General features: G+C 40.6%; 1 protein-coding gene across 1 annotated transcript; it reads right to left on the bottom strand.

Annotated features, from left to right (window-relative positions):
- Positions 1–4,225: 4,225 nt before the first annotated feature.
- On the bottom strand, positions 4,226–44,172 carry ATP6V1C1 (ATPase H+ transporting V1 subunit C1). The gene is made up of 13 exons (XM_052651630.1): positions 44,028–44,172; positions 30,367–30,533; positions 29,096–29,163; positions 21,828–21,913; positions 19,031–19,125; positions 17,416–17,507; positions 16,073–16,171; positions 14,162–14,230; positions 10,282–10,374; positions 10,098–10,191; positions 8,104–8,201; positions 6,551–6,677; positions 4,226–5,136 (listed from the first exon to the last, which is right to left on the bottom strand). Exons 2-13 carry the CDS (start codon positions 30,496–30,498, stop codon positions 5,041–5,043), a joined length of 1,149 nt encoding a protein of 382 aa, XP_052507590.1. The 5' UTR covers positions 30,499–30,533; positions 44,028–44,172; the 3' UTR covers positions 4,226–5,040.
- Between the last annotated feature and the right edge of the window lie 27,917 nt (positions 44,173–72,089).

The raw sequence follows: 72,089 nt of genomic DNA on the forward strand, positions 1-72,089 counted from the left end.
ATCAGAGAGAAAGCTGTCTCATGTAGCAGTCTGAGGCCCATCAACAATGACCCAGAAAGCAAGCCTTTGCTCTCCTGGGAAATCAAGTCTTGCAATCAAAGTGAAAAGAAGCTGGGCTGGCTCTGCCAGTTAAGAGACAAAGAGAGCAACCAGACATGCAGCGTGTTAGAACAAGGGCAGAACAGCTCCTTGCTCCAGTGTGTCCAACCTGACACAGTGTGCTAGCCACTAGTCACCTGTAGCTGTCCACGTTAACTAAATTCAAATAAGATCACAAGGGCAGTCCCTTAGTCACCCCAGCCACACTTTAAGTGACCTGTGGCCACCTGTGATAGAGGCCACCACACTGGGGAGCAGAAACACAGAATGTCCATCACGATAGGAAAATCTCTTGGACAGTGCTGAACCAGACTAACCATGTGGTCAGATCTGAAAAAAAAAGAAAAAAGAAAAAAATTAAACACAGATGTATAGAACAGTCTTTTGGATTCTGTGGGATAGGGCGAGGGTGGGATGGTTTGGGAGAATGGCATTGAAACATGTATATTATCATATGTGAGATGAATCGCCAGTCCAGGTTCGATGTATGATGCAGGATGCTTGGGGCTGGTGCACTGGGATGACCCAGGAGGATGTACGGGGAGGGAGGAGGGATGGGGGTTCAGGATGGGGAACATGTCTATACCTGTGGTGGATTCATGTCAATGTGTGGCAAAACCAATACAATATTGTAATTAGCCTCCAATTAAAATAAATAAATTTATATTTAAAAAAATAACCCCCCCCCAAAAGACTATTCTGTACCCACTGACAGAAATGACAGGTTGACTTTTTTGGACCGATATCCTTAACTGTTTTCAGACTTTGGATTTCACAGATCAGTAAAATACCTTTTTCTTATTTGGGGTTGCCAAGTTTATACTTTGTCAAGTAAAGCTGCCACCAAATGACTTTGTTTTAAGGCCCACCAAGGCAGGCACTCTGCCTTTTTACTGCCAGCATCATTTAGGCATATGGCCTGCACCTAAAACAATGCCTGGTGCCTAGTATGTGCTTAATAACTGTCTGCTAAGTAAGTGATTATACAGGCACACACAGACATCCTTATTTTTTTCATTTTATTGTTCGTGAAAACTCTGTCACTAGCGGGCACCTGAAAGGTGTCTGGGTTCTACACACACACACACACACACACACACACACACACACACACACACACACAGCTGGATTAAATCACAAAATGAATGAGTCATCTAACATTTTCTGAGAACTCTACATGAATAAATACTTGTAACAAAATATTAACAAATCAGAATGGGCTTCTCTAAACTGTATTTCACAACTACCCTGAGGGGCAGCGAAAGGGGGCGGGGAGAGACTGTTAGCTTTTCAGCGGCACCAGAGTGCCCTCTTGTGGGAAAATAAAGTACTTGTGTGGTCTCCACTTTTAAAAAACAAATGATGTTTCTAGCAACACATTAAAACCTGTACTGACAAGTAATTATTCTGAGAACCAGCCCATATATGTATACCGGTCACTATAAAATCTGGCCAGTTGTGTTGGTGAAAAAGATAATTAAGAATGGTTTGTCACAGAATTATTCAACGAGGTCATCTGCATACCTAGGAAATAGTGAGACCCATGAGAACTGCTTTTTAGGTCTGACATTCTGGCTTATCCTCCAGTTAAAAAAAGACCACTACTACTGTCAGGTTTAAGGCAGTGTTGCACATCCTGTTTACTCCACTTTTGGGCAAACATCAACAAAAACTTTTGCTGTATCCAACTTATTTTTCACTTTTGATATCTTTTTTTGTTGTTTATAGAAACCATTCTTTGAAACTCTGTTATGGCTGTACTTTTACACTTTATAAGTAGTGATAAATCATACCCACAGTGAATCTTCCATTAAAAGACTAAAGATGGGACTTTGATCATTTTAGATGGTTTTTGCAAATTTCAACCTGATACTCTGTGGCCTTGCAAGGGCAATGGACACCGACACTGGTCAGTTTTGGCCAAGGCAGAGCTTTCTGCTTCTCCTCATCCATGTAGATGTAGAATGCTGGTCTGGCTGACAGGTAGGAAAAGCTGACTTATCCATGATGATCCTATTAAGTGTGGTCTGTGTGAAATAGAGAAGAATCACTATCTGAATGAGACCTCAAGAAGCTCACAAATTTTTAAGTCAACAACCCCATGTGGGTGGAGGGGTTCAGAAGATCAATCTTTAAAAAGCAGTCTCAGATTGCAATTGGCTGACACTAGCATCTGAGCCTCGTGTGTGTTTGTAGGTAATTCCTCAGATGTACTCCTTAGACTGTTAACCACAACTCGAGAATTTAGCAATGATTTTGCATTTTTATTAAATTCTGCAGGTAAAGAACCACTGTAGACGTAAGCTCAATTCTGAACAACTGTTAGGAAATGTCGCTTGTGTGCGCTGCCTGCCTTTTGCTTCGTTGTAAACTTTTTTCTTCTTGCGTTATTTTGACCGTTCTTGCATGAAGGGTGTTGTCCTGTTTCCCCTCAGTTTCAGTTTTTTAATCTAGCTAAACAATCCCAAGGGTATTCTCTACTGCTAATCACTTCCACGGTTTTATTCTGTTTCCTTTTTCCTCTCTCAAGTCACTGGACTTGGATCTAAGAATATTCTATGGGTTAATCTTCCAGTAAATAAAATAGTTCTGATGTGTCTTGTTATCCTTTTTTAAAAAGACCAGAATTACATTCATATATTAAAATAAAGCTATCCATGCTAGCAAAATAAAGACCATAAGAAAACTTTACAATACTGAAATGGGTAAACTTCAATTTAGAGACAAGAACTAAATTAGGGAAGTTTTCAACACATTTCCTCTACAATACTGTTACAGACTTTCTAGAACAATAACCACATTTCTTCTAAAGGCCAGCAAGGTTTTCATTATAAGCTGTTCCATAATATTTGTGTATACCGTTTTTAACCTCGTGTGTGCGTGCTGAGTCATTTCAGTTGTGTCCAACCCTTTGCAATGCTATGGACTGTAGCCCGCCAGGCTCCTGTCCATGGGGTTCTCCACGCATGAATACTGGAGTGGGCTGCCATGCCCTCCTCCAGATCTTCCTGACCCAGGGAGAATCTGAGTCAGTTTCTCCTGCACTGGCAGAGGGGCTCCTTACCACTTGCGCCACCCGGGAAGCCATTTTAACCCTGTGTACATAATTTCCAACATTTGGGGCTATTTAAAGTGAGAGCAGAGAACAGTTCACATCTGCTGAGTATCTGTTCCATACACGATATTACTTTAAACATACTGCTTGATATATGCTCACTCAGAAAGCTCCACCCAGAACAAACGGCGTCTGCTTAAGGGCGACTCCATCAAGTAGGAAAATCTTCCAGGCTGAATAACGTAAGCTATAAAACCCAGCACGGAACACCTGGCCACATCGTCCAAATGTTCTGGGCCAAAGAGTGACATGGTTCATTATCTGATGACCCACACTCCATGCCTTTTCCACATCACTGTCTATCTTGAAAAGAGATTATGGAATGTGCTTGCCTCAGTCATTCAGCGCCCACTAGAGACTGGGGGCATGGGAGGAAGACAAAGAGCCAGGCGGTCAGAAATCTTAGGCTCTGAAGAGTCGGACATGGCTGAGTGACCAGACAACGACGAACACTAGGTAAGCAAAAAAGTGAGGGACAGAGTGTGTGAGGGATGATCCTATTTTTATTTAAAAATAAGCTGTGTGTGGATATGTATGTTACAGAGATATAGGAGAAAACTGAAAAACTATGTAAAAACTTCCTTGTAAAGAAGGAATTGAGGGGGCTGGAGGGGTGGCCTCAGGTTTTACTTTATAGAAGTCTGGATTTGCTTGAAGTTAAGCATTACTTCTGACTTAACAATATACAACTTTGAAACCAAACAGATTTAGGAGGCTAATTTTCTAGGTGGAATATGATAGTTTAGAAATGCCCTTAAAAAGTAAAAACCTCTTTCATTTACAAGCCTGTGAGGGCATAATAAAGGGAGCACTGCCACAAAACCTGATTCCAAAAGCTCACTCAGGACATTAACCTAAGTCTTATTCCAGAGATCTATAAGGCTAGCCATGCCTCTTTTCAAACTGTATCAAAAATAACATAGATGTCAAGATGAGGGCAAAATTAACAATCTTAAAAAACAAACATAAAATAAGGACTTAAGACAAAACAAACGACTAAAGCAGCAGAGTTCTACTAAACTTTATTCAAAACTGGCCCTACTTCCTAATTGAGATACCCCAAAGTCTAGTGTGCAAATATAAATACCCATCACATGTTCAAAAATAATCTTCCAATTGGTGCTCTGACCCAGATTTGGCACACCTGAATCATCACGCAAGTCAGCCACGGTGGTCACCTCTTGGTATATACAGCACAATCCTGAAAGCAACACAGGGCATCAGCCACGACACCATTCATTAAGCTCTCAAACTGAACTGTACTCTTGGAAGTTACGCACACCACAACCCACCTTTGCACAGGTAATTTTATTCTCTCCTGTGGGTGTCAACAGTGCTCAGAGATTGTAATTTAAAACATTCAGAAAGCACATACCTGAATATTGTCACATTTTCTTTACATCACGATTCAGTAACTATTAAACAATTATGTCTACTAAATACAGTGAACAAGATGGCATAACTGTTTACACCATTCCCTTGTAAACAAGGCTTTTGTCACAATAGTAACAAATGGAATTAATGCATACCACAATATGGATAAGGAAAGACCTTCTTTTTAAATAAACTATTCAATTCATAAATAAACTCTGATTTTTTTTTCAGTACACATTTACAGACCTGATCAATAAAAAGAAACAAGACATATAGTTTCCTTTTAAAAAGAAAATGTTGCGAAATGGACCTGCACCAGAGAAGGCGCCTAGGAGAGAAGGTGAGAAGCAAGCAAGGGGTAAAAGAGAGTTAAAAGTGCAGCCCTACTGCAGCCTATGTCTGTTAGCAAACACCGACACGACACGAGGACAGGGCTGTCTGGAGGGCTCATTTTACTTGAATTCCAGCAAGTTGCAATCGATCTTATAGTACACATAGGGGTAGTATTCCTGTTGACTCAGGTTTAAGCCTGGAATATCCATAGGAGCCTACGGAAAAGTCAGATGATTATTCAACTAAGTACTTAGAGAAATGAAAAAAGGAAAAGAAAAAAAATACTACCATTCACAGGCATACCTTGGAGATAGCAGATTCTGATCCAGACCACCGCAATTAAGCAAGTGTTACCATAAGCCAAGTCACATGAACTTTTTGGTTTCCCACTGCATATTAATGACATGCACTTATTATACACTTACTATAGTCTACTAAGTGTACAATGGCCTTTGTCTTAATAAACAATGTACCTATGTTAATTTAAAAATACTTGATTGCTAAAAAATGAGAACCATCATCTGACAATGCACAGTTGCCACAAACCTTCAATTTGTAAAAAAATGCAGTATCTGCAAAGTTCAATAAAATGAAGCACAATGAAATGAGGTATGCTTGTACCTTCTTAATGAACTGGGCTAAGTTTACACATTTTTCCTAATTTAATCTGAGTTTGACATTGTTAACTCCAGTTTGCAAATAAGGAAACAATCTCAGGCTGACCTGCCCTGGGAAACAGAGTAAGTGAGTAGTAATGCCAGATTCAAGTACTCTGCCCTCAAAGCCTGTGTGGGTTTAACCATGACTCCACCATCCTTTTCTATGCATACTGTATAAAATTACTTTAGTCTCAGGCTTGTGGTATTGAGTTTATGAGACACAAGGCTTATAAAATGATGATAAAAATAAACCAACTGTGATTTTTACTGATACTGCTTAGTATGCATGCATGTTATAAGAATTTACTGGTATGAAATTATGCATGGGAGTTAGACTTTACATATTATCAACAATTCCATGAAAATTTAGAGTCATTTCCTGCATTTTGTTCCATTAAGAAATCTTGATTTTTCTCCCATGGGTTCTAACTAATGCACATGTGAAATACTGCTATTCTAAACTAGAGAGAAAATATCAGCAAGCTATTTGAAACAAAAAATATAAAAGCCTGCTACAATTTTAAACAACAGCAGCAACAAAAAGCACACATTTTTGTATGCTTTTGTATGCATAAATGATCATACATTTCTGTTTTAAAAAAGATATAAACATACACCATTTTAGAGAAATGATAATTCTCCTTAAAAATGCTCATCTATTGACTGCTACTTCTACCAAATAAAGTTACAGTAATGACTTATTTTCTTCCTCTCTGCAATTTGTAATTCTTGTAAACAACTAGTATCACTGCTTGTGTGGGTATTTCTGCAGCTATAAACATCAGATCTACAGCAAGATAATGACTGGCTTTTAGAAATACCAAGAAGCAACTACTATAAAATGGAGTAAGCAAGGTAAATTATTTACTAACAAATTGAGAATCTTAAAGCAATTAAATAACATCTTCTTCCAATAATTTTTTTCTGAAATTCATCCAGTTCCTATTCTACCAGGCTAATAAATACTTACATCAATAATAGCTGCTGCGCTGCTGTCTAGATGTTTATACAATTCATGTAACACTTCTCTTAGTTTCTTCATTGTTTTCTTATTGGGTTGAAGGAGCATTGCTTGGAAGTTCACTGGCAAGCCATACCTTATAACGAAGCAGAAATACAGGATGTAACACAAGCAAACATATGCAGAGATTTTCTGCTTAAAAGCAAGTATTCTCATACTCTTCTTTAATCACAGTTAATGGGGAGAGGGTGCCTCATTTTAATAACCACCTTTACAAGTTCAGAAACTCAACACCTTCTCTGGTCCTCACCATCCATTAGAAATCTTTAAAATGAGAGCCAACTGTCTACTAGGAATTACTTTTAATTAGTCTTCAATTTTTAAGGTAATTTAGTATTTGCCTGGAAAATCCCATGGACGGAGGAGCCTGGTAGGCTGCAGTCCATGGGGTCGCGAAGAGTCAGACACGACTGAGCGACTTCACTTTCACTTTTCACCTTCATGCATTGGAGAAGGAAATGGCAACCCACTCCAGTGTTCTTGCCTGGAGAATCCCAGGGACGGGGGAGCCTGGTGGGTTGCTGTTTATGGGGTCTCACAGAGTCGGACACGACTGAAGTGACTTAGCAGCAGCAGCATGCCCACCCTCAGCAGACAGTGATAATATGTAAACAGTACAGTGTCTCTAGGTATACGCAGGGAATTGGCTCCAGGACCTCTGTGAACACCAACTCCAAGGATGTTCACCAATCCAAGGATGGTGTTAAGATTTGCGTATAATCTACATATATCCTCCCATATACTTTAAATCATTTCTAGGTTACTTATAATACAATGTAAATACTATATAATTAGTTGTAAGTAAAATGCAAATGCTATGTAAATCATAGCTAGTGCCCAGTAAATTGAAGTTTTGTTTTTTGGAACTTTCTGGAATTTTTTGTTCAAATATTTTCAATCCACAGTTGGTTGAGTCCATGGATTTGGAACCCAAGAATATGGAGAGTCAACTATTGATTCCTTTATGATAATAAAGAATATAGGGGGAAAAAAAGCATGAGATTACCCATCTACTATGGAAATTCAAAGAAATTTACAAATAGCATGATGGCAGATAAGTATTTTGAACTATTTCTAATATGAGCAACATGTACAAAGCATCACAAGATGGTTGAGATTTTAAGTATCTCAAAGTAATAAAATATTTTAGGCTACTATGAAACGAGGACTTCAAATAAGGCATACTGTGGATCAAACTACATGTAAAATGTGTGATAGGTCTTTTAAACTAACACTGACTTATATAACCTACGTTTAACTTAAGCACAGAATATGGAAAGAACCAGAGCACAGCAGCATGATCTTTTTCTAAACTCGGTATTAAGGGCAAGACCAACAAGCACGTCATAAGCAGTATGATACTGACAATCTCTCCCTCACAAGTAGCCCTTCGGTTTCCCCAAATCAATTTCCTATTAGCAGACTGTGTTTCAATGAAGAGGTGCAATGCCAAGGGATCTATACATTCTTTAGTTCCAAGTTTCTCAATGAGCTTTCTTTACCTCAAAACAGACTCAACAAAAACCCTCAGAGCTTTCACATGTATCCACGCAATAAACGCCTCACTGAAATTCACTTTCAGCCACCGTACTAGTGGTCCCTATAGAAAGAAAGAAAGAAAAGAATCACCACAAAACAGAAAAGAATCACCACAAATTTGGTCTTGAAAATGGCAGTTAGAAATCAGATAAACCAAGTATTTTTAAAGGAGTGACTATCCAGTGAGAATCTTAAGGAGAATTCAATCACTTTATGTGTCTGTGTGCTTAGTCACTCAGTCATGTCCAGCTCTTTGGGACCCCATAGACTTTAGCCCGCCAGGGTCCTTTGTCCATGGGGATTCTCTAGGCAAGAATACTGAAGTGGGTAACTATTCCCTTCTCCAGGGAATCTTCCCAACCCTGGGATCAAACCCAGGTCTCCTGCAGTCCAGGCAGATTCTCTACCATCTGTGCTACCAGGGAAGCCCCAATCACATTGTAATTCACTTTAAAAATGTTTCATTATTCTCATATCTTGCATACTTTACCTTACATTAGATGAAAAGTTTAGCTACTACTGTGTAACCTCAGTAGATACAAATATCCATTGACTCTATTCACTACACAGAAAAGGGCATGTATGTGTGTGTATTTTTCTTTTTGGGGGCCATGTTGTGCAGCTTGCAAATCTTAGTTCCCTGATCAGGGATCAAACTTATGGTCCCTGTAGTAAAAGTACTAACCACCAGGACTGCCAGGGAATTCTCAAAAAGGCATATACTATAGTGAAAGTCACTTAAAATGATACAGAATATAGAAGTGTCCTATAGATTTGAAAACCAAAGTATAAAAATCTAAATTTACTATTCAATACTGTTAAGCATTTAATACATTCAAAATAGAATTTAATTACAAACAACTTCTCAGAACAGGAAAAACAGTTATGTAGTAAGTCATTTAATATTTCTAAGTATTACTTTTCTCATCTATAAAATCAGGGGGTTGACTCAGATCCCTAAAACCTGCTTATTATGTTCTAATTTCTTAATGATTCTATTATGTATTGACAGCATAAATTCTTTATGAACCTATTAAACTATTCAGTATGATTCCTAGTACTAAATAAAAACACTTCTTTAAAGAAACAAACTTCAAACAACTTGTTACCATTTCTCCATACTCAAAAGACACACACGATCAGTTCAGCTAACAGTTATTTGGGTAATATTACTAGGCTCATTTGGATATAGCAATCCATTTACGCAAAAAGGATAACAACACAACAAAGTGAAAGTCTCTGGTTAAAATATCTGTTCTTTTAGGGTATTGGATCTCCCCCACAACCAGCTGGTTTTATTTGACATTACTTCATTAGGGTTAGTTTTTCCCAACTGAGATGTTACGGTTTATAAAGTTACTTGGAAATAGCTGTAAATGGAATGTGCTTTTGTTTCCTCTTGCATTATAAGAGAAACACATTTTCACTCATCACGTTCCCCCTTCCATACACTCTTTAATCTCACAAAAATCCTTTACTTAAGGATGGCAAAAAAGTCAACACTATCTTTCACTCACAATTCCATCCCTGTTCTCCACTGTGCCTAGAACATACTAACTCACCAATGGTTTAAACACAAATTCCTTCAGTAAAGACTATAGCATTAAAAAAAAAAAAATCTGCCTCAAGAAAATGAAATTTCCTACTGAAAAGAGAGAACAATTACCCTACTGAAAAGAGAGAACAATTACTTAACTAAAATGACCCCTCACTATAGGGGCATTAATCAAAACACTGTATTTAAAATTAACTTTTGATACAGACTTGCATTAATTTTAAAATATACATTTTAAGATAACAATTCACAGATCTCAGCTTGCTTAGAGAAAACTCATTTTGACTATTTAATAGAAAAAAATAACAAATCAAAATCAGAAAAGTTTTTTCTTTTAAAGAAAAGCAGTACCAGTTTTTCTTCTGCTTAACACTGATAATATTAAATACTAAAAACACATACAAATTGCTTTTTCTTGTCAGTAGAAAGCCTGTTCATTTCTTCTTTGTCTGCTTTCATCTCCTCTTCATTATACTGGAAGTCACGGACGATGAATCTAAATTAGGAAAAAAAAGAAAGCCAAAATTGTCCACAGGAAGTATAGGTAATCTAACAAATTAAACATTTTTCTTAATAATCCTCTTACTTGTTTTCCCTGGCTTTGTGTCTGAAGTCATCAACTGCCTTCCTAAACAAGGTGACATTACATAGGTAACTGTCTTGGTCCTCTGAGAGAACACTGGAGAGAGAAAGACAAAGTCCATTTAAAGCTTTATATTTATTGCTCACATTCATATTGAGGGCAGAATTCAGAAACAGGGGGAGAACAAACGGAAAGGAATGGCAGCCCTTCCTGAACCCCTCAGTGCCTTTCAGCTGTACTGCCTCAAACACTGAGGACACGCAGTCTTTATGTTTTTACTTACAGTGTCTTAATAGGCCCCTTGTACATTTCTTCCTAACCAACAAAATTAAGCATTAACTCGAGAAGAGCTTCCAAACTCTAAGAACCATGATTTTCAATCTGTATCAGCAGCAGGCCAGCCAAGGACAAACTGTCCAGCAGCTGGTTGGTTTCCAGACTCTTCCCTGCTTCCTGGCTAAACACCCTCTTCTCTTTTGGAATCTCAATTCTCTCCTCTTCGCTCCCGCCCTGCCCCGAGACCTGGCCCACCCCTTTTACTTTGTGCCCTCTCGAGACTATTACACTTAGTTCTTGCACCCAGTGCCCATCAAATCCAAAGCAAGGCAGCTACCAAGTGGGCAGAACTTCATTTAAAAACCAAGGCAGAAATCAAGCGGGGATAACAGTCTGTGAGCTGCAGGTCTGAGTCTCCAAACTCGCTGCATTCAATTCTGCTGTCGTGTACAAGCAGTAACAGTATATTCTCACCTGTGTAACCAAGCCAAGACGAAACTGAGTCAGTGCTTTCAGCTGTCTCATGGCATTTTCCGTCACCCACGTGTGTGGCAGTGCTTCTGGAGCTTACAAGCTCTTCCTGTTCCCTTCTTACCTCTCTCCCAAGGCTCAGTTCTGCCATCTGCTCTGCTCCAATCAACTGACCCATTTCACTGCCAAAGCATCTTTCCTGCTTTTCTTCATAAATTATCTGTGCAAACCCGGCTCCAAAGCACAGGTGAAACTTTTCTCTGCACAACGGCTAGTGTCATCTTTTTCTAGGTCCTCCCTGCTAGCATCCTCTGCTTCATCTAGAACTCTAGCTCCCTGAACAAAAAAGCTTCTGTGAAGCACCACCAAGTCTGTGGTGCTGTTTCCCACAACAGAGAAAAGGCCAGAGTCAACCAATGATCTGACCCAACTAATTTATCTGAACAGGCAAAAGTAAGAGACAAACAGCTAAGCGGTAATTGTGAAAGTATAAGTGAAAAGCACCTCTTTTTGAACAGTTTTTCCAACAAAAAGCAGAACAATAGTCTAGCTCCCACTTCTTTGGCTGTGTGAACTCTGATGCGGCACTTAGCCACCCAATGACGGCAGTATTTCACATGGTCCAGTCTTTCAAGATTTATGGAGAACATTTTGCAAATAGCTAGATTTTCTGTGTTTAATTTAAATTATGTCTTTAGGTTTGAAGATGGTCTTTTTCAATCTATTCTTCTTCCCCAAAGTCCACTTTCATCTTCACTGCTTCCAAGAGTAATCACTCAAGTATTGTGCCAAAAGGCAACAAGTGACAATGTTGCTACTTACAATTCCCTTTAAAATAAGGCACTTAGAACAATAACTAGCACATAGTAATTACTCAAAAATGTTAGTTATTAGAAGCAAAAAATCCAGCATTAGCTCATAGAGCTCTTTCCTAAACAGTGTATAGAATTTCAGATTGACTCACTAAAAGTTGTTTGCCTCACATAAACTAACCATCCTCTCTTCAGGGCTGGCTGAGCTACTGCCCTGTTCTTAATGACTCAAATACATTTTCAAGGAGGTGATCTGAAATCAGTCTTTAGAACTGCTAAACAGATGAACAGATGTTTTCACTGAGTGAGGAAGAGTTGGAGGTGCTCAGGCGGTCAGTGGACACTTGGGGGTCATTCAGAAGATAGGTATCGCCTATACTCAACTGGCAGCATCTGAAATTTTTTCCTTTAAACTACTAAAGTGATTTTCAAAAGATGTAAATGTCTGAGTATTTCTAAAGTCCTTCCTGAGTAAACCTGGGCTCACATGCCACTCCCCTGGGCTCGGGCTCAGCTCACCACAGCGCCAGAGGGCATGCCATGCGCACTGTGTCCTCACTCTCCTCCTCCCCCACCCCCAAATGTCAAGCCAATCTCTGTGGCTTTAATGCACTCCAAAGAACAAGGTTTAAGAATGTGTCATCCGTCCGGATAAACAGCTTCAGAGGAAAACCAGTATCAAGACACAATCTCAATCTTCAGTTTACTATGTGAAGGGCCACTGCGAATGGAAAGCACTCCCCGAAAATGGGAAAAAAATTCACAATGAGCACAAGTTTGTGGTTTTGTTCTCAAAAAAAAAAGTCAGCATTTATGAAACTGCAAGATTCATATTACCTTCTACTTTACATATCTTTTCAAAATTATTTATCTGGTTTTTTTGGCTGTGCTAGGTCTTCGCTGCTGTGAGGCTTTTCTCTAGTTGCGGCAAGCAGGGGCTACTCCTCACTGCGGTGCACGGGCTTCTCACTAAGATGGCTTCTCTTGTTGCAGAGCACCAGCTCTAGGAATGTAGGCTTCACTAGTTGCAAAGTGTGAGCTTGTAGTTGTGGCGACAGGCTCAGCTGCTCCAAGGCATGTGGGATCTTCCCAGACCAGGGACTTGAACCCATGTCTCCCACACTGGCAGGCGGATTCTTTACCACTGCGCCAACAGGGAACTCCTACTTCATATATCACATCGAGTCTTAAAAGGACCTCATAATGTGTACAGCGAAGGCGTGATGCTCATTTTACAAAGAAAATGAGGCCCAGAGAAGTTAAAAGACTTACCCTAGGTCACACAGCAAGTTGGTAGCAGAACCAGCAAAAGAACTCAAGATTCCTGGGTCCAGGACTCTTTCCATTATACTAAGCTACCTCCCATATGACACAATGAAACTGGAAAAGAAAATATTTCATGGGCCTGGCCTTACTAACACCACTTCTCTACTGCCTCCCAGACTTTCATCATGCTGACACCTCTTGAGGGATACACACACACAAGAATTCTTTGGGGGAGCATACACACTGTACTTACATTTTCTTAGCAAGCATCTCATGTGGAAAGGCAGAATACAGGAAAAGATGATATGCTACAGTGTCATGAGTGCACAACTTGCAGTGGAAAGACCTGAATTTTTAGTCCTGACTTTGCCGTTTGACACTTTTATGGCCATACGCTTTAGGCCACAATTTAACTCTTCTGCATTTTTTACTTCATCTATGAGAAAAAGTATAACAACTGCCCAAACTACTTCACAGAACTGTTGTAAATATCAAATTAGACAATGAATATTAATCCGTAAGTTCAAAAATGCTTAGCAATTTTTTTTTCCAAAGGAAAGTATAGATTAGGTAGAATCTATGCTCACTGGAAAGTGATAGTAAATATCTGCAGACCAACACAGTACCCTAGTAGCCATTTTAGTATACTTCCTTAACAAGATGAATGGGGAATTATAGACACACAGTAGGTATGAGATGAGTACTGAAAGAAGGATCTTGAGAAGGTGGTACAGCAGAAAAAGTACCACACAGGAGACCTGGGTTCTGGTTACATCTATGCCACGTATGAGATATGCGACTCTCGGCAAACCACTTCAGCTCTGTGGCCTCAAACTTCCACATCTATCAACATGAGTGGGTTGGTGAAACTGTGCAAAGGCCCTTCCAAGTCTAAAATTATAATAACTAGAGCTAATATAATTCATTTATTAGGTGAAAAAGATGGTTCCAAAACTATAAAATTTACCACAAAGAAAAGATAAAGATATTTTCTAATCCAACACCCAAACTATCAAAGGAATTCTAGGCAAGAGCAGGCTTTTAAGTCTACTACTTACTTGCTAGACCTTGGAACTACCATTTCAGCTAGTGTTTCATACTGCTTAATCCAGTCATTGTGGTTTAACCTGCAGAAAAGGTACAATTAAGTTACTAGAAGAGAAAAACAAGTCCTACTTCCTGCCAAACCCAGAAAGAGGAAAAAATTATGAGACAAATAGGAAATTCAACTATAGTAAGTATATCTCAAATCTATCTAACAAAAGAAAAATCAAGTTTCCTACAGAGAATGAATTCAAATACACTGAGTGGTGAAGGAGGAAACATAACTCACCATCTCTTACATCCAATAACTACTACAAAAGAGGCACACCCTACAACTCAGTTTGGGAGAGAAGCAAAGCAAACTGGAGATTTGAAATCATTTTTAAACTTCAGGGTTAATTTATATTACCTCACTAAAAAAAAAAAAAACGAAGAAAGCAAAGCAGGAAGAGAGGGAGAGAGAGAGAGAGAGAGAGAGAGAAAGAGAGAAGCCATGCTGAAATCACTAACATTTTTATTCAGTGGCCATTCAGAAGCGCCGGGTGAAAGCACATGTACTGAAAGCACAGGGCACCAGGAAACACTGAGTCAACAGAGCAACAGTGAGCCAAGCGGCCACGGGTCACTGTGCAGCAGCCTTCTCTAGAGACCGCTGGCTTTCGTGGGTGTGGCAACACAAAATAAAGAACTGGACTGATAGCACTGTAGCCAGGATAATAAATAAGCCATTATACAAGGTACCCTAGGTCTGACCCTAGGTTTCAAGTACAGTGTACAGAAAACTATGAAAATTTCCTGTCTTAAACACAAATTTTAAACAAAGGTTGCATAAGACAAATCTTTTATCTGGGCAAAGGTTATTTCCATGCATAGTATAAAAACACAAATACACAGAAATTTTTCAGAAATAATCAGTGTTTTCTTATTCTGCAGTAAGCGGGGAAAGGCAAAAATCAGATGATACTGTTGCCACTGTAAATTAAACAGAGGTGCTTTCCCACCCCTTTCCAGGAGGCATCTTTTCCTATATTCCCAGTTTCCTAGCCAGATAAAAATGGAGAGCACATCAAAAGACGACTTTATGAATAATGCTGAGAAGAGTCCCCAAATCTCCCACGCCAGTTTGGATCCCCCAATGATTTCCTGATGCTAAGATTTCAGTGCAGGTCAGAAATGAAACCATTAACAGTGTTTTCCGCCACCCACCCACACATACAGAATTCTAACCTTCAAAAGATTTCATTTTATCAAGATTAACTAGGCCCAAATGTTAATTAATACAGAAGGCCTAATCTAGAGGAGAGTTCAAAGAATTATCCAACCCAAGCTATGCCCATAACCTGTACCTGTTTTTGTAAATAAAGTTTTACTGACACCAGCCACATCACTTCACGCACACAACGGGGATGGCTGCTTTCAGGTACAACCACAAAACTGACGTGGCAGAGTTGACTAGCTGTATCACAAACCACATGGCTTGCAAAGGGTAAAATATTATTTGGCCTTTTACATAAAAGATATGCTAACCTTTGATCTAATCCAATCCTTTACTTCTTAGAGGGTTTAATTCATCCTAATCAATCATAAAGATTTTTCAGAAAAAGAACTTCTTATTTTGAAATATCTAAAAACAGTATTTTTTTAAAAATCCAACAGTTTAGCATTAGTTAATTTTTTAATGGGTCAACTCTACTAAGTTGAACTTGATTTAGAATCTCAATTTATAACTGACATCTCTATTACCAGGTTACGAACTAAATTCCACTGTATGTGCCATATGAGTATATGTTGGTTGACAGAACAAATGACAAGGTGATATTCCATTTACACTCGGGTTTTGTGGAAAACTTCAAATTACAGTGTCAGACACTAACATTTTTCTTGTATTTTAATAAGTAAAAACCTTCTGTAATGAAAAGACATACTTGGGAACTACGACCAGTAACGTGACAAGATACTCTGAGTCAAGAACAAAGTCATCCTTCTTCACAATTTCTGCTAGACTTCGAGTTAGCAAACTCCCTCTGAGGAATAAGAAAAAGATCATTAGACTGATAATTATGTGGGTCCATAACACAAGTAAAGATACAGCAGGCTAAGTATAGTTACATATACTACACATACATCTCGAGAGGGATTAGCCCGAGTTAACATTTTTATTTGATATAGCAAGAAGCCAAAATTTAGCTGAATATTTCCCATATCTAAACCCAAAGAAATGTCAAAATTTTATGAGAATTTGCCTCTAGTGTTTCTCTTTGCGTTTGTTTTAATTATTATAACTCAGCTCTTCTCTTGATTATATATATATAATGTCTTGACTGGGAAAGTGTTACTCATTCAGCATCAATTAAAGTCTACCTCACCATAATTATGAAATCATATCATCTAAGCACAACCTTTGATTTTCCTCCCTCTCCTTGGGTATCAATTTTGGTTAGTTAACCCAACAATCAACTCTTTGAATACAAGTCTTCATTTGGTCTCCCAGTAGATTTCACACTGAAAATGACTTGCCCTGTATGTACCCCTGACAGGACAAGTCAATTCTGCCTCTGGGATACAAATGTATACCTTGAAGAGTTAAGTGCTTAAAGCTACACTTGTAGTAGTCATACTATAGTGAGATCAACCAAAAGAAGAGTGTTCTATTTTAAGAAAACCTAGCATAAAAAATTGAAACATAAAAACAGATAAATTAAAGAATGAGAATTACATAAAAAAGGATTTTTCTATAGAATCCTCTTAAGCAGCAGATAATTGCTATGTAATTAAATTATGATTTAATTTAAAACAATTAACTTTAGATAATTTTTACAGTGAAAAATCAGATGGATAAAGGATAAACCAGGACCCAGCTCAGAAGTATTATGTATGAAACGAGCATAATAAATCAGCCTCACATCTGTTTTGACTAGCCTGAATTAATGAGCAAGTGAAAAAACACCATCTGACTATAGAAACGGCAAACTGGAACTTACTAAAACTCCAAACAACCGTTTATCTGCAACGTACAATACACAGTGGTCCCTGACATTTTCAGCACTGGGGACCAGTTTCATGGAAGACAATTTTCCCATGACCAGGGAGGCGGGGCCAGGTGGTTCAGGATGATTCAAGCCCATTACATTTATTGTGCACTTTATTTCTAGTATTATTACATCAGCTCCAGCTCATATTATCAGGCACTAGATTTCAGAGGTTGGGGACCCCTGTGCCACAGTGCTTCTCCAATTCTAAATTATTCACATTTAGCTGACATGCTTACGCGTTCTTTCGTTCCAAATTCTGAAGATTCCCTTTCAGGTTGTTGTACGCGGATGCTCGAGATTTCAGGTCATTGTCAATCTGAGTGACACCCTTTATAGAAGAAAGAAGAGAAATAGGGAGAATCTTCCTAAATCTGCCTCTACTAATACAATTAAAGTAGTTGTGCTTAAACTTTAAAAAACAAACCCACCACTAGATCCTGATGTAAGAATATTCTATTATTTTAAAGGCATTATTTTTAAAGGTCATTAAAAAAATAACCTACTTCATTTTAATAACTATGGGAATGTTCATATAATCTTTTCTACTAAAGATAATATTTTAGTCTACATGTATTTTCATTATTGTTACTATATTCTTAAACCATGTAAATGAAATCTAGGACACTATTTAAAGACATGACTAATGAAAGGTTTTAATACACAAGTCTGAAGAGTTAATTTCCAAAGGAATGAAATCATACAGAGTTTTGTTGTTTATAACACCACCATTCTTACACAAAACATTTTTGTGATGAAATTAAAATTTTGCTTCAACTTATTTATAAATGTTACACAAGCTGATTTTTCAAAAATATGATTAAAACTACTAACAATTTAAGGAGAAAACACAAAGCAGTAGATTTAACATTTGAAGAACTAATTTCAACTGAGCTCTACCATTATCAGCCATGTGGCACTCTGGGGTAAATCACTTCACCTCTCTGAGCCTGTTTCCTCATCTATAATAGTATCAGGAAGAAGATGACTAAATCCTTGATAAGGATTAAAAGAAAATAATGCTTAGTCATAGGAAGAACACCATTTTAATTATCTGACTACTCATTTTCATTAAATTATTTGACCCTGAGTTAAATCCTCGATAGACCATTTATTTACATTTAACCATAGAGCACAATGTACAAATAAAGTCCGTGGACACTAAGGAAGTCTGTCCAAATGATTTAAACTGTACTGTTCATCCAGCCAGGTCATAGATATGTTGTCAAACAGTGAATAGGTCTTTGTCTATTGCCTCATTACAGTTTCAGTTTTACATTTTTCTCTCAAGCTCAAGGACTTTGCAACAGAAAAGGAACTCTTAGTTTAGTGAGTGCATGGATGGACTTTCAACACCTGTGGACTCCCTGAAACTGTTCATAGAATCACGCAGTATGAGAATACGGGCAATTTTTCTGGGTAGGGAATCAATACTGAACCTCAGAAGGCGTCAGAAAACCCAAAAAGTTTAATCTGAATCAGTACTGTACATACACACACTCAAGTGACCATTATCATATATCTGAATGATTTGTAAATCTCTAATCAATTCCAATTTCTCATTTTATGTTATCTCAGTTATGCTTAAAATTTATAACTTTAAAGTGACTTTTCTTAGTCAAACATTGTTGATGCAACCTTTAACCACTTAAAAAAACAAACTACACACATGGATAATGTGCATGTGAGTGTTATCCTTTTCTGACAACTTTCTTTTTTAAGTTGCAAAATGTCACATATAATTAAGTTGCCTTGTCAAAACCTAAATTAGAGAACTTAATAGCTAAATACTTATAAAATAAATAGAATCACTATAAATCAATGTATCCTACCTGTGTCATTTTTTTATCTTACCTTGGCAATTATTTCAGAAATATTTTTCAGGGACTGCTTGATTGGATATTTAGCCATGTCCCACTGAAACCTTGTTATATAAGTAACCAAGTCAACTGAAATAAGGGAAGAAATTAATTACTGAGGAGAAGCAATAGAATTTTTTATAGTTTGCTATACAGTAATGCCAAAATGGGCATTAAGAAAATCAGTAAAGATATCATCATTTGTGAAGGTTAAATAAATGTGGGATTGTATTAGGTAACATGGATTAATCAAAATTTTTACCTGTAATCTGACTGAATTCTCTTCTCCTTAGTCAAAATTTAATATATATATTAAAATGCTCCTTCTAACTTGATGACTTAATAAATGGAATATGCACATACCCATGATACATGGGAAGGTGAGAGACACACAGAGATTGAGAAACTACTGCAAAGTGTCTCCTCAATAAGAAGAATTTGACAAAAGTATGTTATTTCTTTGCAACTTACCCAAACAAATTGAAAATGAACTTGTCTGTTAAAACCATGTGATGACTGTTTCTAGGAGTCTGTATTTCGTTTCAGTAATATTCAAAACACGGACCTTTTCACTTTCAAATGAAAAGAATAAAAAATGCAAAGCCAAAGAGAAACTCAACTAATTCCCTGGAAGTCTGGTAGTCAAGATGACTTTTTATCCCTCAAGCCTGATGGGATCAAGGTCAGGGAAATCAAATGTCAACTATAGTTAATTGGCGAAAGTAATTCATATCAAAATATCTTCTCAACTTCTCCTGACAGAATACCAGCAAGTCAGCAACATATCTGGTATTTTCAAAAGCAGTTTTGGATGCAATGTCCCCTAGATTGACTGTCACCTCCCCATTCTGCCAAGTAGACTGACTGCCCTACTTCATCAAGTACCTAGAGATCAGCGAAGGCACCTAAGTTAATACATCTAACTCCTGTCCTTTTGCCCCAACCACACATTAACAGAAACAGTAAGCAAGTCAGGGTTGCTATTTTAACAGAGAGCAAAAATAAATTACTAATTTTTTTTAACTGATTAAGTACTTACTGAACATCTATGATTTGCAAAGGAAACAAATGAAATTAGAGAAACACTGAATTTAAAATACAGTGACCACTGAGAGTTTAGCCAAACCTCCATACTGCTGCTTCCACATCCATTTTACATGGCCAAGTAGCCAGCAGGTGCCTAGAAATCACACTAGGTAACGGCCTTCCTGGCTAACAGCCCTAGATAACAAGTCTGCGATCACAAGTAAATGTAAGCTCAGTTCCTGGTTCGATTTCCGATACCAACCTGTGATAAGCACTCTCCCCTGCTGCCCAGGGCTTCCCCTGTTAGTGGACCCTTTAGATAAGACCCCCTGGGGCAGGAAATGGCAGCTCACTCCAGTATTCTTGCCTGGAGAATCTCATGGACAGAGGAGCCTAGCAGGCTGTAGTCCATGGGGTTGCAAAGAGTCGGACACAACTGAGCATGCATACGTCTCTTCAAGTTAATCAAAATTCCCCTTTTCAGTTTGAATTAACCAATCAGGACTTGGCTTGGGAATCCCGAATCACTCCACCCATGGACTCTTAATAAAGATATGTGCCCCAGGTCCTACTGTTCTTCCTGTCTGCACCCCGCCCTAACTTCCCTGCATTGCTCCCCTCCCTCCAGGACCTGTGAGTAATAAACAACTCTACTTCTCTTTCCCCTGTGGTCATTCGTTGCTGTGGCTCAACATCCTATGATAACCCAGGGCTCTACCTAACAAATGTTAATTTATCATAGTGACCTACCACAGTAGGCTATACAGGACAGAGAGGAAACGATTTTTTCTTATTTTAATGACATATCACTAAAGATCCAACCAGTCAATCCTAAAGGAAATCAATACTGAATATTCACTGAAAGGACTGATGCTGAAGCTGAAATGCCAATACTTTGGCCATCTGATGCAAAGAACTGACTCACTGAAAAAGACCCTGATGCTGGGAAAGATTGAAGGCAGGAGGAGAAAGAGATGACAGAGGATGAGATGGTTGGATGGTATCACTGCCTTAATGGACATGAGTTTGAGTAAACTCTGGAAGTTGGTGATGGACAGGGAGTCCTGGCATGCTCCAAGTCCACGGGGTCACAAAGAGTTGGATACAACTGAGCGACTGAACTGAACTGAACTGAAAATGAAACACATCCTAAACTGATATTTCAGGAGGAAACAACAAATGCAAGGACAAACGACAATGATGCAGTTGAAACCATCTTTATGCAGCTATTACTACACAGAAAAAACTTTATGTAAATATTAGCTTCTAGCTACAGACAGGTCAGTAGTAGACTATTCTATGGGTACTAAAGAAATGCCATATGAAATTTGAGGGGAAGAGGCATTACTTTGCAATAAGATTAATAATTTTTATTCCAAAGCTTCTGTAGTTGGACGCAATTACATACAAAAAGCTAGAGAAAACTGCAAGTATTCACCTGGAACAATGCTGAAACACGTAACTCAGAAACACACTTTTAAGTGGAACTGACAGGTAGATCCTGGAAAGAACTAAGGTAAATCTTTATGATACTGCTTTTGGAAGGATCCATATTAAAAAAAAAAAAACTATACTATATATTATGTTGGACTGTCTTATCAGAGGTTGTGTTTCAGAGGACAGAATGTAACTGGCAATATAACCAAACTGTTAATAATCATCCTATTTTAATGGCTTTCTACTGGATTTGATACCCTTATCTATAGATCTTTTTTATGTTGTCCACTTTATTGAAGTCAATATCAAATCATGAAACATTAGCTTACCTCCATTGGCCAACAGGTTCTCCTGAACTTTATCTTTACTGTCCTCCAATACGTCAGCCATATACTGAGCCACTTTCTTAACCACCCTTAGGAGTAAAAAAAATCAGTGGTCACTTTCAGGAAAACAACCTAAATTCCATGCTACACAATGAACACGTAACATGAACACATGAATTTGACTCTGTTTCCATTACACTACCTGTATAATAATATTAAACAATGGGTCCTAACTTCTAAAATAATGTTAAGGACAAATGAACCAAGATTTTATTATATGTAAAACTCAACTCAATAACTGTAGTTTTAAGGAGACCACCTGCAATACGTTTATCAAGTCTGGAAAGAAAGTAGTGGAAAGTTGGCAAGGGTAAGCTGAGTGTGCAACAGACCTCGCCGCCCTGCAAGAACAAAGTGGGAAGCAGGAGCCTGCATTCATCAGAAGCATACTTCCCCTCAGGACAAAAGGGATCCCGCAGGCAACAGAATACAACCAACAGTGCAGTCCTACATTCTTCATTCATTACCTATTTACTGAGGATCCACTATTTGAGATTTGTTTTGCTGTTGTTTAGTTGCTAAACCATGTCCAACTCTTCTGTGACCCCCAAGGACTATAGGCTGCTAGGCTCCTCTGTCCACAGGATCTCCTGCTCAGCTAAAGAGGAAACTAATGGTGCCAAACTACTGAAGCAACTGGGCATCACCTTGCCAACCCCTTTACTTCACGAACACACCCAAGTATAAGGACACTGCATGATTTAGTTCCAAAAGTCACGAAACCAGTTCCTGGCAGACAGGTGGGAGAAACCTGTCATCCTGATTCTTGCGTTCTGTGTTCTTCCCCCCTCACCCCATTCCTTGTCCACCTATGGGCCATGAGTGGGATATATAAGTTCAGTTCAGTCGCTCAGTCGTGTCCGACTCTTTGCAACCCCATGAACCGCCGCACGCCAGGCCTCCCTGTCCATCACCAACTCCCAGAGTCCACCCAAACCCACGTCCATCAAGTCAGTGATGCCATCCAGCCATCTCATCCTCTGTCATCCTCCTGCCCCTAGTCCCTTCCAGCATCAGGGTCTTTTCCAATGAGTCAACTCTTCGCATGAGGTGGTCCAAGTACTGGAGTTTCAGCTTCAACATCAGTCCTTCCAATGAACACCCAGGACTGATCTCCTTTAGGATGGACTGGTTGGATCTCCTTGCAGTCCAAAGGACTCTCCAACATCACAGTTCAAAAGCATCAATTCTTCGGTGCTCAGCTTTCTTTACAGTCCAACTCTCACATCAATACATGACCACTGGAAAAACCACAGCCTTGACTAGATGGACGTTTGTTGACAAAGTAATGTCTCTGCTTTTGAATATGCTGTCTAGGTTGGTCGTAACTTTCCTTCCAAGGAGTAAGCGTCTTTTAATTTTATGGCTGCAATCACCAGCCATGAAATTAAGAGACGCCTAAATATATGACAAAACCGTCTAGCTTCCCAATGCTTAAAACGGAAATGAAGAAACATTAATACGAAAAAAGACAAGATGACTAAATTCAAAGCAAATCTGTGGTGAGTGTCAACTGAGATGATCAGGTTACAGACAGAGATGCATAAAGGAAAAAGATTTCACTTCCAGCGACTGCAATCAAAAAAGCATAATAGATCAAGAGCAGGGCAGTGAAGGACAGGAATGGTTTTGAAAGGCTGATTCGGCATGAAGAATGTATATTCTTGCCACAGGGCATCGTATGAAAGGCTGATTCGGCATGAAGAATGTATATTCTTGCCACAGGGCATCGTATGAGTCAAGATCTGGAGAGAGAGAAAAGCAATGAATGAGGAGGGGTCCAGACAGTCTGGAGTGTCATGCTGGTGAGAAAGGGAGGTTGGGCTAGGAAGGCAGGCTGGGGTCAGACTGCATGTGGATTGCCTCTGATGGCAGTCAGCAGGAAGAGGGGTAACGTGGTCAGGACTTGGGACAATTTCTCTTAGGACTTTTGTGTTTAATGGCAGGGAGTGTAAACTGGAAGACAAATTAAGAAACTCCTGCAACAGGAACCAAGAAGGGCCAGGAAAAGGCGACAGAAGGACAAAATGTGAATGACAAACCTAGGATCAGTTCAGTTCAGTTCAGTTGCTCAGTCGTGTCCGACTCTTTGCGACTCCATGAACTGCAGCACGCCAGGCCTCCCTGTCCATCACCATCTCCCGGAGTTCACTCAGACTCACGTCCATCCAGTCTGTGATGCCATCCAGCCATCTCATCCTCGGTCGTCCCCTTCTCCTCCTGCCCCCAATTCCTCCCAGCATCAGAGTCTTTTCCAATGAGTCAACTCTTCGCATGAGGTGGCCAAAGTACTGGAACTTCAGCTTTAGCATCATTCCTTCCAAAGAAATCCCAGGGTTGATCTCCTTCAGAATCGACTGATTGGATCTCCTTGCAGTCCAAGGGACTCTCAAGAGTCGTCTCCAACACCACAGTTCAAAAGCATCAATTCTTCGGCGCTCAGCCTTCCTCACAGTCCAACTCTCACATCCATACATGACCACAGGAAAAACCATAACCTTGACTAGACGGACCTTAGTCGGCAAAGTAATGTCTCTGCTTTTGAATATACTATCTAGGTTGGTCATAACTGACCTCAATTCTAAGAAAGTGCAACAAATTCAGAAAAAAATGACATAGACTGTAAGTCTTCAACATGCTTAAACCTGGGATCTGTACATACACTTGGCTGTATCTCCAAAATTCACCCATTCCTTCAAAGATGAACCATTATTCCCATATAACTTGAGGAGCATCTTGTAAACAGAACCATGTGCTATGAACATTCAAAAATGGGCACGATCACAACACTGCAAATCAACTATACTTCAATTTTTAAAAAAAAGTGCAGGTTTACCACAGAAAATTGTTCAGAGTGTAAAACTGCCTGATATCAAATTTATCAACTTAATATTACATAACTCAGAAATTCAAAATCTCCCTCTGCATCTCTACAGGAGTATCTGTGACATATAGTCACCTTAAAAAAAAAAAAAACAGTTCTAACGGTTAGGCCACTGAAAAAGTACAAACTATAATTTACTCCACCACAATGTTCAAACTTAAAAAACTGTAACACTGTAAGCTGCTGCTGCTAAATCGATTCAGTGTTCAACTCTTTGCGACCCCACAGACGGCAGCCCAACAGGCTCCCCGTCCCTGGGATTCTCCAGGCAAAAACACTGGAATGGGTTGCCATTTCATTCTCCAATGCATGAAAGTGAAAAGTGAAAGTGAAGTCACTCAGCCGTATCTGACTCTTAGCGACCCCATGGACTGCAGCCTACCAGGCTCCTCCGTCCATGGGATTTTCCAGGCAAGAGTACTGGAGTGGGGTGCCACTGCCTTCTCCAAACACTATAAGCTAGTATCTATCAATTCTACCAAGGTCTAAGAACCATATGGTTTTTTAAATTCCTCACATCTTTCAGGGAGACTGATAAGGACATGACTGCATAACAGTGCGTAAGAACTGCATCTGTGTGACACTTACTTTCCTAAAAAATGTGCACCAACCTTATACTATATTCAGGACATCCTGCTGATTTAAAGAAAAATCTAGAAAGCTATCGAGGTGATGAATAAGGCTCCAAATAAGTGTTGATAATTATATTTTCAGGAGCCTCCCTCCCCAATGTCTCTTTCCTTGTCATGACTTAACATTGTAATGAGGTAGGTGGGACAACAGGAAAGACAATCACCTCAAGGTGGCAGCCACAGAAAGTTTCCTCAAACTCTTTTCTTAATTAAAAACTTACATTAAGAAACCAAGAGACAGTTCTTACCATCAGTCAGTTTTTTCAGAGTATCATCAATAATTACTTTCACATTTGCTCTATACAGATGCAAAGAATTATTAACCCTTTAAAAGCGAATCTGTTACTCTTGCTTTCATCCTCTTTTTTCCATTTTTATTGCCTAATGCCTCCTCTTACTTGAGGTTTCCATTATTTCTTGCCTAATTTGACTGTAAAACTGGTTCTTAACCGGCCTTTCACTCAGGAATATGACTTTGTGTGTATACGTGCTGTTACTGCAGTCGTGTCCAACTCTGTGCGCCTCTATTGACCACAGACTGCCAGGTTCCTCTGTCCATGGAGATTCTCTAGGTAAGAATACTGGAGTGGGTTGCCACACCCTCCTCCAGGGGATCTTTCCCACCCAGGGATCAAATTCACATCTCTTACATCTCCTGCACTCACAGGTGTGTTCTTTACCACTAGCCCTACTTGGGAAGCCTAGTACATCGTTAGGTCTATTTATTTCCTTAGCACACGCTGTTATGTGGAAAGATTTCTCTGAAACACCTCAGCCTCTATTACCAGAGCCAGTGCATTTGAGGTTCTATCAATTCAGAAAAGTCTAACAACACAGAAGGGAAGACCCTTCTGCATAGATTTGGAGAAGAAGTTCCCCTCTATTCAACCCTGTTCCTTAAGAGTGTCAATCAGATATACACTTCTTAAGATTCGCCAAAATTCTTTTTTTTTTAACTAATTATACCTATTTACCTAAGCCCTAAGTATTAAAAGCTCTGTATCTCAAGACTCAAATGATTTGATTGTAGACTGATTCTGTCAATTAATCAAGATACAGAAAGTTATTAAGGATCCCATACCCACCTTCAGCCAAAATACACAGAAACTGAATTTCCTAAGTAACTAAACCTGTAATCTAGAAAAATCTTTTAATGTAACTGAATTTTGGACACAAAAGCATCACTAAATAGATCTTCCAATAAATGGCAGAACATCCCCTGTTCACCAACCAAAGACTTAATATGCTAGGGTGGCAACACTCCAGAAATTATCTACAGATTCTACACAATCCCCACTGAAATTCCAGCTGACTTTTTGCAGAAATTTGACAGTGTTCCTATAATTCAAATGGAAATGAAAGTAACCAGAATAACCAAAACAATCTTGAAAAGACTAAATAAACTTGGAGAACTCCCAGTTTCTGATTTTAAAACTAACTACAAAGCTACAGTAAAGAGGGCAATGTGGTACTGGCATAAGGACAGGAATATGGAACACAAAAGAGAGTTCAGAAATGTTAATAACTCTTACATTTATGTTCAACTGATTTTTGCAAGGGTGTCAGGACAATTCACTGCAGAGAGAGAATAGTCTTTTTAACAAATGGCATTAGGACAATTGGATATTCACAGTCAAAAGAATGAAGATGGACTTCTACCTCACATCATATACAATAAGTAACAAAATGAATTCAGTTCAGTTCAGTTCAGTTGCTCAGTCGTGTCCGACTCTTTGCGACCCCATGAACTGCAGCACACCAGGACTCCCTGTCCATCACCAACTCCCGGAGTTCACTCAAACTCATGTCCATTGAGTCGGTGATGCTATCCAGCCATCTCATCCTCTGTCGTCCTCTTCTCCTCCTGGCCCCAATCCCTCCCAGCATCAGAGTCTTTTCCAATGAGTCAACTATTCGCATAAGGTGGCCACAGTACTGGAGTTTCAGCTTCAGCATCAGTCCTTCCAAAGAAATCCCAGGGCTGATCTCCTTCAGAATGGACTGGTTGGATCTCCTTGCAGTCCAAGGGACTCTCAAGAGTCTTCTCCAACACCACAGTTCAAAAGCATCAATTCTTTGGCGCTCAGCCTTCTTCACAGTCCAACTCTTACATCCATACATGACCACTGGAAAAACCATAACCTTGACTAGACGGACCTTTGTTGACAAAATAATGTCTCTGCTTTTGAATATGCTATCTAGGTTGGTCATAACTTTTCTTCCAAGGAGTAAGCGTCTTTTAATTTCATGGCTGCAATCACCATCCGCGGTGATTTTGGAGCCCAAAAAATAAAAGTCTGACACTGTTTTCACTGTTTCTCCATCTATTTCCCATTAAAAAGACCTAAATATAACAGCTAAAATTAGAAAACTCTTAGAAGAAAATACAGACACAAAACTGTGACCTTGGATTAGGCAATGGTTTCTTAGATACAAGGACAAGAACATAAGCCACAAAAAACGATAAACTGGACAGCAAAACCATCTAGGAAGTGAAGAAAAAACAGAGAATGGGAGAAAATATCTGCAAGTCCTATCTGATAAGAGAGTTGTATCCAGACTATATAAAAAACTCTTACAAGTCAATAATCAAAAGAATAATAAGTCAATCAAAAAACAGGCAAAGGATCCAAACAGACATTTCTCCAAAGAAGAAACACAACTGGCCAACAAACAAATGGAAAAATGCTTAACACATTATTAGCCATTAGGGAAATGCAAATCAAAAACACAGTGAAATACTCTTTAATATCCATTAGGACTGCTATAATCAAAAAGATGGATCGTAATGAGTCTCATCAAGAATGTGGGGAAATCACAACCTTCATACACCGCTGGTGAGACTGTAAAATAGTGCAGCCAACTCTGAAAAACAATTAGACAGCTCCTCAAAATGTTGAAAATACAGTTACCGTATGCCCCAGCAATTCCACTCCTAGGTACATACCCAAAAGAAATGAAAACATATGAACATATAAATACACACAAATATTCATAGCAGCATTTATTCATATTAGCCAAAATGTGGAAACAACCTTAATGTCCATCAACTGATGAATGGATTAATAAAATACAGTCTATCTGCACAATGTAATATTATTTGGTAATAAAAAGAAATTAAATGTTGATACATGCTACAACATGGATGAACTTTTGAAAACATTACGCTAAGGCAAAGAAGGGCTTCCCTGGAAGCTCAGATGCTAAAGAATACACCTGCAATGCAGGAGACCAGGGTTTGATCCCTGGGTTCGGAAGATCCCCTGGAGAAGGGAATGGCAACCTGCTCCAGTATTCCTGTCTGGGAAATCCCATGGACAGTGAAGCCTGGCAGGCTATAGTCCATGGGGTTGCAGAAAATCAGACACAACTGAGCGACTAACACTATAAGGCAAAGAAGCCAGTCACAAGAGACCACGTGTTTTCCGATTCCATTTATATGAAATGTCCACAAAAAGCAAATCTATAGTGTCAGAACACAGATTAGTGGGTAGTGGGGGGAGGGGATAACTGCTAATGGGAATAGGATGTTATGATAACAGAAGGGGGATGAAAAGGCACTAAAGTTGACTGATCTCGAAATTCATTCCAATAAGCAGAGTATGTATATATATAATAATAAACCCAATCCCAGGGAGCCTGATAATAGCCAGTCTCATTCTGGTCTAGCCTGTGCATATAGATAAATACATTACCCTTCTACAAATGCATCCAGTTTAGCCAGTTCATCTGACAAACCAACCAAGACATCAAGTGTGCCAACCTAGAAGGGAAATACAACATTTTATTTCTTAGATTTCATCCTTTTTTAAAAAAACAAGGTAATACAGCATCTTGATTGGAAAGGCCTGCAGATCTTAAGTTCTCCATATTTTATTTCACAATATGCAAATATGGTTAAAAAATGCATGACATTTCAAAGCTATTGTACAAGATAATCCTCTAATTTATGAGGACCACCATTTAGATGTGAAGATTCCACAAGAGCAGGCAAGTGCCTCTACTTGTCCTGCCCAATGGGAGGGTTCACTTGAAGTTGTGGTTTACATTAGCAGCCTTTAAAAGTGGATCCAGGGCTGTGCATCAGAGGGTCTTTAGTTCCATTTAGGTTTTTTGGTCTTTTTTTTAAAGGAATCTTTATTATTACTAGCCATGCCACAGGGCATGTGGGAATTTATTCAGATCGATCTGCGTCCCCTGCAGTGGTAGGGCGGAGTTCTAACCACTGGACCACCAGAGAATTCCCTGTAATTTAATTTGTACACAAAACCAAGTATGTATAAATGAGCACGTTTTAGAAGAAATGCCCACAGTCTACAGGAGTGTATCAAAGGGCTTTAAGTATTTCTTAAATGAGTGCTGTGTATAACTGTCTCATTTGGTTAACCAGCAAAATATGAATCTCATGATCTTTTCCATCCATTACAAAAGTTCAGTCAGCTGATTACTGGCAGTCTGCTTCACTTAGAGGTTGCTAGGTTACTGATGTTTAATAAACATTAAATAGATAAACTACATTAAATAACTAGATTTGCCAAGAATAATTTAAAGAGATGCAATGGTAGAACAGTTACAATATCAGTATTACATGAATAACAGAAAAACGTATTCACTGTGATATTTAAGAATACATATTCCTAAGATTTCTCACTTCTAAAATTCTTCCTTGTGAAAGTAACACATCAAGTATTTTCATAAGATTTCTCGTTAAAATTTAAATTATAATTTAGAAAAGCACAAAAGTTTAGGGGAAAATGTTACTTTGTTTTAGTAGTTTTCATCAAAGAAACCTCAATTTCCTGTTCTCTAAAATCTGAAAATTATAAAGAACAAGGTAAGTTGTAAATTATGCCAATCCATAGAATTTTCTCTCGGAAGAACCTGGGTAACTCATTTCGACCAAAAGGTAAGCAGAGACAGCTGTCCTTTCCTACACAAGGAACTACTCTGCACAGCACAGGTTTACCTTTAAGTCAGGAATGTTGAACTTTGAAGAAACTGCAAGGTTGTTGTTCTTTGTAGTTGCTGCATGCAATTTCTCCCATGTTTGCTGACATGTTTTCTCCCCAGGAGCTGATATAAGCCAGAACTCAGTCATGTTGTTTACCAGATGTATCTTCCAAAATTAAGACTCTGAAATGTAAAACAAAACAAACTAAAAATACATTTACTACCACTTGTTTCTAAATTATTTCAGAGTGATAAGCACAGCCTGTTGCAAAACTGATTCAACATTGGCATACAATCCTAAATAAAGCCAAATTTACTTACCTGGATATAAGTCCATATAAACGGGAAACAGTGATTTATTTACAATACTAGTGCATTGGAGAAGGAAATGGCAACCCACTCCAGTATTCTTGCCTGGAGAATCCCAGGGACAGAGGAGCCTGGTGGGCTGCCGTCTATGGGGTCACACAGAGTCAGACACGACTAAAGTGACTTAGCAGCAGCAGGAAAAAGTGATGATAAAGACCTAATACATGAAGTAAACAATTTTTAAAAATTACCCAACATCCTAAAATGGGAGCTAGTCAAGCAGGGAGACTACCAAAAATGTCAGTCCCCAACAGTTTCAATCCCCCAAAGAAGTTGGAGAGTCATCAATTAATGGGTTTATCTCAAATTTTTAAAATAAAAAACCTAAACAGGAAGTGAAAAACCATATATAACTCTGACCTTTGAAAAAGAACTGAATCAATGCACTTCAACAGTAGCCACCAAATAAATTTGCCACATCTGGTTGAGCAAATCCTACAAGGTCAGCCAAATTCTAATCCCTAGTCAAACTAATCTCAATCCCTAGCATATACTTAATGGCCATCAACTGCTTACAAAGTTGCACACACGAAAAAATACTGCCAATCAGCCTTGTAAATCAGTCTTTTATTTAAAACATGCCTGGGAGGGGTGCATAACATACAACACTATTGGATCTCAGTAAGAGGCTGTGGCTCTCACTTTCCAGAGTTCCATTAAGCACACAACCCTCTTCCCCAACCTCTCTCCTTCTCCTTTCCCCTCCCTCCCCTCTCTCTCTCTCACACACAAAAACAAAGCCCAAAGCCAAACCTCTTGGGAATGTAAGCAGGTAAGCACGAAAACACAAATATAAAAGAACTCAATATAACAGTATCATTGTTTCTACTTTAATATGCTTTCACAATAACCAACATAAACTTTCTACTACCACAGCTTGTTTTTAAACCTTTCCTGAAATTTGGAGTCTTAGATAGAAGATTAACTGTCTTACAAAGTTGTTCTGATAACAAATCAAATAATGAATGTCAAAGAACTCTGCAAATTTACATTTCCTTTAAAATGTAAAGCATGACAGTTAATTACAATGGACTTCCCTGCTGGCTCAGACGGTAAAGCGTCTGTCTACAATGCAGGAGACCTGGGATCGGTCGGGAAGATCTGCTTGTAGAAGGAAATGGCAATCCACTCCAGTGCTATTGCCTGGAAAATCCCATGGACAGAAGAGCCTGATAGGTTACAGTCCATGGTGTCACAAAGAGTCGGACACAACTGAGCGACTTCACTTCACTTCCTAATTTTAGAAGCCCATTACACGGAGAAGGCAGTGGCACCCCACTCCAGTACTCTTGCCTGGAGAATCCCATGGACAGCGGAGCCTGGTAGGCTGCAGTTCATGGGGTCACTACAAGTCGGACACGACTGAGCGACTTCACTTTCATGCATTGGAGAAGGAAATGGCAACCCACTCCAGTGTTCTTGCCTCGAGAATCCCAGGGATGGAGGAGCCTGGTAGGCTGCGATCTATGGGGTCGTACAGAGTCGGACATGACTGAAGTGAATTAGCAGCAGTCATTACACAATTGAAGGTGATCATAGATGTCATTCTATATACTTGTTTTTTTTTCTAACTTCCATTTCAAGAGCATCTACCATAAACTAGGTACTGCTCTAAATGTCTTATACACTGTCATCTCAATTAATCTTCCTAACACCTCTATAAGACACATATGATCCTTTCCATTTACAGATTAAAAAACATACTCAGAGAGATGAGACTGATAAAAATACAGATGCCGGTACTAAATCAATCTCTCAAGAATCCTACTCTAAGATGATTTTTCCAACATTACTGGGAAAAAAAAAAAGCTGCACTAAGAACTATACTCTCTTAAATGGCCAACAAACTAAACAGAGCTTTTATAGTGATGGCAGGCCCAGACAAAGCACTCAGCCTGGCCAGAAAACCAGTCTTTGATGACACATTTTTACACCTCCTCTCCTCGAAAAATGGCAGGTGATGGAATCAATTTTTAACGTCCTCCTTATGACACTGTTAAATTATCTAAACTGCAGTTTCTTCAAAGACTGTAACAATATGAGCTATTACAGTAGATGTCACTATCATACCACTTAGAGTTCTAGAAAATCTTTTTCAGCCAACAGGTTTTCAAAAGATTTCAAGAAATAAGAAAGAGGACCACATTTTCTCGTTTATAAATAAATATTTGCCCGACTTACTGAGTTTTCATTAGGGTTGAATGAAATAATGTCATGTTATTTCTAAACAGAACTAGAGTCCCCTCTGGCCTTCAAAGGTTGTTCCCAGTATCCCAAGTAGGAATTATCTTGTTTACTTACTATCTTATCAATGCCACTATAATGCAGTTATCACACTATTCTGCTTCATTTTTTCATAACATTTTTTCCTCTCCACCTGACTGGGAAATCCTGAAGGACCAAAATCATACCTTCTTATCTAATGCCCTGAAAGCCCAACACATGCAATTCCTGTCAATATCAGGGAGTTTATAAATGCTTGTTTTATGATAAAGTGAAATATACCAATGACTCCGATCAAAAAATCTGATTGGAGGAAAAAAAATAAGAGCCAAGAAAAATATTTAAAATTTAAACTTTTTTTTAACTTAAGAGTCTTTCAGAAAACCTTAAGAGTAACATAGACATTAAAAATTGATAAAGCTGCAAGTAACTAAGCCTTTGTCTTCCGTTATTTTAAGTGTGAATACAGAAATATAAAAAAGAGGGATTGAGAAAGAACCTCCAAGTACTTTAGGCAAAGCAATGGCCTCATTTCTTCTGTCCTCTGGTCAAAGGAAACTAACTATACAAGAGGAACCTGATGGGAAAGACAAGCTACTGAAGTATCTAAGGATAAATGTAAGAACTGCTCATGAGAAAGGCATCTGTAAGTCTTCTGCAAAATCTGTTTTTAAACAAATTCTTTATTTTTTAAACAATGCCCACTGTTATCTGGTCACTTAGACAAGTCACATAAAAATTTTTCTCTTTGAAATTTAAGTACAATTTAAGCTCAGTTCCAACAAACTAATCTCTGCAGATGAACATATGTGTGTGTGTGTGAGGGGGAAAGGGATGGTAAAAAAATGAAATCCATGTTACAAAACATTTCTCTTTCTCTCTGAGCTGCACAGAAACACAGTCAAACCTGTCCAAAAAGTCTGGACACTTCTACCTCTGCTGACTGCTTCAACTCACTGGTTTTTATGCCTAATTATTTCCCTTTGTTCCATCTTCTATACTGGAAGTCAGGCATTAACATAGGCAAATCACATGTTAAAAAAAAGAGAAAATGATTTAAAAGGCATTCCTCAAAACTCCGATCAAGGTTTAGGTCCCTCTGTTATATGTGTATTCGGTTGCCCTCTGGGTGGTCTTTTTTATACTCAAGGTGATTCCAGTTTAGATGCTGAACACTCCCAAACTGTTAGCTCCAGCCTAGGCTCCTCTGTGCATCCAGAGCTGTACCCAACATGTCTCGACTACAAGACATTTTCACCTGAATATCTCAAAAAACAAAAACAAAAAAATATTTCTAGTCAAACTCCTAATCTCTTCCCCCAAACCCGGTCCTACCTGAGTGTTCCCTTAGCACACCTAGTACCCTGCAACACTGGACAACCATAATTGTCAAATGTCATCAAGATAGCAGCCAATACTTCTTGCGCACTTCCTATCTACCAGCACCAGTTAAAACACTTTATATGGATTAACTCATTTAGCATACTGGATGAACAGTAGTTATAAAAGAAGAAATCAAGGCACAGAAAATGCTTCATAAATTATGCATATATAGTAAAGTGCATTATCATGTCATATATCACGAGTGCCACATATCACATGTTTATATGCTAAGCATGAATGGGTTATATGCCCTCATAGCACCTTTTCAATACTTCCTTGACACTTTTTATTGATATCTTTCTGCCAAATAAACTGTACATTAGAGGTGGAAAGCATGATAGTTTTTGCTCACAAGTGTATTCTCAGCACCTGGCACAGAAGCTGGTATGCAAAACCTCAAAAACTATGTGTTGAATATTTCTGAATGAATACGTAACAGTGAAGATGAAACAAGGTAATAAAGTACCTTGCTTATAAATTGGTTAGGTCCCCTTTACTTCCTTTACATTAAAAGAAAAATCAATTTCACTGAAATATCATTTATATACAGTAAAATGTACCCATAAGAGCACAGTTAGATGAGTTTTTGACAAACACATACACCTGTGTAACCACCACCAAAACCAAGCTTAAGAACATTTCTTTCTGTCTTCCCAAACCCTTCCCTCACATGTAGGGTCAGTCAGTCCCAACCCCACTGCGGACCTTGGGCAGACGCTAACCTGTTTTGTCACACTCTAGGCTCATTGGGCCTGATCTAGAATTCCTTGGAGAAGGAAATGGCAACCCACTCCAGTATTCTTGCCTGGAGAATCCCATGGACGGAGGAGCTTGGTGGGCTACAGTCCACGGGTCGCAAAGAGTTGGACCCGACTGAGCGACTTCACTTTCACTTTCAGGCTCACTGGGCCTGATCTAGAATTCCTGTGTAAATGGAAGTCCACACTGCATTCCCTTTTGTATCTGGCTTCCTTTGCTCAGCATGGCTTTGACTGTCCATGTCCTGTGTAGCGATTCATTCTGTTTTACCTCCTAGTGTTCCGTTACATGAATGTACTATGGTTTGCAGTTCCATTCACCTGTTGATAAGACATTTGGATTGTAACCGGTTTGGGGCCACTAACAACAAAGAACATTCCTTTTTCAAGCTTTTGTGAAAATACATGTTCATTTATCTTGGATAAACATCTAGAAGTAGAATTTCTGAGTCAAATGATTAACCTATATTTAACTTTCATCAAACTTTTCCAAAGTAGATGAAGCATTTTGCATTTCACTAGCAAGATACACGGTTCCAGTTGTCTCACATGTCCACTAACACTTAGCGCTATCAGCCTTCTTAGTTTGAGCTATTCCAGTGGGTTGCAGCTCTCATTTCCATGATGGCTACAGTTCAGGATCTTTTCACCTTATCAGCCAGTTGTATATCTTCTTTGTGAAGTTTCTATTCAAATATTGTGTCCTTTTTTTTTAATTGTATTGACCTTTCTGAGTTAGTTTTTTGTATGATCTTGGTGCAATTTCTTTGACATGTTGTGTGTGTATAAAACATGTATTCTGTGCCTTTCCTTTCCTTAATGGTGCTCTTGAGTAGAAGTTTTCAATTCTGATGCCCAGTTTATCAACTTTTTCTATGCTTCACTTACCCCGGGGTCACAAGGATTTATCCTGCTTGTAGTTCAGAGAGATTCCTGAAACTGTGTTTAGAGTTTTCAACAATTCAGGACAAAATTCATTTTCTTCAAAATTTTTTCCTGCTTCTCTTTCCCTTTTCTGAGACAGATACGGCATCTATATTAAACCACCTGACACTGTCCCATAGGTCACTGAGCTTCCATTTTTTTTTTTCAACTGTTTTTCTCTCTACACTTCAGTTTAGAAACTTTCTTGCTACATCTTCTGGTTGGTTGACCTTTTCTTTACAGTTATCTGCTATTTGTCTCAAGGAGTGAATTTTTCACTCTAGATGTATTTTTCAGCCTAGTAAGTTCCGTCTTTTAAAACTTTCTTCATTATTTTCATGTTTTCTATCAAATCCCTGAGCATATCTGTAATTCACAACATTAAATTGTTGATCACTGGATTTTGTGTTCTTTAAGCATGCTGTGTTTTAATATATGTAAACATATAGCAGATTCACTTTGCTATACAAAAGCTAACACAACTGTAAAGCAACTCTACTCCAATAAAACCTAATTTTAAAAAATTTTAAAGAATGTTACGTTTTAAAAAAGTTTTTTTTTTTTTTTAAAAAGGGGGGATTCCCAGGTGGTCCAATGGTTGGGACTCCACTTTCACTCCTGAGGGCCCAGGTTCAATCCCTAATCAGGGAACTAAGATCTGCAAGACACTTGGTGCAACCAAAAAAATAAATATTAATAAAAGTATGTTGTGCTTTGTTCTGACAGTCCTAAGTTACTTAAGCTTTTAGCATGTTTCATTCAAGGCTGGTTGTTACAATGGGTTGGCCAAAAAATTATTTTGGGTTTTCTTGTAAAATCTTAAGGAAAAACCCCAAAAGAAAATTTTGGCCAGCCCAATACTTTGTTAGGTTAGGTCTAAATCTTTACTCTGGGGCTAACATAGCCCTACCAATTAAGATCTGATCTTCCTGGGATTCCTCGGGATGCCCCAGGGATTCATAAGGTATTCATAAACCCTTCAGCACCAAGAGCTCTGCCAACTGCCTAGTTTAAAGCTCTCTAGTCATTCTTTTGCTGGAATGTACCTGTGCCTAAAGCATGAGAGCAAGGTCTTTTTATCTCACTGGGAACTGCAGCCATAAAGAATCCAAAGGCCAGTTTCCAAAGGAAACGCAATGTAACCACCAGGGCACTGCACTGAGAATATGAAGACTTGGAATCTAATCCCAGTTCTGCATGTCATCGTCTGTATAAATGTCATTTGCAAAATGAGAGGACTGGATTCCCATATCCAGGATGCTTTTTTGCTCCTATATTCCATGAATCTATACTGGGTAAGACCCAGTATAAAATTTTTAAAATTTTCTTGTTAAGTCCTTCAAGTAAATCAAGATGATCAGTCAGGTTTTAGAACCAGTGTTGTAAAATAAGCATTTCCATGATTATTTAGTGAATTATACAATAATGTTACATGAAATGGCAACTGTTCCTTAATAAGATGGCTACATGTCATATCATCACTATCAAGAATCACACAGTATTGTCAGTTCTATAATGCAGGAATGATTTTTGTTCTATGGAATGTAAAAGTTTATATGTATTAACCCACTTTTCGCATGCTTTCTATGGCGGCGTATGAACTTACAAAATAAGTGAAAAGCAAAATGATATATGAAATCAGGTACAAAACACAGCAAAATCTGGGTAAACTATTGCTTTGCTCAAGAAACACACAATTTTATTTCATTTGTGAAGGACAGAATATAGAGGATTTTAAATGCCATATATATAAATAGGTGGTTTTGTGACCACACTGTAGAGTCCTGATTCATTCCCAAAACGTCTTGAAAATTTTTTCCAGGGCTAAAAAAACTGCTCTAGGGACTTCCCCTGGAGGTCCAGTGGTTAAGACTCCACCTTCCAATGCAGGGACAGGGGTTCGAGCCCTGATTGGGGAGCTAGGGTGCCACAAGTTTTCTTTTGTTTTTAATTAAAAAAAATTGCTCTAGGTAATGGGAGGCTGTGCATGTTAAGTTGATTCAGTTGTGTCCAACTCTTTGTGACGCTGTGGACTGTGGCCTGCCAGGCTCCTCTGTCCATGGATTCTCCAGGCATGAATACTAGAGTGGGTTGCCATGCCCTCCTCCAAGGAGTAGAAAGAAAACAAGGCACATGACGAGATAAAAAAAGTCAAGCAGACTACACTGGAGGCACAAGAGAAACACTAGTCAAATTTCTTAAACACTTCTATCTTGTCTGACTGCAATCAGTATGCTTTTTAAATTATTTTTTTAAACAGTAACAGGTCTTTTTCAAAATGGAGGGAAGGAAAGAAGAAAGGAAATCCTGGGTTCAAAGCTCAGAGCCTGTTTATTTCATTACTGTATCACCCACTTCTAAGAATTTAAAGGCAGTGTATTATTTTCCAACCACAAGTGATTAGGACGTGAAATAAAAAGAGTAAAGCAGGGACTTGCCTGACAGTCCAGTGGTTAAGCCTGTGCTTCCACTGCAGGGGTCATGGATTCAGGAGCACTAAAATCCCACAGAATCCCCAAAATCCCCTACCCTAAAAGAAGAGTAAATAACAACTATCATGGTAACACAAGAGGTGAGGATAATAAACTCAAAACAGCTACTAGCACTTCTTTTGTGGATGAAAGTAAGAGCCTGACCCAAGACAGGGGCAACCACAGAAAATAGAGCATCCCAATAAGTGCTCCAATATTTAACTGCTTTCAAGAAATCAACACTCAGTCTCTGAAATGCAATCACCTTTCACAGTAAATTTAAATTTCACAATGAAGACTGATGGGGGTCTACATGCAAAAAAACATCGTTTTACAGTCCTTGAAAATACCAAGCTGTTCACTAAAGTGGCTTATTTCAACCTGCACAAGGAGGAATACCTCCTTGTGAAATATCACACAGCCTTCCAACTGTGACACATCAACTTCAAACAGAGCTGATCACGGTGCAAAACAGCCACAATCCACCAATCCTAAAAGGTTGCTAATCCTTCCCCTGAAATTTTAATACCACACAAATAAAAGGTAAGAATAATTACCTGAATGATAACTTCTGAATGAATGAATAATTCTGAATGCTAAATTCTATCCTTCAACAAGGAAACATCTTAACTGGGATTGTTGGAGAGGCTTGCTCACAATAAAACTTGTTTAAATAAAAGCTTCCAATAACAACAAGGAATTTTACCTCCCAAGGGAGACTTTAGTGATTTATATGTAAGTTTAAAATTGTTAGGATACACAACTTCTTTCTTAACTTTTGTGTTCTTTGGTCTTCAACTGAAACAGCACTTATAGATGGCCTATAACCACATCAAGGAGTACCTGAACTTCATGCCATAAACATACTGAAATGTGAAAGACCTTCAGTGGATGTATTTTATTAATGGCCATCTTTTTTTTACATCTTTGTATCTGGCTAGAAATACATTTGCAAAAGCCAAGCCTTACTTAGGCATAGATGCCATCATAAAAACAGAAACAAGCCAGAAAGATAACAACACATAACACAATGTTTAAAAAAAAATCTCTTGCAACTTCTGCTAAAGCAAGTTGAATCCACAGACAGGCAAGAAAGGCACTGTACCATTACTGAAAGGAATCACCAGAACCTTCGGCGCACCCAGACACTTCCTCTCTGCCACAGGCAACTCAACACTGACCCAGGGACCAAACAATTCCTTCCATGCCAGGGAACTCCCTGACTCTACACTAATTGTCTCCTAAAATGTTACTTCCCTTCTCTTTCAGGTTGGTATCTGGTAATAGTGACTGAATCACACCACCACATTTTTCACCAGAAGGTGTTAATATCTCTAAGAGGATGTATTCTAGCCTGAAATCCAACAAGCCAAAGACTTGAAACAAGTTCAGTTCAGTTCAGTCGCTCAGTCGTGTCCGACTCTCTGCGACCCCATGAATCGCAGCACGCCAGACCTCCCTGTCCATCACCATCTCCCGGAGTTCACTCAAACTCATGTCCATCGAGTCAGTGACGCCATCCAGCCATCTCATCCTCGGTCGTCCCCTTCTCCTCCTGCCCCCAATCCCTCCCAGCATCAGAGTCTTTTCCAATGAGTCAACTCTTCACATGAGGTGGCCAAAGTACTGGAGTTTCAGCTTTAGCATCATTCCTTCCAAAGAAATCCCAGGGTTGATCTCCTTCAGAATGGACTGGTTGGATCTCCTTGCAGTCCAAGGGACTCTCAAGAGTCTTCTCCAACACCACAGTTCAAAAGCATCAATTCTTCGGCGCTCAGCCTTCTTCACAGTCCAACTCTCACATCCATACATGACCACAGGAAAAACCATAGCCTTGACTAGATGGACTTAGTCGGAAAAGTAATGTCTCTGCTTTTGAATATACTATCTAGGTTGGTCATAACTTTTCTTCCAAGGAGTAAGCGTCTTTTAATTTCATGTTTGCTCTCCCCAATTCATCACTCAAGTAAGCTTGAGATCCTGTTTCCTGGTAATGACAACCACTTATTGAATATGCACTATGTGATCAGCACTCAACATGCTAAGCAATTCTGTACTTGATTCCTTCGAGGAAGATGGTATCACCACCCTTATTTGCAGATGAGAGGGCAGTTAATGAAGTCTTGCCCAAAGTTACAGAGCTAGTGACTACATACATTTTACATGCAAGTTTACTAAAACACGACTCTTAACCCCTATGCCCCCAACATATAGTAGAGGGCCTGTCACTAAGAAGCACTCAGGTATATGTTCAACAGATAAAGGATGCCATCACAAAGGGTGTTTTACAACCAAATTGTACCTCTCTCCTCAAGGAGAAGTATGGAAATGTCTGAGATCATTTTAGGTTGTCCCAACATGGGGGGTCACTACCACCATTTAGCAGCTGGTGGCCAAACAAGAGGCAGTTCTGTCCAAAATGCCAACACCACCCATGGAGAAACACTAAACTACAGGCTTAGCTCGTTAACAACAACAAAACACTGTCATGGTTAAGTCAATCCACCTGTTAACCACCTTTATTTACAAATAATTTCCTATTCATGGATAGTTTGCATAAAGTATCTTAAAAGATACATCAACATCTTTCTATAAAATGCCATTTTTACATTTGTCTAGCATTTTATTTTCAAATACAGAGCTAAGGTTGCATCTTCTGGTCTATAATGGAACCAAGGCACCTCTCCTCCACTGCCCTAAGGACTCCTCTTGGAACTCAATAAATATACAGCAGATTTGCTAGACCTGTGGAACAGAATTTTGCTTCATTATCAAGAATAGAGTTTGAATTTTCTAGTTCCAAGGATCACTCATGTCGAAAAGAAAATTTAGATTGCCTGGTTTCACTGCTTGAGCTGTCTTTCCAAGAGCACCATGCTAATGGTTTCTACTATGTCTTTAAAATATCAGTGAAATGTGACCTGAACATGAATTAGATTGTAAATAAAAAGGTATAAAGTTGCACAGCCAGAGTGAAAAGGTTTACTCTGGCAGACAGATTAGAACACGTACAAAAACAAAATTCAACTAAGAGGTATGTATTTCCATTGGGTCACAAAGAGTCAGAGATGACTGAGGGACTGAACACACACACACATTTGGTGCAAACTGTAGTTACCCCTAAGCAGTACAGTTCAGTTCAGTCACTCTAGTCGTGTCCGACTCTCTGCAACCCCATGAATCGCAGCACGCCAGGCCTCCCTGTCCATCACCAACTCCCGGAGTTCACTCAGATTCAAGTTCATCGCGTCAGTGATGCCATCCAGCCATCTCATCCTCTGTCGTCCCCTTCTCCTCCTGGCCCCAATCCCTCCCAGCATCAGTCTTTTCCAATGAGTCAACTCTTCGCATCAGGTGGCCAAAGTACTGGAGTTTCAGCTTTAGCATCATTCCTTCCAAAGAAATCCCAGGGTTGATCTCCTTCAGAATGGACTGGTTGGATCTCCTTGCAGTCCAAGGGACTCTCAAGAGTCTTCTCCAACACCACAGTTCAAAAGCATCAATTCTTCGGCGCTCAGCTTTCTTCACAATCCAACTCTCACATCCATACATGACCAAGCAGACTCAAGCTCAAAAGGAAGACTGATCACTTAGGGACTGGTGGACCACAAGGAGACCCTTTGGCAAAGGTTTATTTTGGCATTCCAGCTTTGCTCTTTGGCCAATGCAATTATTTACAAAGTTGTGGAAATAATCAGAGAATCAGACTTTTGAAGCCCAAATGTTTCTTTTTAGGTAGAGAGAACTAATGTAAATAAGGCTCCGAAGACTGACAACAAATAATAAAAGCGATCATTTACTGCCCAGTTCTATACACGAACCATCTAGCTCACAGCATTTACTTTAGTCAGATCCCGAGTACTGTTTCTTTAGATTTTATCTAGTCCCTGCAAGATACACCGGCGAGAAAAAAGATCCGGGGGTTCTGAGATATAAACCCGAGGTTCCCTCTTGAGCACAATTTGAGACGTGCTGGTTGCCAGAGAACCGTGATTGACAAGCTGAGCACCTTTTGCCCACCCTGCTGCTTATTATCTCCTCCAGCTGAACTGTAAACTGAACAGCTTCACCCAAACTAACTAAAAAGCGGTTTTTAAAGCACTGACCACCGCTGCAGAATCCCTTTGAAGCTGTCCTACTCAAGTTTCACGGAAAGTGCTGAATCAAAGGTAAGAATGCACTAGGAGAAACTCCCCCTTCTCTCTAGAGAGACTGTGGTTAAGTACTGGGCAGGTAATTGGCAGTCAGAAGACAGTAAAAGTTACGCTAGACTTAAAACACATCATTTGATCTGTTTCTAGATCCAAGAGTCTATCTAGATAGGTCCCAGTCTACACGATGAATGGCACTTTCATCTACTTCCTCTCAAAGACCTGTGAGAACAAAACAAACAAGAAAGGGGCTTCCTGGACGGCCCAGCGGTGAAGGATCTGACTCGCAACGCAGGCGACATGGGTTCGATCCCCGGCCAGGAAGATCCCACATGCCTCAGGACAACTAAACCAAGACTACTGAGCCAGCGGGCTAGTCTGTGCTTCACAAAAAAGCACACAGCTTGAGAAACCTGCACACCACAGCTAGGGAGTATTCCCCCCCCGCCCCCCCCCCCCCCCGCGGCAACTGGAGAAAGCCGGCTCACAACAAGGAAGACCCAGGGCAGTAAAAAACACAATAATTTAAAAAAAAAAAAAAACAAAAAACGTAATTCCTGTGACTGTTGTTCAATAAAAGGTATTCGGGAGTAGAGTACCAAAGGGTAAGTTCGGAAGGCCGAAACAGATCTTCACAAAGGAGTCTCCCCAACCCCCAAATGATCCAACATCTCCTGTGTACTTCAGGGCTGTTTGCGGTGGGCGGGGGGGAGGTAGTTACAATGACCCTCAGTGAGGGGTGCAAACACAATCTAATCTTTTCTCCCTTTGCTCTTCTGTTTCTAGGGGATTCAATTTGCCTGTGTGACTCTCTCCTTCAGTTCCTTTTCACGGTTTCTTGCCTACTCTTCCCCCATTTTAATTAAAAAAAAAAACAAAACACGGTCTGAGTTCTCTGGAATCCTGTTTTTTCCCCGTCACAGGGACCCTGCGTCCTCGGTAAGGGTTTCCTAGACCCTCTAAACTGCCATCACCTTATTCACAAGCACGTACGCCCAGGGGAGACTGTCCCGCTCGCTGTGACCTCACACACACCACCCCGGATCCTCATCTGGGCCACTGTTACCTTTCGTCTCCCTGAGCGAGGATTCGCTGTGACCCTTACCCCAACCCAAGGAGAAACGCCTCAGACCCGCAGTGTTTATGCCTGCCTCTGCCACAGAACAGTCCCTAGGGCCCTTTCTCTTTTCCCCTCCTTCCCTTCCCCTTAAGAGACAGAACCCAGGCCCACGGCGGCGACAAACTCGCGCTGAGAAACCAGACACGGCCGCCCAGCCGGCGGCTCCAACGCCACAGTCTCGGCCCCCGCGCCCGCCCCCATCCCTCCCAAGAGGCGACCGCAGCGCGAGCTTCGGCCCGGCCGGGGTTTCCGAGGCGGGGTAGCCATCGCTCACTGACCCACGGAAGTGTCAAACGAGGACGTGGCTGCAGTAACAGGCAGAGAGGCGGACAGCCTGGCAGGCGTTAACGGCTCAGCGCTCCATCCCTCCCCGACCTAAGCTCCGGCCTCAGGGCTTCCTCGACCCCGGCGCCTACGGAGCAAGTCACGTGCCAGCCGGGACGGTCAGCTGACCGGGGCGCGCGCCGCCCCGCCTACGTGCGCCGCTCCGCCTATGCGCGCGCCACTGCGCAGCCGCCGCGGCCGAGCCCACGGAAGAGGGGCGGGGCTGGGAGGCTCCCCGAAAGTCTGAGCAGGGGGAGCTCTTCCGGGGTGGGTGGGGTTTCTGCTTCTGGAGGTCCGCCCGAGTCCCGTCCGCAACCTGTGAATTTCATCGCTGCCATCCTTAGGGTTACCCCACTTCTTTTCACGTTTCTGCGGCTTGGAATTTGCCTCCAGACTTCTCCACTCAGGATTTTGTTCGAACAGCCCGGTTTTCTGAGTAATACCCTTATGAGTTCCCTTCAGCCTCTGATTCACCTTTTCTTTCCAGTCCACTTCGAATTAATTCCATACGTGTCCTTGGAGCATTTACTATGCGCTCGTCATTGTGCTCTTTTCTTAGGATTGTCTACCGGCGTGAATCACTCCTTGCAGAAGAGAGCTTGTAATCTAGTTCGGGCGTCTGTTGTGGGGCATGTGATAAACATCGGATGGTTGGAACCACAGTAGATAAAAATGAAAACCAAACAAGATTACAGGGCAGAGGCACGGACAGGAGAAGTCATATCCTTTGGGAGAAAAACATAGCAAGCCGCTCTCCGGAGCCGTGCATATTTCATTAGCTTAGGAAGGTAGGTGGTATTATTCTGGTTCAGAACATAATTTAGAAACGTTCAGTTCAGTTCAGTCGCTCAGTCGTGTCCGACTCTTTGCTACCCCATAAATTGCAGCACGCCAGGCCTCCCTGTCCATCACCAACTCCCGGAGTTCACCCAAACTCATGTCCATCGAGTCGGTGATGCTAGCCAGCCATCTCATCCTCTGTGGTCCCCTTCTCTTCCTGCCCCCAATCCCTCCCAGCATTAGAGTCTTTCCAATGAGTCGGCTCTTTGCATGAGGTGGCCAAAGTACTGGAGTTTCAGCTTTAGCGTCATTCCTTCCAAAGAAATCCCAGGACTGATCTCCTTTAGAATGGACTAGTTGGGTCTCCTTGCAGTCCACGGGACTCTCAAGAGTCGTCTCCAACACCATTGTTCGAAAGCATCAATTCTTTGGCGCTCAGCTTTCTTTACAGTCCAACTCTCACATCCATACATGACCACTGGCAAAACCATAGCCTGGACTAGATGGACCTTTGTTGGCAAAGTAATGTCTCTGCTTTTCAATATGCTATCTAGGTTGATCATAACTTTCCTTCTAGGGAGCAAGCCTCTTTTAATTTCATGGCGGCACTCACCATCTGCAGTGATTTTGGAGCCCCCCAAAATAAAAGCTACTGTTTCCACTGTTTCCCCATCTATTTGCCATGAAGTGATGGGACCAGATGCCATGATCTTAGTTTTCTGAATGTTGAGCTTTAAGCCAACTGTTTCACTCTCCTCTTTCACTTTCATCAAGAGGCTTTTTAGTTTCTCTTCACTTCTTGCCATAAGGGTGGTGTCATCTGCATATCTGAGGTTCTTGATATTTCTCCCGGCAATCTTGATTCCAGCTTGTGCTTCTTCCAGCCCAGCGTTTCTCATGATGTACTCTGCATATAAGTTAAATAAGCAGGGTGACAATATACAGCCTTGACATACTCCTTTTCCTATTTGGAAGCAGTCTGTTGTTCCATGTCCAGTTCTAACTGTTGCTTCCTGACCTGCATGTAGGTTTCTTGAGAGGCAGGCCAGGTGGTCTGGTATTCCCATCTCCCTCAGAATTTTCCACAGTTTATTGTGATCTACACAGTCAAAGGCTTTGGCATAGTCAATAAAGCAGAAATAGATGTTTTTCTGGAACTATCTTCCTTTTTCCATGATCCAGCGGATGTTGGCAGTTTTATCTCTGGTTCCTCTGCCTTTTCTAAAACCAGCTTGAACATCTGGAAGTTCACAGTTCACATATTGCTGAAGCCTGGCTTGGGGAATCTTGAGCATTACTTTACTAGCATGTGAGATGAGTGCAATTGTGTGGTAGTTTGAACCTTCTTTGGCATTGCCTTTCTTTGGGATTGGAATGAAAACTGACCTTTTCCAGTCCTGTGGCCACTGCTGAGTTTTCCAAATTTACTGGCATATTGAGTGCAACACTCACAGCATCATCTTTCAGGATTTGAAATAGCTCCACTGGAATTCCATCACCTCCACTAGCTTTGTTCGTAGTGATGCTTTCTAAGGCCCACTTGACTTCGAGTTCCAGGATGTCTGGCTCTAGGTGAATGATCACACCATTGTGATTATCTGGGTCATGAAGATCTTTTTTGTACAGTTCTTCTGTGTATTCTTGCCACCTCTTCTTAACATCTTCTGCTTCTGTTAGGTCCATACCATTTCTGTCCTTTATCGAGCCCATCTTTGCATGAAATGTTAGAGAACTTGTTAATTCAGTTTTTGATTTTGATTCCTATTGTGCAATTCATTTCAAATACTTTCCCCACTTAGTTTCATTGAAACATTATATCTTTTTCCCTTGAAGAAATTATGAGGAAAAAACAAATCTTCTCTATGCATAAAAAATAAAAAACTTCTTTATTTTTTAATTCAGTATTTTTATATTAGGGAAGGTGAAGAGCTAGAGATCACGGAGCTGTTTAGCACAAGGGAATAGACATATCTGGTTTTCAGTCCTGGCTCTGCTGCTGATTAGCTGTGTGACCCCAGGCCTGTGAATTTCAGCTTCTTCACCTGTAAACTGGTGGCAATAATATATATGTGATAGGGGTGTTGTAAGGCTTAAATGAAGTGTAGTGTCTGGCACATTGGAAATGCCAAGTGAAGGGTTGCTGTTATTACTATGTATTGCATAGGACCCAGGTTTTCTGACCTATTTTATGCCACATAAAATTACAGGCTGTTGTGTCCATGCAGAAATTCACCACAGAATTTCTTAGAGCCTTAGTAATACATCTGAATAAAAAGTAACAACCAACCAACGAAGCTATCTTCAACCTAATGTTTTTCACTAATTTTGGATGCTGTTCAGGCAATTCCAACAACTGGTTTTGTAACACAGCTTTGGAAACTCGTCAGAAATTCCAAGGGCTTTATCTGGCATCATAACGTGCGCCCAGAGGCCATGTTCTGGTAGCTCTGTCTGTCCAATACAACTTTCTTTGGTGGTGAAAATGTTAATCTGTGCTTCCCATATTGTGTCCACTAGACTGAAGTGGCTCTTGAGCACTTGCGATGTGGCTATTGTGACTGAAGAACTGAGTTTTACAATTTATTTCACTTTCATTAATTAAAACGTAAATACCCACCAATGAGACTAGTGACAGCTGCTTTGGGCAATGAAAATTAGGGTCTGCATTTGAAACCTTTTGGTTTCTTTATGCTTATGTGTGGCCCTGAGACAGAATTCTCATGCCTGTTTCTTAATTTTTAAAATCAAGTGCATCTATTTCTGACGTCTGGACACTTTGCAGTGTTTTAAGCGTCATGTTATACTTGAGAGGCAGTATAAAGCATTGTTCAATAAATGTGAGCTCCAGTTATCATCAGACCTAGCATGTCTCATTTAAAAATCTAGCAAACATGTTTAAAATAATCAGGACATGCTTGCTTTCTAATGGCTTCTGATAGGAAGTGAATGTGTTTTACAAAGAGTGGGGATGCTTGCTTTTCCTTACTGTGCATAGGAGCATCATAGGTATCTAAGTATGTATAGCAGGCATGACATGCATTTTCCTGCATTTCCACGTACCTAAAGCAACTTCTAAGCTTAAAGCACTGAAAAAAATGCATAGAGAAGATTTCTTTTTTTCCTCATAGTTTTTCAAGGGAAAAAGATAAATGTTTCAATGAAACTAAGTGGGGAAAGCATTTGAAATTAATTGCAAAATAGGAATCAAAATAATTTTTCACAGGAGAGTGAAAAAGCTGGCTTAAAACTCAGCATTCAGAAAACTAAGATCATGGTATCTGGTCCCATCACTTCATGGCAAATAGATGGGGAAACAATGGAAACAGTGACACTTGGACTCCAAAATCACTGCAGGTGGTGACTGCAGCCATGCAATTAAAAGACACTTGCTCCTAGGAAGAAAAGCTATGACCAACCTAGACAGCATATTAAAAAGCAGAGGCATTACTTTGCCGACAAAGATCTGTATAGTCAAAGCTATAGTTTTTCTGGCAGTAATGTGGGAATGTGAGAGTTGGACCATAAAGAAGGCTGAGCATCAAGGAACTAATGTTTTTGAACTGTGTTGTTGGAGAAGACTCTTGAGAGTTCCTTGGACTGCAGGGAGATCAAACCATTCAATCCTAAAGAAAATCAATCCTGAATATTTATTGGAAGGACTGATGCTGAAGTTGAAGCTCCAATACTTTGGCCACCTGATGTGAAGAACTAACTCATTATAAAAGACCCTGATCCTGGGAAAGACTGATGGCGGGAGGAGAAGGGGACAACAAAGGACGAGGTAGTTGGATAGCATTGAACACCGACTCAATGGACATGAGTTTGAGTGAACTCCTGGAGTTGGTGATGGACAGGGAGGCCTGGCATTCTGCAGTCCATGGGGTCGCAAAGAGTCGGACACGACCAAGCGACTGAACTGAATTGAACTGAAGTCAGGAGGAGAAGGGGATGACAGAGGATGAAATGGTTGTATGGAATCACCAACTCAATGAACATGGGTTTGAGCAAGCTCTGGGAGATGATGAAGGACAGGGAAGCCTGGCAGGCTGCAGTCTATGGGGTTGCAAAGAGTCGGATATGACTAAGCGACTGAACAACAACTGTGATATATTGAAAGGTGGCACTGATATTCCTCTTAGAAAAGGAAGTGTCCTTGTTTAGGAAAATACTTAGATAAACTAGCAGAGTTGAAGATAAGCTGAGCTTGGCTACATGGAGACAAACAAAAGCCATGTCTAAACTAGTTTCCAATTGAGATTGGAAAGGAAGGGAAACAGGAGGAGCAGGTGAAGGCATGCAAGGGATGCATAAGACACAGGGAACAGAGAAGAAAGAAAGCAACATGATAAAGAACTTGTGAAATTAGGTCTGCTTGGAATGCCATTTGAGATCACTTTAATTGCTATAATGTAAATTCATTGCCATCTGCTCATACCTTTAATGAACTCAAATGCTTTCATGAACTGTTTTTTTTCTTTTTTTGGTAAAAATTTATGGTATCCAGTTTATATTATGTAAAGTGCACAGACAAATTAATAAGAACAATAACAAGATCCTAACTGGGAAATGAGCAAAAAGCACAAAAAATTGAGATAAAAGGAAATACCACTGGCTGAAGTAAAACATATGGAGAAATGCACACTCTTACTAGTGCTCAAAGATATAGGTAAGATAACATACATACAAATATTTATCAAAATAAATAATATATAAAAGTAAATGGGAATAATAACTTACATTAGCAAAGATAGGAATATATACATAATAGCCAATGCTGGTGAGAATATGATAAGACAGAATCTCTTATACTGCTGGTGGTTCTGTAAACTGGTACAGTTTTTATGGTCAGCAATTTGACAGTATAGATGAGAAGCCTTAAAAATGCTCATTCTATTTTCATCCATATAAGGATGGAAATAATGGGAAAAGATAGGAAAATATTTATGTAAAATATGTTCATTACATCATCATATCTGTTTTCATCATCAACATTAAAGATTTAGTTGAATTAAGCCTACTCTGAAGGTAAAGCATTGAAAATTATTTGATACATCTGGAATTTTTAGAGTTTAATGCTTGGGTTAATGAATAGCATAGGCTAAGGCATTCCCTGGTGGTCCAATGATTAGGACTCTGTGCTCTCACTGACGAGGGCCTGGGTTCAATCCCTGGGCAGGGAACTAAGATCCCCCCACAAGCTGCAGAGCATAGCCAATAATAATAATAAGATACACTAGACCAGTGGTTCTCAACTAGGGGATGTTTGGCAATGTCTGGAGATGTTTTTGTTTGTCATAGCCTGTGGGGAATGAGATGCTACTGGTATCTAGTAAAATCAGGGCAAAAGTCATAGATTCTGCTAAACATCCTACAATGTTTAGGACAGCCCCACAACAAAGAATCATCTGATCCAAAATGTCAGTAGTCCTGAGGCAGAGAACCCTAGTACTAGACCCGGGATATTCTCAGAGTCCCAATTTCTTGACAAACAATGTATGTTCCTGCAGTTCTTCATGACGTGGAAGCAACTTAATGTCCATTGACAGGTGAATGGATAAAGATTATGTCGTATTCAGTGGAATATTGCTGCTGCTAAATCACTTCAGACGTGTCTGACTCTGTGCAACCCCATAGATGGCAGCCCGCCAGGCTCCCCCGTCCCTGGAGTTCTCCAGGCAAGAAGACTGGAGTGGGTTGCCATTTCCTTCTCCAATGCATGAAAGTGAAAGGTGAAAGTGAAGTCGCTCAGTCATGTCCGACTCTTAGCGACCCCATGGACTGCAGCCTACCAGGCTCCTCCGTCCATAGGATTTTCCAGGCAAGAGTACTGGAGTGGGGTGCCATTGCCTTCTCCTCAGTGGAATATTACTTAGGCATAAAAAAGAATGAAATGATGCCATTTGCAGCCACAAGGATGGACCTAGAGATAATCATACTAAATGAAGTAAGTCAGACAAAGACAAATATATTATGTTGCTTATATGTGGAATTCTAAAAAAAACCAAGTGAACTTACAAAACAAATAGATATACAGACATAAAAACAAACATAGTTACCAAAGGAGGAGGGGGTAAGGGATAAATTTTAGAAGATTCAGATTAATATATATACATTACAATACATAAAATAGATAACTGACAAAGAACTATTCTATAGCATAGGGAAATATACTTGATATTTTGTAATAACCTTTAAGAGAAAGAATCTGAAAAAATATATATGTGCGTATATATATGTAAGGATATATATATATGCATATATATGTGAATCAGTTTGTTGTATACCTGAAACCAACACAGCATTTTAAATCAACTATATGTCAATAGATAAATAAGACTTTTAAAAAATCCTCTGTCTCTGACCCAGGGGTTTTGTGTCCACTACCAGCATCCCATGAAATCGTAACAGGCCAGGCTAACTTGTTGGGTAAAATCTCAAACCCTTCCCAGTTCTTGATAATGTTGGTGACAAGGATGGGATATATCAAAGACAGAGTTTTTTGGAAAACAAAGGATGAGCATCGCATAGGTCAATTAATGGAATTTGCAAGAAGTCCATGGAAATTGATAGTAAACCCAATTGTACAGTTTCTGGGAATCAGTTGTAGGCTAGATTGTATGGTCTGCTGAGCAATAAATGATCTTCTGCTTAATTGCCTGTGTTAGTCACTCAGTTGCGCCTGACTCTTTGCAACCCCATGGACTGTCACTCACAAGGCTCCCCTGTCCATGGAATTCTCCAGGCAAGAATGCTGGCGTGGTTTGCCATGCTCTCCTCCAGGGGAATCTTCCCAACCCAGGGATCTAACCTAGGTCTCCTGCATTGCAGGAAGAGTCTTTACTGTCTGAGCCACCAGGGATCAAATTGTAATTGCCTGTAAATGAGGAAAACTTGAGAAATGGTTGCAGGCTATGTCATCTCAAAGACTCCAAATGTGGTCATGGTTGCTATAGTATTCTCTTCCTACATTTCTGGCACTTAGTCTCAGGTCCGCCCTTTGTAATGACTGGTACTAATATTTGTCCAGGATAGGCAGAAGTTTCCCCAGCCTGTCAAACAACAATGATAGAGAGCATATGGATAGTGACCATTTGGTTCAATACACTGCTCATCAACTCTCTCTACAGTGGCTCATGGGCCAAAGTGGGAACATCATCAAGTCACTGCAAGTTTATAAAATACCTTCTCTCTCGTGCCTCACCCAGAGATGAAAGGCCTGGGTAAGAGGAGGGAACGACTGGGGAGAGGCAAAGGTACAGCTACTGGAATAGGACACACAGTACATGTGATGACGAAAGGAGAACAGCAACCCACCACCTTTGCAAATAACACCTTATACCTCAGCAGGTCATCCAGGGTGGGTGGGCAAGAACCCTAAGGACCTTTGTCCTTTGGAATTGTCCCTGGAGCCTTCTTTCGGAATGAAAACATCTTAGCATGGTTCTGCTAAACTCTTGGAAGCACGGTGATTTAAATCACTGCTGGCTGGGTCTGCCATCGCCTGTCAGATGGCTCTGAACACAGTTTGAAGTTTGACCCCCATTTGGCTTAACTTATCCAAAACATCCATCTGAAATAGCAAGGGGTGTCCCAACTCCTACACCTCCCACACAAAACCCCTGTCCACACCTCTAGATGTCTTCCCCAACCCCATTCCACAGCCATTGCTCAGTCATTCCTTGGGGTGGAAAAAATGCCACCCGCCTGGTGACATGGACAAACAGCAGAGTTTAGTCTGACTGCAATCAGGCAATTCCTCCATAAACAAAGGCCAGACCTGATTATTCAAAGCAACCTGAGAAGGCCAAGATTTAACAGCTGATGGAGAGGCCGTGTTGCTGATACTGCCAACCTGTGTCCTTGGAACAGTGGCGGTCTGACTGGAGGGGAGCCGCCAGTAGTAAGCCAATGCCAACATGTGCATTCCCGGGACTATCGCTTGCGTGGAAACCAAGCGTTATCTTGACTTCCTCCCCCAAACACGGGGACTTGCACCTTATAGGCGATAATAAGACACCTTCAAGTATTTAAGGAAATACCACTAGTAGACCACATAGCCCTCAAATAACTGAGAGCCCTCAGTGAAGCTTCCTTGGACTTCCCTGGAAGAGCTTCCCAAAGGGATAACTGACTCATGATTTATGCACAATCTGTGGCCAATTATTCCTCCAGTGGAAGTCATCCAATTAGAAAAAAACAGTACAAAATTTGTCTCTGACTCAGATTACTGGTCAGGGATATTATAGACGGTAGAATTGCTTTAAACTTCTTCCTCTTGTGCCATGGCAGAGTCTATAAGATTGCTTCTAGGCTTGCTAATAAATCCTGCCATGCTTATATTAATGCCTTGGGCCAAGGGGAGAGATAAATAGAGAAACTTATGGAGAGAGCCCCATGACTTTTCTTAACTAAGACCCTGGTAGTTTGGGGGATTTGTTCAATGGTTTGATTCTAAGACCCTGGGGGTTATAACTGAGGACAGTACTACAGGAAGGCCTCCTCGTGATGCTAGATTCCTGATCACAGTAACCTTACTAAGATGCTGTATGAGACAAATTGAACAGATTTGTTGCCCAATCTCTGTCAGTTAACCAGAGCAGCTAATGGAGTGGCTATTTATGGGAAAAATTCACTAGAAACCAAGATGGTGTAGAAACAGTGGGTGGGTATTGCTGAGAGACGATGCTTCATGGATTCCTCACATTTCTGCTGTTTGTCTGGATTCTCTTTTCAAGAGTGTTTGTATAACAAACAGTGTCAGAAAGTAGAGATATTAATAGTAGCCCCACCCTCCAGAGCAAAGGCAAAGTAAGCAATTTATTTTAGAATAGTTTTAGATTGACAGAAAGGTGGTAACGATAGCAGAGAATTTCTATAAGCCCCACATTCAGTTTTCACTATGGTCATCATCGTTTACTGTTATTGGTGGTTTAGTTACTCGGTCGTGTCCTACTCTTGCAACCCCATATGTATCCTGGCAGGCTCCTCTGTCCATGGGTTTTCCCAGGCAAGAATACTGGAGTGGGTTGCCATTTCCTTCTCCAGAGGATCTTCCCTGGTACATTTGTCTAGGTAAGCTTTCATACTGTCTAGTCTGAGAGATATGGGTTCTCTAAGTTCAGGATCCTCTCTGTGATGGAACCCTCTGTGTGTTTGGGCATCCAGCTCTGTCTGTCCACATCCATCCTGTAGGAACTGAGGCAGGGGAACTGACATACACATGAGTCTGCTCATGCCACTTACTGTGTGGGGAGTAATAAAGTCCTTTTTCACTAACCTAAGAGATTTGTGTCTTATGTCCGCATCCATGAAAATATGGCAGGCTACCTTGTTAGCTTGCAAACCAGGGTGAAATCCCAAACCCCTCACGTTTTTGACCACCCCCTCTGCCCTCCACCAGCTCAACTCCTCGAATATGTGGAACAGCTTCCTGTTTGATAAATATATGTTGAACTGAACTAAAATGGGCTAATGATTTATTCGAACAATTGTGTAAGATACATTTGTGGTCAGAGGTCAGGCTGGTATCTGCAGAGAACGTGGTCAGATCAGTCAGTCTTTGTCTATTAATTGAAGGAAAATGGAAGATACTCTACAGGCGCAGGGAAGTAAGTCAATTCTAAGGGTAAATGGGAGAGAAAGCGGACTGTTGGGAGAATTGAACGGGTTGGAGCTGAGGTGTGGGGGGAGGGTAGGCCAATTGATAGAACCTGGTGTCCGGAGGAGGCAGGAAGAGCCCTCAGGTAGTGCTGTGGTCAGGAGGGCACATCAGGAGGGCTTAACGCGCTGCAAGCCGTCTCGGAGCACAGGGACAGGTAATCCAGGAGCCACCCAGTGAGGCCCATGAGTCCAAAAGTACCCTTGCTCTTTTTTTTTTTTGTAATTTTTAGTATTTATTTTTACTGAAATATAGTTGATTTACAGTGTTGTGTTAGTTTCAGGTGTAGAGCAAAGTGATTCAGTTATACATACATACATATGTATATATTTTTTTCAGATTCTTTTCCGTTATACATTATTACAAAATTTGAGAATTGTCCCCTTCCTAAATAGTAGGTTAGGTCCTTGTTGGTTATCTATTTTATGTATAGTAGTGTGTATATGTTAATCCCATAATTCTAATTTATCTCCCCTCTCCCTTTTCTGTTTGGCAACCATAAGCTTTTTTCCTGTGTATGTGGGTCTATTGATGCATTGTATGTAACTTCATTTGCGTCTTTTTTTTTGGGGGGGGGATTCCACATATAAATGAGGTCATATGATATTTGTCATTCTCTGTCTGGCTTACTTCACACTTGACTTAGTATGATAATCTCTGGGTCCATCCCTGTTACTCCAAGTGGCATGATTTCATCATTTTTTATGGCTAATATCCCATTGTATAAATAGAATCACATCTTCTTTATACAGTCCTCTGTCAATGGATATTTAGATTGCTTAGATATCTTGGCTCTTGGTCTTAAGTTCAGCAGTAGGTTTTCAGTTTCTGAGCTGTACAGCTCCCAAAGGCATGTGTGATATAGGACTTGAATCCCAAAGTAGAAAACTTCAAGCAGGCTGGGGATGGCTTTGAAAAGTACAATTAATATCATATTATCACTCTGTTGGGGTGGGGAGGCACAAGGTTTTTAATATGAATTAACATCTGACAAAATATTCTTGGTGTAACTGCTCCTCTTGGGGGCCATGAAAGTTTTGTGACTGAGGGATAAGCCTGAGTTGGATAAAAAGAAGGAGGATTGTGAAGTACAGTCTTAGAGGGACTGGATATCAGGCAGGGACTCCATGTAATGAGCACTTTGGACCTGGGTCTACCACTCACTACTGTGTATGATTCTGGGTGTTCTCATCTATATACCCCTCAATGGACTTATTAGGAGAATTAAATGGGATAATGCATTTAAGCAAGTCCCTGGCATCCAGTGACTTTCCACAAACTGCTAGCTACAATGATCATTATTATTTATGAATAGAATTGAAACATAAACAAGGGGACTGAATCTCAAAAAAGGCTGCAGCCAAGTTACTGGAATAGTTACCAGTCAGGCACAGGATGGTGGTCATGAATCTCAGCATGGGGAGCTGGAAGGCCTCACATCCGCTCCCTGCTTGTTGGTCTCAGAGATGAGAACAGAGCCCTGAAACTCCAGAAAACACCTGCCTCGGAAGCTGCACATGTGACTTCACTGATGGTCCAGTGGTTAAGATTGCCCCTTCCAATGCAGAGGTTGAGAGTTCGATCCCTGGTCAGGGATCTATGAGCTAAGATCCTATACGCAGCTGTAGCCAAAAAACCAGAACATAAACAACAGAAGCAATATTGTAACAAATTCAATAAAGACTTTTAAAATGGTCCACATTAAAAACCATCCTTAAGAAGAAGCTAAACACAAGCTGGGTCTTAAGAAGCAAGTGAATGATCATAACCTATTTTCTACTCACACAAACATTTAAAACTTGTAAAAGTTTTCACCTTCAAAAGTTAAAATATCAAAAGAAAAAAAAAAGTTAAAATATCACTAAATACCAGATTGCATTGAAAAAAAATCCCTGACGTTAGTAATGCACCCAATGCATCGATTTACTTACAGAGCACATAGATATAGCTAATTCTGTATGAAGGGATATGAGGCGATCTTACCGGTTAAAAAAAAATACTGAAAAAATCAAATTCAGTCTATATGATACCACCAAATCCACCATGGCATACCAAATCTTTGTTTTTCTTTCCTGATTCCACTACCTTCAGGACCCCGGAAAAAATCAAGTTCCTAACCTGATTTTGAAATTAGACTTGCTACATATAAATTTTGTAGTGATTATGATCATTATATACATTTTCCAACTAGGCTTTACAAATATCCAATCCAAAATGGTGTGTGCATTCTTTGAGAAAATAAAATATGTAACATGTACACATGTACACCCCAAGCAAAGGGAGTGACTACAACTTAGAAGTAAGAGGGTGAATTAACAGAGGGGGATAAATATTAATGGGATATAAATGAAAATGGCATTGACAACATGAAAGCAAGAGTGAGTGAAGCTGTTGGTTAAAATTTAGACTCCATTTCCTCACTTTAGACAGTTAAATAAGAGCTGTAGCAAACGAATATTTTATTTCCATAAACATAAATTTTTCAATCAAGGAGGAAAGAATAATGTCTCCTAGGACCTATAAATTTGCTGGATATGATAAATCATAAAGAAATTTAGGGTGGAAAAATTGAGGTTGGGGAGGGATAAACATGAGCCAATGTTTTCCATTCTTCATTAATATGAACCCTGATAATTCTTTGTGATTATACTCTAAAATACAGGTATCTTCAAACTTGGAAACACTGTTTAATTGCTAAGACATAATTCACCTTTTCCTCATCAGTCAATTTTAGGCTGAGCAGGGAAATGTTGCATAAGTTCCCTTTGTACGTATGACTGTTTGATAAGAACTGTGGATCCTAGCAACCACCTTACAATATCAGAAAGTAAACTGCTAGTTTAATTTGATGATTCATTACATTGTTTTGTTTTTTTTTTACTTTACCTACCTACCTCAACCACACCCTTAGAGCTACTCTGCCTAACACAAACGGAGCTTGTCCTGGAAATTCCTAAGATTCTTGTGGAAAATTCCAATGACCCATTCAAAGACCCCTGAAAAACATTGAATATGAAGTCTGGGAGCTGTGGCCTGAGTATCTGCATTTTAATAGAACCTCTGGCTCAGTTGGTAAAGAATCTGCCTGCGGTGCAGGAGACCCTAGTTTGATCCCTGGGTCGGGAAGATCCCCTGGAGAAGGAAATGGCAAGCCACTCCAATATCCTTAACTGGAAAATCCTGACAGGCTACAGTCCATGTGGTGGCAAAGAGTCGGGAAGACTAACACTTTCAATACTGTATTTACTAAATCACTGAACTAGAACCCATTAGCAGTCCTTCTTCTGAAACTCTAGGGCCTGGCTCTATTACTCATTTAAGACTTAGGGTGTACTACTATATAATTTTTATGTAACCATCGGAGAAGGCAATGGCACCCCACTCCAGTACTCTTGCCTGGAAAATCCCATGGATGGAGGAGCCTGGTGGGCTGCAATCCATGGGGTCGCTAAGAGTTGGACACGACTGAGCAACTTCACTTTCACTTTTCACTGTCCTGCATTGGAGAAGGAAATGGCAACCCACTCCAGTGTTCTTGCCTGGAGAATCCCAGGGACGGGAGCCTGGGGGGCTGCCGTCTATGGGGTCGCACAGAGTCGGACACGACTGAAGCGACTTAGCAGCAGCAGCAGCAATACACTAAGGTTCCTACTATGAGACCAACACTGTAATGTGTAAACATTTCTTTGCAATCCTAGAGTCTGATAACATTCCCCTCATTCAACTCCTTTCGCCTTTCTAACAGAACCCAGTTTTGTTTGGAGAAGGCAGTGGCACCCCACTCCAGTACTCTCGCCTGGAAAATCCCATGGATAGAGGAGCCTGGTGGGCTGCAGTCAATGGGGTTGCTAAGAGTCGGACACAACTGGGCAACTTCACTTTCACGTTTCACTTTCATGCATTGGAGAAGGAAATGGCAACCCACTCCAGTGTTCTTGCCTGGAGGATCCCAGGGACAGGGGAGCCTGGTGGGCTGCCGTCTACGGGGTTGCACAGAGTCAGACACTACTGAAGCAACTTAGCAGCAGCAGCAGCAGTTTTGTTTAGGGACCCAACCATACAGCCAATGGTTTCAGTGGAAATGGTGAGAAATGAGTCTCCTGCCTCTGAATGCAATGCCATTTCCCTCACCAATGACCATGTTGTGAATTTATATGTGATCTAATTCTGGCCAGTGAGGCATGAGGGGAAGTTGGCTGGAAGCTTCTGTGAGGTTTCCTCACTGTTAGAAGAAAGCGACAAGAAAAGGGGGTCTCTCTTTTCCTCCAAATAGTTACATGGACTTCTGCTGTGATACCTGGAACGGCTACATTTATCTTGTTACTTCCCTGAGGAAAAAGCTTCCACTGAGTATAGCAGGGAAAAGAAATGGAAAAAACTTGGGTCCTTGTTTTGTTGAGCCACCGATCAACCAGGCATTCATTGTTGGTTGTCTACCTCAGTGTTCCAATTTATTGTTAACACTGGTTTGATTATGTGTTTCTGAACTTGCAGCCAAAGCAACCTCACTGTTGCTCAGAAAATGTCAGTTCACGATGATGTTGACAATGTGTGAAAAATCAAAATGGTGGACTTTGATATATTCCAGGATGGTGCCACCGGCCACGATCAGATTTATTTATGAATAAAAATACAGGTGTAGGACCTATAGCCTTCACTCCACAGAGCCACCCTCTTTCTCCTAAGCCCACATGACCTCCTTATGAGCCATCCGGAAGCAGGAAGGTAAGAAGAATGAGAGTGGACCCCACAAACATCTGGTGGCCAACACTGTCCTCTTTTTTTCCTCCTGCCGCACCCTGCCGCATGTGGGCTCTTCCCTGACCAGGGATTGAACCTGCACCTCCTGCAGTGGAAGCGCAGAGGAACCACTGGACCGCCAGAGAGGTCCCGTCCTCTCCCTTTTCAGCCATCCCTCGTTCCATGGCTTCAGTCTGTCTCCTCTTTCGGCTCACCTGACACTTGGTTATTATATCACTTTTCTTCTCGCTCATCCAATTTGTCTTCCCTCTCCTTCAATGGCTCCTTCCCTCCTCTACCCACAAAAGACAAGTCTTTCTGAAGAATGAACACGCCATTCTCCATTTCTTCCATTCAGCTAGAGTTTACGCCATTTACTCCTCCCATGTTGCAACTGCTTAGAAGACACTTTCACCTAGATATTTCACTCTAATCAAAAGCAATGTGTTCCAAGTCAGAAGCACCAATTCACATCTGTAAACCATCTTCTTTTTCTGGAAATGATACCATAATTTTATCAAGATGAAGACCTTGAGATCCTCTCTATTTTCTTCATGATTTTCACCTAGCTCCAAGTCCTAACAAGTCCTCTTGCATAATTTCTCTCATGCACGCCCCTTCCTTCTGTTCTTATAGCCACTATCCTGGTTCAGGCTCTGACTTTATCACTCACTGAGCCACGAGGGAAGCCCACTTGTTCTTTATATATCTATTATGTGTGTGTCTTGTATATCCCACACTTCCTTGTTCTGGGCACCAAAATGCAGAACTCAGACAGCATTAGGAAAAAAAAGAACTTTCCGATGTGACCAGAGGTACAAAATCATGTGGGAGACTAATGAGAGAAACCTCTTTACTGGTGAGCAGAAGCTCTTCATTCATTTTCATCCCCGTTAAAATAAACAACAAAATTCCCCCTTCATGCTGTATTTGTTCTTGCTGCTTCTCAAACCAAAATGAAATTTAAGAGACAGTTACTGCAGAGGAATGTTAAACACATGGCTTTCAAGCTGAATCCATCACAGTCCTTACATTCCACCTCTGGGAAATCAACAATGGAAATCTCTCTTTGAAACCTGCTGCGGATTTACTTGTCAGCACTTCCCCCCAAATCTCCAAACTGCATTCAGTTACTCTAAAGTTAGGACATAAGTATGATTTTACATAAGTGTCTGTTACAATTTACATAAGTATCTGTTAATAAGTAAATATTTCACTGAGATGAGAAGAGTAGTTAGAACTCAGACCTACTTAAAACAGCTCATTTCGTCCAAGTAAAGTGTGACCTGCTGCTTTGAAAAATAAGGCATCACACATTTATGAATGACACAGGATTTAAAATTCCTAGAGATGGAGCCCTGGCCCCCAGTCACTGCCTGCCACAGCAAGGGGCTGGATTATAAGCCACAGGGATTGCAATCTCCATTTCTCAGGGAATTCAGTATAAGTTAGTATGACAAGGACAGATGAGCTACTCTTGGAAAGTCACAGCATTTTCTTCTGTCCCAACATTTTTATGTAGACAAGACCCCTAACTTACATTTTATCCCCAGATCACCTGGGATGATTATTAAACAGTACAGATCTGGGCTTCCTTGCTGGTTCAGTGGTAAAGAATCCACCTGCTAACGCAGGAGACATGGGTTCGATCCCCAGTCCAGGAAGATCCCACATGCTACGGGGCAAGTAAGCCTGTGCACCGTAGCTACTGAAGCCCGAACGCTGTAGAGCCTGTGCTCTGAAACAAGAGAAGCCACCACAATGAGAGGCCCATGGACTGCAGTTAGAGTGTCGCCCCTGCTCTCTGCAACTAGGGAAAAGTCCACACAGCAACAAACACCCAGGAGAGTCAAGTAAATAAGTGAATAAAACATTGTATGGATCCCCATGCTCAACTCAAGGTCTGAGAATCTGTATTTTGAATGAACACCTGCCTCTTGACTGACACATCCCTCGATTCAAAATGACTTGGCAGCAAGAAAGCTGGTTGTCATTTGTCTGTTTGTTGTGGTAACAGATCCTCTGGCTTTCTCTTAAAACTTCCTTCCAGGGTGCTGAAGACGGCCCGGATGTGGGGCCAACATCCGTCCTCTGCTGCACCTCTGTCTCAACTCTTTTGCTCATCATTATTCACCTCTTCTCTTGTACCATTTCTTCACTGGAAAATGAGGCTCATCTGATGAATGTGGAAATGATAACCATCACTCACGAGAGCTTTTATCTATGACTTGCAGTACCTTAATTTTTTTTTTCTCCTTCCATGGACCCTTCTTCAGAAGAGTGCGGTAAGTCACTTTAGTCATGTCTGACTCTTTGCAACCCCATGGACTGTATGTAGCCCTCCAGGCTTCTCTGCCCATGGGATTTTCCAGTCAAGAATGCTGGAGTGGGTTGCCATTTCCTCTTCCAGGAGATCCTCCCCACCCAGGGTTTGAACTGGCATCTCTTAGTTCTCCTGCCCTGGCAGGTGGGTTCTTTACCACTAGTGCTGCCTGGGAAGCCCCTTTCAGAACAGAGTAATGGTTTCAAATGCATAAAATAAAAAGGAAACCAATCATATTGAAATACTGTTCTCAAACTGTGCTTTAAAATGTGAAATATAAAACATATTATGTTCTTCTTTATTAATACATTAGAAAATAGAGGCAGGTTTAGTCGTGTTCTTTTTTATTTTCATTTTTCCCTTTAATTTCTGGCTGTCCTGGGTTGTGGTTGCTTTGCGCGGGCTTTCTCTAGTTGTGGCGAGTGGAGGTTGCACTTCCTTTGTTGCCTGGGTTTCTCATCGCAGCGGCTTCTCTTGCGGTGGAGCACAGGCTCTAGGCGAGTGGCCTTCAGTAGCTGCAGCTCACAGGCTCTCCAGCACAGGCTTAATAGTTCGGTGCACGGGCTTAGCTTCTCCACAGCATGTGGAATCTTCTCAGACCGGAGGCTGAACCCTGTTCCCTTCATTGGCAGGTGAATGCTTATCCACTGTGCCATCAAGGAAGTCCTGATAGTATTCTTAATTTCAAAGTAGGATGAGTATACACAGTGTTTTGAAATAGTCACAGCAACTGTAATATTATATGAAAATACCTATGATTTTTACGGGTGACCAAGTCTTAGGTAGTGCTAAGTTTTGTTCTCTATATTCAAAATTAAAATTTCAGTTAGACAAGAGTGAAAATAAAAATTCAATTTTCCCTTCCTCCAAGTTCATGCACTCCCTGAATTCAAGGTCCTTGGAATGTGGGTTCAGGTTAAGAAATCTTGCCTTAACCAAATGACTTGGTTAATCATAGCAATTCTAGTCATTGCAGCTGGCCAGGGAAGGCTCTTCCTACACAGACAGGCTGTGTGGTGAATTTTTTAGCCATAAGTCTCTGACCATATTGCCTGGCAGTTAGGAAGCGACTGGAAATTCGGAGGAAGCTTCTCTACCTTGGGTGTGTTTCTGTGTTGCGTCCCCATCCAGCTCCATCTATCTCAGCTATGCCCCAGGCCTTCCGGCTCCCATCCCATCCTCCTCTGGCATCTTCAGCCTCGGGTCCAGGCCGCCTTTCCTCCTCGCTGTCAGGCTTAAATGCTCCATTTTGTGCCTGTTCCACTCCCTCCCCTTTGCCTTCTTCTGCTCTTCGTTCATTGTGTCCTTCACAAAACCCCCACCCGCTCTGGGAGCTGACCTAGCTGTGTTCTCCAGGGTGTCAACAGGTGCTTACAAACTCTCAAGGCTCTAGTTCCATGAGAGATACAAAAAAATGCCATTGCTCTGGTCCCACCGATCAGCCAGGTTTGGAAATAATTTTTTTCACTCTGTGGTTTCTGGCATCAGTGATTAACACGTGGGCAGGTCGTTTGACCGCAGCCTCACTAGATACCAAAGCACTGACCTGGCCCGCTTCTCTGAGTGTCAGGCCCCCAACCCACACCCATATAAAAAGAGGCACTTCATATCCTGGAGAGAGAGAGAAAGAGAGAGAGAGGTTATTTTGCATGTTTTACAAAGGAGGAAATTTAGATAAGAGAGGCTCAATAACATGTCTGAAATCAAATGAGTCAGTAGTAGAACCGAGATTTTAACTGTGGTTCCCTGATGCCCATCTCTACACAGAAGGTGGTCAAAAAAGTGTGACTATAATAACAATAATAAATAAATGATAATTATTCTTATTATTACAGAATTGGTGGTTTTCCATTTATGCTTTCCCTGGAAGCAGATTCTGAGACAAGGAATACCCATTGGAAAAGGACACATTAGGGAGTGTTCTCAGGAAAAAATCACTAGGAGAGTTAGGAAGTGGGACAGGAAAGAAAAGAGGACCAAGTATGCAAGTAACACAAAGCAGAGGTGCTTTGAAGAGGGGCTGGGTCACATTTCAGCGTTGCTCATCAGAGGAAAGTGGTGGGAACATTTGTATCGCCAGGCCTGCCAGCCGTTGATTAAGGGCTGCTCTTGGGGGTTGTGCAGGGGGCAGAATCACCAGGGAAAGTTGGTTCTCTTAGGAGCAACAGGCAAAGCAATGGCAGAGAAGGTCTGGCTGCTGGTGGAAAGCACCCCCAGAACCATACTGACAGCATCTGCCAGGGTGATCTTGAACATGAAGAAGCCGTTTAAAGGAAACACCGCAGAGTTCTGATTTTCCTGTTTTGTTTCCATATGGATACCTCAGCTTCCCCTCGGAACCGCGTGCAACCTTAGAGACAACACTGAAGATGCTAAGTAAACATTGTGGGCTGACTGAAATCACTTTATTATTTCAGCACCATAGGAATCTAGGTCGTGGCTAGCCTCCAAGCTCCCTTCCTGCTGGGTCTCTAGCAGCAAGACTTCCTCTCGTTCTCCATGTTTCTGTTATTCTTCTGGGCCGGGGGAGGTAGATTGCTCTTGTACATATGATTCAGCTTTTCAGAGGAACTCATGACAGTCATGTGGGATGTGTTTCATTTTGTACAGTTTAACTATATATTAGTAACAGGGCTTACTGGATGATTCTGCTTTTCCAACAAAACTGGAAAGGAAAAAATCATTCAAGATTTTTTTTTACTAGGAGACTGCAAAAGAAGGAAACATAAATGTCTATTCTCTTTGTAAGTATTCATCTTAAGTAATAGAGAAGAATGGCTTTTTTCCAAAAATGTATGAATAAGTGACTTTTTTCAGTCTCAGATGAGATGGATGCTGTTAGGCCCATTCTCTAGGTTTTTGGGGTTCTTCAGTTAGTTTGCAGATGGAATATTAAAACAGATTTACTATAGGGAAATGAAAAACAATGGGGCAACTAATATTTGTTTCGTACACTACAACTTAAAATATTAGAAACAGTGAAAATTCTTGTTAAGTAAACTTAACAGAAAATAGTTTGGACAGTTCTCATGTTCTTGTTATGTTATTTTTCATATGGAGAGAGTGTCTTGTCTACGCCTCTATGGAGAATTGCATATCTTACTAAGTCTGGATCAGTTTCCAACATATGATCCTTTATACTTTCAAAACTGTGAAAATTTTCCAAGAGTTGCTTCAACATGAGATATTTGGAGGTCCACCTCTTCTGTATCATCTTCGTCTTTATCTACAACCACTTTCTCAGTTACGTCATTAGCTCTGTCCTCAGAGTTCCTCTGCTGCCCATCTAAGGTCTTCCAAAGGGCAGTGTGTCCAAGTTCCCATAGCCAACTGCTTTCTCTACACCTTCATTCCATTCAAATTTCACTTGCAGTTTGTTACCCCCTTTAGGATTTTTTTTGCTGCAATTCCATCTTTGTTGGCAAATTCCTCTTTCTAGTGTTCATTCTTATAAACTGTCACATGGATTTATTGACAAAGAAACAGGAAACACAACTAGATGCTTGGCTATGTTGTGTGAGCTGAACAAAGATGTGCTGTGACCAGTCACCGACCAACTTTGAAAGAAGTGATGTGATTGATTACCGATCATGATATGCATCATCAATTTACATAGTGACTTGTAAACCAAAGAGCTAACAGGGAGATCTGTACCCTATGCGGTTATGTAGGATTAATACACTGTTATGGGTTCCCCTGGTGGCTCAGACAGAAAAGAATCTGCCTGCAATGCAGGAGACCTGGGTTCGATCCCTGAGTCAGGAAGATCCCCTGGGGGAGGGAATGGCAATCCGCTCGAGTACTCTGGCCTGGAGAATCTCATGGACAGAGGAGCCTGGCAGGCTACAGTCCATGAGGCCACAAAGAGTCGGACACGTCTGAATTGACTTAGCACCACTCACACAATACACTGTAATAACTGAAATTTGAACTACATTGTTAGGGGACTGATGTGATATAACTAAGTCATGATAAGGAAGTTTGTGCATATTGGAACTGTGCAAAGCCAGAACTAACTGTTCTTCCAACACTTATCATGACTGACCTAGCTGCTACTATCCAATGTCCAATTTGCCTGCAACAGAGACTGATACCAGCCCCTGATGTGACATTGTCCCTCATTGAGACCAACTGGCCATGAATGGCAGGTTTGCCACATTAGGCCCCTTCCACTTTGGAAAGGTAGGCAGTTTGCTCCCATACGTTTTGGGTACGAGCTCTCCTTTCCTTCCTGCAGAGTCTCACCCAGCACTACTGTCTGAGGACTTACAGAGTATGACTCACCAGCACCAGATCCCATATAGTATGGTGTCAGACCAGGAGACTGACTCAGCAGGAAAACAGGTGTGGAAAGGAGCCATGACTGGATTCCATGGATCATACCACCCAGAAACTGCCAGGCTGATGGTCCTGGAACAGCCTGCTGAAGACAGGGCTGAAGGGTCAACTCTGAGAGTTTTCTTTGTGAGGATGTGGCCTCCAGAGAAAAATATGTGTACCTTGAACCGCAGTCTTCAGATGGCTATGTGACCCCAATGTGAAGAATAAATAAGTCCAAATGACCTCACTTACTATCATTCTCAATGACTGCTTCTGGGGGACTTTGTGTTTCCCCACACCCCTAAACTTTGCAGGGTTAGAAGTCCTTAGCCCCAAAGACCACTTGCTTGTTCCAGGGGACCCAGCAGGAGTGCATTGAATCATAAGCTTCAGATACTGCCCAGGCACTTTGGGTTTCTTGTGTCCAGGTACTAGCAGGCCAGAAGACACCATTTTGGCAGAGATAATTGACCCTGGTCATCAGGAGGGGGTAAGACTGTTATTAGGCTTCCCTCATAGCTCAGTCAGTAAAGAATCTGCCTGCAATGCAGGAGACCCAGGTTGGATTTCTGGGTCGGGAAGATCCCCTGGAGAAGGAAACTGTAACCCACTCCAGTATTCTTGCCTGGAGAATCCCATGGACAAAGGAGCCTAGCGGGCTACTATTACACAATGGACAGGAGAAATAGGCGTAGAACTCAGATGATCTCCTTGAATATATCTTAGCATTCCATTGCCCAGTCATGACTGTAAATGGACAGGTACAAGAGCCTGGCCTGAGAAGGGATTGGTGAGCAGGGCTCAGGCCCCTCAATGACAAGAGTCTAGGTCAAGCTACTGGGTAAGACTCCAAGGCCAGAAGAGGTGGTGGCCAAGGGAAAGGAAGATCGAGACTAGATAGTGAAGGAAGGAAGGTATGTGAGTCAGTTGTAGCTGGAGACCAACGCCAGAGTTGGGGGCAGAATCTATCCCTCAAAAATACGCCTTACCAAGAGAGGCCACGATTGAGAAAATGCCCCTGAAGAATGAATCCCATAGCACAGGGGTGGACTACAGCAGACATGACGATGCATAGCCCAGGACCTCCCTTCGAGAAAGGTTGGACATGCTACCCCACTGCAGGGAGAGGTGTCAGTGAACAGCTTCCAGTTGTCAGGGTTGCCACAGCTGCAGAGAGACACCTCGCCTGAGTTCACACCTTTCTCTAGTGACCTAGTAAGGCAGGCAAATAAAAACCCAGCCCTGTCACTCTGTCGCGGGTCACTAATGAGCAATATGCACATCCAGGCTCTTGACCGAGTTGAAGGCTTTGTGGCGCTACATCACAGTTCGACTCCTTTTGCCCGGTCCTGCTTCTCTGCTTATATTTCAAGCCCTGGTAAACATCTTATACCCCATATTCCATTTCAGGGTCAATTTCCGGAGAACTTGACCTCCAACAATATGTGTTCATATCTGGAGACCTTGTTGACTTAAAAGTATTGTGTGATCTTCATGTTTCAATTTTGTTTTCTTTATTTTTGGCCACACATTAAGATTTGAAGGATTTTAGTTCCCCAACAAGGGGTCGAACTCAGCCTCCAGCAATGAGAGTACAGAGTTGTAACCACCAGGGAATTTCCTCAATTTTATTTTAGAAGTAATTGAAAATTTTTCATTCTCTGATGGTAAAGATATTATCATTGGAAAAAAGCTGATAGTCCTTTAAATATAAGATCTCCAGTAACCCACATTGCAAAGACCACTGTATTAAGTTGTGAATGCTGTATATTTGTGCAATGTGAGCAATTTAAAACACACTTTTATATTTATGAGGTTGCGTGCATGCATTGCAACACCCTTAGTCACTCGGTGTGTCCGACACTCTGCGACCCCATGGGCTGTAGCCTGCCAGGCTCCTCTCTCCATGAAATTTTTCAGGCAAGAATACTGGAGTGGGTTGACATGCGCTTCTGCAGGCGATCTTCCCAATCCAGGGATCAAACCCGTGTCTCCTGCATCTCCTGCATTGGCAGGCAGTTTCTTTACCACATGCCACCTGGGAAATCCCATTCATGAAGTTACCTGTTCCAAACAGCTGTTCCATGCACTCGGCAGATATTTGAATTCCCTCTTTAGGGAAAAAAAAGTTAAGATGTACTGCAAAATATCTAGGCATAAATCTCAGAGGAAATTTCCCACTTGTGCTCAAGGAGAAAATACAAAGATGTAAATAAAAGAATTTTAATAGTGAAAAATTGAAATAGCAAAAGTTGGAACTAAATGTCCCTCAGAAGAGGATAAATAACTGTGGTATAATAATAGTTACAATACCATACAGTTAATTAAAACAGGTGAAATATAATATATAATTTATAAAATTACCAGATCTCAATACAAATCTCCAAACACAATATCAAATCATTGAATAAAAGTTTCAAAATATATATACTATGATATCACTTAGCTAAATTTTAAAATATTGAAATATAATTGATATACAATATTGTGCTAATTTCAGGTATATAACATAATGATCTGATATTTGCATATATTATGAACTGATCACCATGATAAGTCTAGTAATTATCTGTTCCCATGCAAAGTTATTGCAATATTATTGACCATATTCCTTATACTGTATATTACATCCCTGTGACTTAATTTATTACATAGCTGAAGGTTTTTTTTTTTTTTTAGCTGAAGGTTTATACTTCAATCTCTTTCACCAATTTCACTCACCCTCTGAACCCCTTCCCTTCTAGCAATCACTCTTTTGTCCTCTATCTATGAGTCTATTTTAGCTTTGGGGATTTTTTGTTTGTTTTGCTTTTTTAGATTCCATGTATAAGTGAGCTCATGTAGTATTTGTCTTTCTCTGTCTGATTTATTTCACTAAGCATAATATTCTCTAGATCCATCCATTTTGTTGCAAATGGCAAGACTAATTTTTTAATGACTGAGTAACATTCCATATATGTATGATATGGTGGTGGTTTAGTTGCTAAGTTCTGTCCAACTCTTGCGACCCCATGGACTGTAGCCCACAAGGCTCCTCTGCCACTAGAATTTTCCAGGCAAGAATACTGGAGTGGGTTGCCATTTCCTTCTCCAGGGGATTTCCCCCACCCAGGGATTGAACCCAGGACTCCTGCACTGCAGGCAGATTCTTTACCAACTGAGCTACCAGGGAAGCCACCATGTATTATATATATATATCACATCTTATTTATCCGTTCATATATCATATATCTATAGACTCTCAGGTTGCTTCTGTTATCTTGGCTATGGTAAATAATGCTGCCACAAAAACTGGAGTGCATATAACTTTCTGAAATAATGGTTATGTTTTCTTCAGGTAAATACCCGAAAATGAAATTGCTGGATTGTATGGTAGTTCTAGTTTATATTTTTGAGGGACTGCCATCCTGTTTTCCATAGTAACTGCACCAATTTACCTTCCCTCCAACAGCGCACAAGAACTCCCTTTTCTCTATGCACTCGACAGCATTTGTTATTTGTTGTCTTTTTTTTGTTTTCTTGGCTGCGCTGGGTCTTCCTTGCTGCACATGGGCTTTCTCTAGTGGCGGCGAGTGGGGGCTACTCTTCCTTGTGGGGCTGGAGCTTCTCATTGCGTTGGCTTCTCTGGTTGTGGAGCGTGGGCTCTAGGTGCCTAGGCTTCAGTCATTTCGGTCTTTGGGGCACATTGGCTCAATAGTTGTGGCTCGCGGACTCCAGAGCACAGGCTCACTAGTTGTGGGGCATGGGCTTCGTTGCTCCAAGGCTTGTGGGATCTTCTCAGACGAGGGATAGAAACCATGTCCCCTGCTTTGGCAGGTGGATTTTGATCCACTGCACCACCAGGGAAGTCTTTATATGTTCTATTTTTGATGATAGCCATTCAGACAGGCATAAGGTAATACCTCTTCACGATTCTGATTTGCATTTCTCCAACGATTAGTGATGCTGAACATCTTTTCATGTGTCTATGGCTATCTACATGTCTTCATGGGGAAAATGTCTATTCAGGCCCTCTGCTCATTTTTTAAACTGTTTTTGTTTTGTTGATGTTGACTTTTATGAGATTTTTTGTATATTTTGGATATTAGTATCTTATCAGATATATCATTTGCAAATATCTTCTTCCATTCAGTAGGCTGCCTTTTCATTTTTTTTTGATAGTTTCCTCCACCGTGCAAGAGCTTTTCAGTTCGATGTAGTCCCATTTGTTTAGTTTTGCTTTTGTTTCCTTTGCCTAAGGAAACAGATCCAAATACATATATATAGTACCAAGATAAATGTCAAAGATTGTACCACCTATGTTTACTTTTAGGAATTTTATTGTTTCACGTGTTACATTTAAAGTTTTAATTCATCTTGACCTTATCTTTGTATGTGTTGTGAGAAAGTAGTCCGGTTTGACTCTTTTGCATGGAGCCATACAGTTTTCCCAACACCATTTATTGAAAAGACTATCTTTTCCCCATTGTTTATTCTTGCCTCCTTTGTCATAGATTAATTGACCATACAAGTGTGGGTTTATTTCTGGGCTTTCTATGCTGTTCATAGATCTGTGCCTCTGTTTTTGTGACAATATCATATTGTTTTGATTACTGTTGCTTTGTAATATAACTTTAAATCAGGGAGTATTATGCCTCCAGCTTTATTCTTTCTCAAACTTGTTTTTGACTATTTGAGGTGGTTTGTGTTCCCATAAAAATGTTAGAACTATTTGTCCTAGTTCTATAAAAATTGCCAATGGTGTTTTGATAGGAATTGCACTGAATCTATAGATTGCCTTGGATAGTATACTCATCTTAACAATATTAATTCTCTCAGTCCATGAGCATGTGTATATTTCCATCCATTTGTGTCATCTTCAATTTCTTTCGTCAGTGTCTTGTAGTTTTACTAGTACAGGTCATTTACCTCATTGATTAAATTTATTCCTAGGTGTTTCATTCTTCTTGATGCAGTTATAAATAGAATTGTTTTCTTTATTTCTCTTTCTGATAGTTTGCTTTTAGTGAATAGAAGCACAACAGATTTCTGTATATTAATTTTATGTCTCATAAATTTTTTAATAATGTAAAAACAATACTATATATTAATCCTTATATAGAACTTTCTAAGTATTTTTAAATAGGCTGATTAGATACACACTATATTCCCCGAAGGGATTCAGGTGATAGTGAGTAAAGGCAAGGAAGATCCCCTGATTTGTAGGAAATTTTCTTGGATTTAAGACATTTTCAGCCTTTATTGGTAGCTGGCAAAGAAAGATCCCATTGACTCATGGTCAGTAGGTATGTGCAGCCTGATTTTTCTTAGCTTCCAGCTCTTTGCAGAGACACAGGATCCTCATTTCCCTTTCTCCAAGGCTCACCCGCTTCTTCCATGCTCAGATTTCTGATTCTGGAATACAACGGGCACTCTGAGAAAGTCTGTGGGAATGGACCGCCCCTCACATCCCTCTCCTCCTGGCCCCCCTGCACCTCCCCAGCCTCATCACAGTGAGGTTAGCCCCGGGGTTAAGCCCAGTGGCAGTGAGCACTGGGACTCAGCCTGCTCTCAGCCCCTGGGGCAGCTTTAGGGTTGCTCTGTCAGCCACCCCTGGATTGTAGGAAGAGAACAGCTTGGTGCAGACCCACTGAATCTTTTCTTACAGAATGGAGTTTAATCAGAAAGGGACGTCCACTGGAAACCAACCCAATGAGCGAAGTTCACACATGTCTGTGGCTCTCCAGGGCATCTAACGCCTGGGTTACTGCTGATAGTCCCTCTACCCTGTTCAGTGTGGGCAGAGCACTGACCTCAGGGAGGAGCAAGAAGGTGCAAGAACGTCATCTTCTCCAGTCTGGGAAGGAAAGGAAATGGTCTCAGTGCTTCCTGGGGCATAAACTGCTGAGACAGGCAGCATTGTGGGGGTACCCGGAATCCACCCCCAACTCCCCAAGATTTGTCTCGATCTGATTTATCATTCCCAAATTTCACTTAACTATGTATTTCTTGCTAATTTTATTTATTTCTTCACCTCTATCCTAACCAGAGTAATTTTGAGTTGCTTCTCTTTTCTCACTTGGTTGAAATTATCAAGGCATCTGAGATTATCCCAGTTTGTTAGAGTCTGCAGCCCAGGGAATAAAGAGAACAAAGAAATATTATGTCAAAATATTTTACACATTGAATTCTTTAAGGCATAATTTGAAGATTTTG

This window comes from Budorcas taxicolor, chromosome 14 (assembly GCF_023091745.1).
Source record: "Budorcas taxicolor isolate Tak-1 chromosome 14, Takin1.1, whole genome shotgun sequence".
Taxonomy (NCBI): Eukaryota; Metazoa; Chordata; class Mammalia; order Artiodactyla; family Bovidae; genus Budorcas; species Budorcas taxicolor.

What these genes read in the sequence shown, in the direction of transcription:
- ATP6V1C1 (XM_052651630.1), bottom strand. Translation starts at nt 30,498, where the DNA reads ATGACTGAGTTCTGGCTTATATCAGCTCCTGGGGAGAAAACATGTCAG. An exon ending in TTACTGGTCGTAGTTCCCAA is followed by an intron (nt 14,231 to 16,072) that starts GTATGTCTTTTC and finishes CCTTTTCTGCAG; the next exon opens with GTTAAACCACAATGACTGGA. An exon ending in CACAAAGCCAGGGAAAACAA is followed by an intron (nt 10,192 to 10,281) that starts GTAAGAGGATTA and finishes TTCCTAATTTAG; the next exon opens with ATTCATCGTCCGTGACTTCC.